General features: G+C 42.5%; 1 protein-coding gene across 1 annotated transcript; it reads right to left on the reverse strand.

Moving 5' to 3' along the window:
- Positions 1-21,215: 21,215 nt before the first annotated feature.
- LOC122626451 lies at positions 21,216-21,986 on the reverse strand. Its single transcript, XM_043806722.1, has one exon. The coding sequence runs from the start codon at positions 21,897-21,899 to the stop codon at positions 21,309-21,311; it is 591 nt and encodes a 196-aa protein (XP_043662657.1). The 5' UTR covers positions 21,900-21,986; the 3' UTR covers positions 21,216-21,308.
- Positions 21,987-57,930: the final 35,944 nt, after the last annotated feature.

The raw sequence follows: 57,930 nt of genomic DNA on the forward strand, positions 1-57,930 counted from the left end.
AAAGTTGTTGTTGCTGCGGCCAATTAGTTAGTGGCTCTGCGTGCTCCAAAAGTGGGGGGGAGAAAAGGGGGGTGGTACGGCGCAACAGGTGGGAGCGGGACAGCGCATAGACCAAGCCTAACAATTGCGGCAGGCAAAACAGCAGTTAACGCGTTTTATTGTCTGTTTGCAAGTGCCCACTGTTTCCCACTCTCTTCCACCACACCCGCTCTTGCTCGCTCCCTCTTCGTGTTTGTGCGAAGTGCTGCTGCAGACTTGGCTTGTTTTTTTTAGCGGGGAGTACTAACGTATTTATGTATATGGCTTGGGATACTCATTTTTAAAGATCCTATGATATGTTCTTATGTTCCCGTAACCCATTTTGGTAATTGGTAAATAAATACATCCAAATACAATTCAGTTATTCATATTTCTTAAATTGCATTAAATAGTTTTACAAACCGCCATGTACACCAAAAAGCTAAATGAACAGAACTCTTAGCCCTCCCCCTCCTCATCTGCTGTACTTCCCCATTTCTTTCGAGTGTGCGTGAGCTGTTTTACGTTAGTCGGTGGAGAGGGGATGCAACATGGCGTTGATCATTAGCGGAGATGGTGTTATTATTTGCACGTTTTGTGTGAAATGCACCCGCTCTCTCTATCTCTATCTCTATCCCCGTCCCTTTCGGCGAATGCGTTTGCTCGATCAACATGAATAGATTATAGGCCATGGGCTTTAACTATTTGCCGTGCCTTTTGCCAGTGGCTCAGAATAAATGAATCTTCGTTAAGTTTGCAGCTGGCAATTAAAGCGAAAAACAAACTTTCTTTCACATTTACGCTTGCTGCGGGTGAGGATCCCACTAACCTCAAGTAGCTAACTATAAATGATATTTCACTCTGCAGCCACTAATTAAGTTGTGATCCGTTCTCACGGAACTTTGGCTATATAGTAAAACGAAGAAGCAAATTAATCGATTAATGCTGATTAAAGATAAGTAAGTATGCAATAAAACTGACTGGCTAAGTCATTAAAATAGTGTTCATCCCATTGATACATATAAGAGAACAAAAACACAGGATCATTGGAGTTAAAAAATCTGTATTATATAAAAACATTACACTGCGGGCTACTTCGTCATATCAATTACATAATTTCCTGCGCTCAGAACGATATTTGTTTTCCACTCCTATTTGTATCTTCTACAGTCCTGTGGGAACCGCGCTTCATTTGGCTCATTTCCATATATGGAATATCGTCGACTTCCTCCTCCCGATCCCCGGAATCCCCACCTGGCGGCCCTCACCTTCCGCTCCTCCGACAATTGACCCCGATGTCAGGGGCTCATCAAAACTACAGCATACAAAATACAGATACAAAAATTAGATCCTGCTCCCACACGGATCTCCGGACTTTGGGACAAGGTGCAGTGAACTCATCAGCAACAGCCGAAATGGTATTCATATGCTAAAGATCCCAGTGCTCTACTTCCTTGCAGGCACTTCGGATCGAATTACCAAAAAACGAGCGGAGATAAAAAGTACAAAAAATCAAAGCCGAGGCAGGAAAAAGAACCTGTTCCTTGGGACTTCCCCGCACCCTCGCACTGATTTTCCCTAGACGTGCGCATGCATAAAGATGAGGGGATTCGAATTCGGGATCCAGATTATATATGCTGGGAATGCGCGCTGACAAGCGGGCATCAGCGGGAAAATCGAACTCTCCTTGGGGTCATGGGAAATTCTGGTCCCAGATCGGAAGTGGAAACCGTTGGAAAATCACGGCAGGATGTGCTGCGGAAATCTGGCCCTGTCATGTTTATTTATAATTTATGTTAATTTTCCATTCCATTTCAGCATAACAGGACTCTGGTTTGACTATTAGAACACACCTTGAAACCGTAGGGAGCAACGTGTGAATTTCAGCTGCGAGAACTTCAGCATCTCGCAATATGATGAATGTACACACGTAGTGTAGGTACTTCTTGGGTCCCACATTTCTGCCCCTCTTGACACATTCGATTCTCTGCCGCTGGCGGCCACTTAAAATATATTTCCTAACAATCGACTCGGCACATGTCCAAATTGATGCCCTGGGGCATTGCTACCAAAAATGGTCTCATTTTGCCTATGTTAAATTCAAATTGTTATGATCCGTAAATGTCAAAAAGACACAGGCGGCAGGCTAAAAAATTCAGAAAAGAGCATTAAAATTCGTTTGCTATTTTCATACACTGCGAATAGTGCTCTTTAAACATGTAATTTTTCAAGTTTGTTTGAAAATGTACTGACATGTAAGTTCATTTGCAAAAACTGAAAAGGTTAGTAGTAATAGCAATATATATGCAATGGATATTAATGATAACATAAACGACAAGTTATATTATATTGCTATTAATTTCTTGTTGTGCACTTATGCCCAATATATGTAGACAAAATTGCGGACTATTTTCATATGTCTATCTGGCCAGTCTTTTGCAATTCAAATGCTTTCCTATGATTCATGATAGCTGCTTGTGGTTGTTGTTCCTGTTGCGGTACTACGTTTTGCGGTCTTCAAGGTCCATTGCTCTAAGTGCCTTCGCAAACCGCAAGATCGAGACTGGTCCTCCACCCAGCGGCCCACTCACCTGGCGTCCCATCCTCAGACCTCCAGCCATCCATCGGTTGTAGATCAGCCCTGGGCCAGAGGTTTCTCTTTGGCGGCTAGCGTTTCTGAACTTTCTTCGCATCGAAATCGAATGAAATGGAATGAAATGAAATGCTCCTTAAGCTTAATTGTTTCAGGTTTTTGTGTTTTCTTCAATTTTTTACTCATTTACCGGCCGGGGTTGAGGTTGCGAAGCTTTTGGCCCACAGGTATTCAAATGCTTTGAAAATATGTCTGGTATTTCTGTAAACAGTGGGACAAAAATTGTCTACGAGTCTGTCGATGAAATTTTATACTCACTTGAAAAGTGTAGGATGAATTGTTGAGCATCAAAACAGAACGATGATTCTAACTCAGAACTCATATATCTAAAAATTAATTAAACTGAAATGACTGCGATCTTTAGATAAAGTGGTATGATCATATCAATACAAATTATTTATTGAATCAAATATTATTTATGAGTAAAAGTCATTTTTATTATGAAATGAAGTGCTCCATAGCCATAGAAATCGGCACACAGTTGCTTTTGGCAAATAGAGCTCCCATATTTACATTGGCTCTGAGTTCATTTGAATTGAGAACAATAAACAAAAACCGGGGGCCAGAGATTCCAGACAATTCATATATATTTCTCTTTTCATTTCTCCAAAAAGCCGGGCTTGAAATTGGTTTCGATTGTTTATGCATTTTGTAGCACACACAGTACCCCCTCCTCCCCCAAATACCAACGAGCAGCGGTCGGTGCGGGAGAATTCTAAAAGCCAAAAGACTTCCACTCCATCAACATGAAAAGTGAGCTCGAGCCAAATTCAAGATATTCCGCTGAGTGGGCCACAGTGGCACATCAGCAACAAAAACAAAACTGATTTCGAAAGATGCAGCAGCAGCTGCCTAGTGTGATGGCTCGATGGGTACACTGAGCGAAAAGCACAGATGCTGTATAATTGTTTGGTACGGCAACTTAACTAGTTTTCACGTTGGCAAACTTAGAAGAATATTCATAAGTTGAGGCAATTTTATATATTTATACCAACCAATTATTTGTAGTTATTCCACTAGATGTGCCTTGAATTTTAGACTTTAAAACTTAAAAATGATGCATTTAATGTTGTATGTCTCCATCAACTCAAACTGGGCTTAGATTATTTCTGGCTTGCATACTTCACCTATGCAGAGTACTCTAGAACACTGACTGATTTTTTCAAGTGCAGAGGATGCCTAGAGCTTGCGCTCAACCTGGCCAAGTGAAGGGGCCCGGAGGGGGCAGCACCCCCGCTGGCCGACAGCTGCTCCGGCTTTCGAAAAAAAGCTGAGCTGCTGCAGCGGAGATTCGGAGGCAGCTTCCATAATTTCCATGCCAGTTGTCATAATCAAAAGCGTTATCTGGTAGCTAACAGCCGCATAAATTTCAAGTGGTCGGGGAAGAGTCTTCGCTGCCACCAAGTGGCCCACCGACTCCAAGTGGATTTGCGGTTGGCTTTGGCTTTGGCTTTGGCTCTGGCCGCATCAACACATTGGTAATTACGAATGTGGATCGCCCCGGTGTTTGGAGCTGGCATATTGCCTGCCATTGGCTTCTCCGCAATAATGACAATAAAGAAATAAAGAAATTATAACAATAACAAACTAATAGTGAGATGAGGTGGTTGCAGGGGCAGCCGAGTGGAGGAGCGACTTTCGCCTATCCGATTACCTGGAGCTGCCAAGAGATCGAGTCTGCAGCTCGGGAGCTTAGCCCAGGGCAAATGCGATGGGGTTTTCGGTTCAGGTTACCTCCGAGGAAGCCCAGACCCACCGGTGGCCCTTTTATCATAATGCTCTTTATCGCCATCTGGATAGCGGGGAATTTTTCCTGATTTTCTATGATCGTTTTCATATATATGCGAATCTCTTAGGTAGTTCAATGAAATAGATTCCTAGTCAGGTTGTGCAATTTTCTTAATATTGATAAAACTATCACTTATTTCAAAGAAGCCTAATCCTTATGAAAACAAAATGGTACAGATAGAAAATTCCGGAGATTATAAATACAACAGTCAACTAATAAATATGTGGAATGCAATAGTTCTTAACAAATAACACAGACTAATATATAATAATTATTTAAGGAAAGAAAGATAAAATTGTAATTGCTAAAGGGATTTTCAATAAAACTTGGGGTTTTTGTTTTGTATTTAAAAAAGTGCTTTCTTTGCCAAACCTAAGTAATTGAAGTCTTGGCAAGGCTGCGCACGCGTGATTTCCATTTTCACTCCTTAAGACCTTTAAGGAAATGGATATGCTGGCGAAATGTCCATTTTGGTGTTTCTGTGCAGCGATATTTCCTTAAAAGATATTTGCCATTGGTGCATGGAGAATTGTAAGTGAAAAGTTCAAATGTCAGGCAAACAAAGGAGGCGAGAGAGTGGGGCTAGTCAGAAAACGAAAACGGCAGACAAAAGGTAAAAGTAGGGAAAGAATTGGCAAACGATTTTTTATGCAAATCATAAAATCAGCCATGATGGAGACACCCAGACATCAGAAACAGAAACTCCAGGCAATCGGAATATGATCCACAAATTGATTGGGAAGCAATGACGGGGCATTTGACTGATTGACTGACTGAATGACTGACTGATGGACAGATCGGGCTGAATTTTGCACACTTTCCCAGCCGAGAAGTCCAGAAATAATTAACAATTCGTAGAGAGCTAATGCCAACACGGTTTAATTTCATTCCGCACAATAGAAAGCTTCGGGTGGCGGTGCCTATTACCGAAACCACCTTCCGCCCCTTGGCCCCTTAGTACATCCAAGCCCTACCTAAACTCTCCTTACAGACAGAAAAATTTGTTACAAATAATTCTAGTTAAGGTGGAGTTCAACTTAGTTTCACATTATGAAGAAAAATCCAAAGCAAACTAAACCAATTGACAGACTGGCCTTGCTGGCATTTTCTAGCACCATATGTGGGATATTTTGTGGTACGATATTTTCTCGAGTGCACCATCAAGACCTGTTTGCGCGGTTGACCTGGCCCAAAGCCAGCAAGTGGGCTTCAATAGAAATTAGCAAATGTGTCGCATCATTAGCCACAACTTGGAGTCGCGGAGTGGCGGAGTTTCTGCGTTTCAGCGATTGTGTCTCTGATGAAGACCCTCAACTGAGTAGCACACTCCCCCGATCCCGCCACATCTTTCTACTATACTTTTTTTTGCGGTTTGGGGCGCCGGATTAGCCGCATTGAGGATGCGGGTACGATGTTGTCTGCGGTCCGTTCGAAATTTCACCTGAGGTTTGTTGATGTTGATGTGTGTTATATAACCGCGATTTTTGGGTTGGGTAGGTGTTAGCCTGCTGATGGCTCGGTGATTTATTGCGTTATGACAGTGGGCTAAAAGAGTTTGATTTTCGGGGCTAAGTGTGTTTGGCTTTGCGAACGAAAGTGGGTGAGTGGCGGTTTCAATTAGAGCTGTTTCCTCATTTCCATAAATTCCTTTTCGGCCTCTTGTGCACTTTTTCCGTAACATCCACCCACCCACTGCCAATCTAGAGCCTTTCCAAACGATAAATCTCGCCTCTCTCTCTGTGAGCTATTTGATCAAATATATTTTCACACTTGCCACATATATCAAGGTACGAAATTTGCACTACAAATGATTTCAACACCGAAAGGCCGCCGGAGGAAGTGCCTGGGCAATGCTGAGTTATGGGAAACACCAAGCGCAATGTTCTACAAATTTAGCTGGCCAAGAATCGAGGCGAAAATCCTCAAAAAACTTGGGGCATAAATCTCCTGACGCCTTTCTTCTGGACGGCGCAGGCAGTAAAAACAAAATGCTGCATAATTTCGTGGCAGCGCCCGCCTTTCCTCTCAAATGGATTACAATAATAATTTTTCATATGCAGATTTTTGCGGTACTCCCCGAACAAGTTGCCAGCCAAAGCCATGAATAATATTTCATCACGGGCAGGAGGAGCAGGCGATCCTGCCTAGCCTACGCCCTCCTTCCTAGCCTTCCTGCTCCCAAAGGGTATGGTATGGTAGTCGAGTGGGCAACGCTTTGTTTGATGCACTTGAAGGCAACTCAGCGACGCCAATGCCAATGCCAATATGTTGCAGCAAATTTGCATCATTGCCCCTCGCGATCCACCCACTTCAAAGTGCACTGAAAAAAACCTATCTGTAGAGATAGGTCTACAACATAGCTTTACATTTCTTATTTTCATCTTGTCTCGAATAGGGCTACTCTAACTTAAGTATTTCATATTTTTTCACATATAATATGTGAAAAGCGGAGCAAATAGTTTGACCTGGGATTACATAATCAATCAAATCTCTTGAACAAAAAGCGTAATCATTCTGAGTGCATGGTGGGCAAGCGTTATCAACGCAAACGTTGGCAGCCCAAGAATTATTATGCTTTCCGCTAAATATAATAAAAACAAACCACAGACGGCGAAGGAGTCCGCGACTCCGATTGATGGACTTTAAGTCAAAGTCAAGTTGGAGTTCAAGTTCTGGACCGCGACGAAGATGAAGATGAAGATGGAGACGAAGACGAAGCTGTAGTTGGAGCTGAAGCTGAAGATCCGGAGCCGTCGTTCTTCTTCTGCATAATGCAAGTCGAGATCAAGGCAGGCCTCATCATCATATTGCCAATAACGCAATGCAATAGATTTATTGAATTATTGCTTTGGCCGTGGCAGGTACATGGACTCCAGACTCTACTCCACTCCACGGCACTCCAGTCCACTTTGCAGCACTCCACTTTGGGGTTCGGGTTCGGGCTTGGACTTGCACTTGGATTGGGATTTGGGTATGGGTATGGGTATGGGTATCGGTATTGGTATTGGTATGAGTATGGGTATGGGGTATGGAAAATGCTTTTCGAGTGGGTGATAAATTCAAAGAGTCGGTCGCAGAGTCATTATTCCAAGCGGCCATAAAAGAAAGCTTTCCCGAGTGCTTGACGTTTGAGGCAATTGGGCAGAAAATGCAGGAAATTGAAGGAAACCTCTGGTCTCAGTTCCAATCCCCTTGATAAGTCCAATTAAAGTTGCCAGAAAAATGGGAGGCCTTTTCTGTGCATTTTGGCTCAATCATAAGCAAATAATCAAGCCATAAATTTGACCGTTCAGTTGGCAGCATTTTGATTTTCTTTTGACATATTTTTGAAAGTAAAATTTGGGAAATATTCACAAATAATTCGCAATTACCTTCTGCGCCTTGAGAGACTTTTCGATGATTAACTGCATTGACCTGGCGTTGTTCTAGATTCTGACAGCTGAATTGGACTGGGACTGGAATCGGTTCGATTGTGACCTTTTAAGTGACTGGAAATAATGTTGAAACAATGCAAATTAATAGCTAGAAATGTGTTGTTATTCGATTATTTGATTATTAATCCTAAATTGACCAATTACCAATGGATTCGTGGAGATATCCTAAGCCTTTTAATTGTGTCTAAGAGGATATATTTCGAATAAACTTGAAAGATTTGATTTATTTAAGTGCTGTGTGTTCCAGGTTCCGAAACAGGTTGTGCCTCAAATTTCGACTAGAGGCAGGTTGGACATTCGAAACTAAATGGCCGACGGACTGGTAAATTACGCCGGACAGTAGCGGGGCAATCTTCAACTTCAACTTCATTAGAGGGACTCCCATATTGTTTGAATGGCACCGCCGCCGAGCGCGGCATAATTGGACCCCCAACTCCCAGCTCACTTCACTTTCCCACTATGACAAGGCATTAATAATTGTGGTCCAGACATTTCGAATTTACGGCTCTTACAGTAGCATTTCGACCACAACTCCACAAAAAGCGATCCAATCCAAAATGTGGAGCAAGTGAGTCACTTTTGTGCGATACGGTGGCCTGCTCTCGATCCGCAATTAGCCGCAGCTTTGTTATCACTCATTTGCATTTTTAGCCCACTCCAAATGTGTTAATTCTGCGTTTTGTTCTGGATTTTAATTGTGACCTGACCTCAATGGCGTCTTTCGATCGAATGTTTACTTTCATTAAATACAGACTACATATAATAACAATGCTCCTAAATCTTATTGCAATACATGAAACTTAAAAGTGCAGACACTTCTATGTGAGACTTTTGTTTGCATATTTTGAAATTTGTTTAATTTCACAATAACACCCATTTGGTTTTTCTCGTTCGCGCTACCGGAGTTATGCTCACCAATAGCAATTATAATTAATTTGTGTAATAAAACCGCTGGCATTCGTCGGCCGCCTGAGTGAAACTGTTTGGCCAACAAATTGACAGCTACAAATGCATCTGAGAGCCGGGTTCGTGGCCTGTTTATGATATTTTAATAAGATCGGACGTACGGCCATTTGTTGGCAATTGGCAGTTTAGTTAGTTTTGGGCCGCGCAAATGTGCAAGCACAGTTAGTTACACGACTCTGGTCTGGCATAGACTATAGACTATAGACTATATATAATAATAGTCGCCGGCACAACAATCGAGTGAGATATTTAGATTAACAGGTTGTTTTCATTACGATTCGTGCTTTTTAACAAGCAAAACGTGCACTTTCTCCGCACGCAGAGCCAATAATTTCCGAATCGCTTGCTCCACTCCACTTTTCTACAGACTCAGAGACTCCAACTACGAATCGGAGCCCCAGACTCCTACTCCTACTCCTGGGCCATTGGACCCGATCCAATCCGATCCGAGATGCTGGAACAATAGGCCATAGTAACCAGGTACTGCACTGTGGAAAAGAACAGCTTAATGGGCTTTTAAGTCTGTTTATTGTACCATGCAAATAAAAAAGTAAAATATTTATTAGTATATTTTCCTAAATAATTGAAAATACAAGTTTCGTTTTTAGTTTCTTTAAATTGCACTTGGCACTTCTCAGAAACTAACATTTTCATTTTGGCCTAAGGCTAGTATTCAGTACTTATTCTCTGGAGATTGATATGTAAGGAAATAATAAAATAAAATATTTTCCTCAGTGCACTGAGCAACTCGGATCTCAGCGGTCTCCAAACATCGGCATTAACATTAACATTGACTTTACACGACTCGCCGGCGATCTGGCATTGGTAGCTTCATATTTTTATTGTTGTTTGCGCATCGCGCATAAAGAATGTTTGCATTTTGGGATCGTGTCTGCGTCCTTAAAATTCCCCTTCGGTTACTTCTCTGCTTGGCTCATCCTTGGCTCAGTTTTACTTTATTTTTCTTCTTAAGGGAACTTCTGACAAAACGCATTTTAAAGGCACATGATTTTCAAAGGGGTATGCAAAGTAGGGAGTAAAATGTGCCACAGAAATATCGCTGAACTTAAAGCTGCTAGATACATGTTCTTATTTGTTCAAGTGTGTGGCACTTAGATACTTTTTTCGTAAATAAAAATATTTTTGCCATAAGTGAAATAACCAGTAAGTTTACGAATATTTGTGAGCTGCCAAGTATTTTTTCTTACTCCAGCTTGCTTAGAATTTTCTAGGACATTTCCCCTAGAGTATATAATCTTCGCCGTATCGGGATGGCATCTCGCGCTTTCCAGTTGGTTATGCAAATAATGGTCCCTTGTCTGGGTCACGTTTATATGGGCTGAACGTTGTAAAGTGTCAATTTCGCAGATGCGCAATTCCCGGGAGATATATCAAAGCCAGAACGTGCAGCCTATGTCATAATCTCGGACAATAAGAAGTTAGCACAGAGGAGGAATCTCGATGCGGTGGCTTGGTGTTAATGTGCCATGCGGCTTGGATTTTCCCACATTGTGGTAGCTGGTTTGGGCCCGGCTATTGGCCATATTTATGGGCATTTGTTTTGCGTTGGCTACCGGTTGTTGTTCGGCACTTGTTGCCCCGGCTAGAACAATGGGATAGTTTGCATGTTCAATTTCCACCATTTCCATGGAGCACCATTTCCACAGGACCTGCATAATGAGGAGCTGGTAGGAGCTGGTCGGAGAAATGCGAATCTTTCCCAGCGTCAAATCACGACGCCGCCAACGAGCGAACAAGAGCCGCCAATGAGGTAGCTAAATGAGCGCGGCTGGAAAGTTAACAAATTGCTGCTTTATTACCAACATCTCACTTAAACGAAGGCGGCCAACGGAGCTCCCAACTGATAGATGTGGCCAAGACCCAAGACCCAAAACCCAAAACCCAAGTCCCAGGCGACGGCAGAGCGGAGTTCCAAACGAAAGTCAACCCATTAGGATAACTATCGCGTGAGAGAGAACCAGGCGGGTGTGGGCTGCAGGGCCGAGATCCTGACTCGCCGATGCGCAGCTAAGTGGGCTAAAGTAATGGGGCAACCGTACCAAAAGCGGGGGCCACAACGCCGCCCGATCTCCGCCAGCTTCGGAGCGATTGCCGGCGCGCATGCGCAATAAACAAACACGCCATGTTCCCGTTGTCTGCCGCGCAGCACAGTGGAAGGTGAGGTTGGTGTACTCGAATCAGAAATGTTGGAATGAAAATATTGGAAATCCCAGGAAAATACGGAAGTTCATAAGTTAGCTTCGACTTACCCTGTTTTCCTTTTTCTCGATTTTGAAAGATATGGTTGATACTTCTTTACACTCCCAACAAATCGTTCTTGCTGCAATAATGTCAAACCATTTAATATACCCATCGTACTCACCTTTCCATCCCATGGTAAACTCTTTCCGTAGGAAGCTTTATTGTTTTTAGCTCTGCTGGCTTTCAGTTGGTGTCAGCTGGTGGGAGTTGCGCTTGCCAGAAATGAAATAATAATTATTATTAACTATTAGCGCTGCTTGGTAGTTTGGTAAGCACAGCCGAAAAAAGGGAAAAGCTGTGGGGGGAAAACCAAGACGAACCGAGATGGAGAAGCGCCTTTGCCGGCGCGTTCGCGCCAATTGCCACCAGTTTGCCAGTTTGGAGCCGCTTTTGATTGTTTATGACCTTAAGTTGTCGTGCCGCAGTGAAAAGGTCATCATTAGCTACGGCACGGCAGCCAGGCTCTGGGCTAGTTTGGCTCCAGGTCCTCCAGCTCCTCCAGCTTCTCCAGCTCCTCAAGCTCCTCCGATCCCACCGAACTACTGCATATACTAAGCTTTTTGTGTATATTTTTTGTATTTTCCGTGGAGGAGGCGGCGTCTAATTTGTGGCCGCCGCTCAACTTCTGTGCGCGTTTTGCCACGGATGGCGGCATTTTCTTTAACTTCTGGCCGATGATCTCCTTCGCGACCGGCTTTGATTTTTATGATGTTTTAATTTGTTGCACGTTGCAGTAACTTTGCTTTATGGCTGTTTAATTTTACTGCGGTGCGGGAACAGGTTCAAATTGCGGTTCAATCGTTTGGAATTGGTTTTAGCCGGGGTTAATATGCCAAAAGACCACTCAAAAAATCTGTAAATTATTCAATATGGCATAATCGTTTGTTTTTTTTTTTCTGATTTTGACGCTTTATATTATTTTATTTCTGTATTTTTCAATTATAATTTTCCATTTAGAATCCAGAATAATTATAAAATTATTATTGAATGTGATTTTATGTTAAACATAAAAAAAAGAATTTCGAAACTCACTTTAATGGACTTGTCTCTGGTCAATGCCGCCATTAATTATATTTAAGCTGATTTCAGTCCCCCAATAAAAAAATTATAAGAATGACAAAAAGCGGTACCCTTGTCGTTGACAAATACCCGGGTCACGTCACTCAATTTGAACCTGTTGCATGTGCCGCGGCTCTTGGAACACACCTATAAACAAATGATCCAATTGTCTTCTGCATGACTTAATAATTTCAATTCTTCTGAAACAAATTTTTCGAACGAACCGATCGAGGGGCGCAAAAGGAGAAAAACAAAATTAAGCGTGACGAAATCTTTTTGATGTGGGAAATGTCGCTTTGAGTCAAATCGACAAGTGTGTCCAGCAGCCGAGATATAGAATAACAATATCTATGAGGCTATGAGGTTTTAGGGGAACTTGAGACGCACAAGTTGGGCATGTTGCTGGGATTAGCCTGAAAGCATTTTCTCGATTTTTGATTTTGATTTTAATCCTTATATGGGTTTTTTCTTGAGCTTGCTGTTTTTATTTGGTCCCTCGTTTGAAGTTTTGTTGGTAAATATTTTTTTAAATGTTGTTTCGGATTTCTGTTAATTGGCGGCGACATGTGTTTGTAGATGGGATGGATAGGGTCATAACTTGGCCGTAATTCCCTAGCTGCTGTGGTCACTCAAGTGTTCATTTGTGTATGAGGAAGTATCTAGTCGGGGATTTATTCGAGGCGGCCCAACATCAAATGGCTTTCGGAGCCGGGATATTGAATAATTTTTGGGTCCGTTAGGTGATCCGCTTTTGAGGTCGCCACAGCCCTGATGGTATTGGTATGTTGCTGGGATTTCGTCAATCCGAAATAATCAAACAAGTGATGGGAAAGTTTCCTCCACCGGATTATAATTGATGAATAATTGTGGTGATGCAGGGAAAGCTAACATGTCCCAATACCCATGCTCTAATTTGATTTAGAAAAGATATTCTGTAACCTATAATCTCTCTCTCATCTATGATCATCAAATTGTGAATTCTATTGTGAATTATCTATATTTTTTTCAAAGATTTGAATAACTGCATTATGTACTGATTTATAGAAAACTGTATTGTGTCGCATCAAGTCTAATGATTAAATTACAAATTATTTATATCAACAGGAACCTTAAAAACACAAGTAAGACGTTCGGTAATGGTATATTCCACTTATGACTGTTAGCTTTTTGTTGGCTCCATTAGAAGCATTAAATCATTTAAGCCAGCCTGCGGCAGGTTTCCGCTCAAAAGTTCCAGCGTCTTTCCCCTTCGCAGCTCTGAGACAATCCCCAGTCGAGTTCTACATTTGCCGGTGGATTGTTATGACTAATAAAATGTTAACATGCAAAACATTCGCACTAAAAAGAAACCAACAACGGGAAAATGTCAAAAGCCAGCGAGTTTTGTTAGCTGTTTTTTCATTTATTTTTTTTCATTTTTTTTTCGCTTGCTCGTATTTTTGATTACGAGCCCACACGTCGCTGTTCCTGTCCGGACAGCCAGCTCTTCTTGTGCGAAAGATCAATGGTCAACTGGGCAGTGTTGTGATTGCGTCTGTCGACCGCCTCCCCACCTGTCCTCCGAGTGCCCCACCTGCCCCCACCTCCCCACCTGCTGGATGATTCATTGGCCTGAGTTACGAGGCTGTGCCAATTCCTTGGCACTTTGCCTTTGATTTCTGGCTTTCGAGGCGCGTGCCTGTTATCAGTGGACTGGGGGTTCCAGCGTTACTCCGCACAACGGTTATTGACAGCTCCTGGAAAACAGAAAAAGGGGCTCAAAATAATCCCAATGGATTCGAATCGCTGAAGAAATGTTTCATCAATTTTAAAAGCTTACACTTTCAACAAATAAAAAAGCTGAAGTCAAGTCCCTATGTGAAATACGCCTAAACTCGCTATTGTTAATTTTTAAACCCTAAGATCTTTGTATTATTCTGATGATTTATTATACAATTTATATTTTTTGTTAAGTAGCTAAATAATTTGTTCTTTCCAGTCACATAATATGTATCCACATTTTCTCCAAGTGCAGCTACCGAAAAGGAGGATAAGTGAAACCCCAATGGATTTTACTTTGTGTGCTTTCTGGGAAATATTGCCCAACAGAAGGCGTTTTGGGGCAGCTCGGGTTACTGCCCATTTCCAGACCCGCCACTTTCACCTCATCTCCCGGAATTTTGGTCTATTCAAAGGGCCGCCAAAGGCGTCGGATTTTCCCTATCAATTTAACTCATTACTGCGCCTCGTTGCAGCAGACTCAATTAAAACTCATTAAACCATTTACCATATTCATAAAATAACAATAAGGCGAAAAAAGCGCCACGCCGCCCAGTTGCATGATGGCCATTGGAAATGCATTCGAAACCCGAAACAAAATTATACACATACACCCAAGCTCTCCTAATGCATTTGTCATGAACCTGCCCGGGTCAGAAGACCCTCTCCGGCAGCTTCCACAGCTTCAAACACAAATCGGCCGACGATCCGAGATCCGAGATACTCGACCTGCTCTCCATTGTGCACATGATGAGGCTGGGACCCGCGACGGCAAAGATTTCCAGCCGGGGAGATCCGAGAGACCTCAACCCCGTTGGCTGCAAGTACACGCTAATGGTCAACAACTAGCAAGGCGATCGGGGGGCAAACATGGAGAGAAAGGGTTCGAAGAAAAGGTCTCCTCGTTTTAAAAAGAACCCTAAAAATAGGTGATTAAAATACATGACTAAAGCTACTTTAAAACCAACCAGAAGCCTGTAATAAATATCAATAAAGGATGCCATGCTCCTTAGGAACTACTTTACAGGAAACTTGCCAATTTAGTAGTTGTGGTAATCTATAAATTAATATGCTATATAAATATCTCACAAGCGAGTCGATTGAGTATACCCTTCACATACCCTGGGAAAATGCAACAAGTATGCTAACTGCAACAAACTCGCGGGCGCACGCTGCCAACATTATAAAGAAATTGTAATAACAATAATGGCTCAATAATTTATTGATAAACCCCGAGAGTTGAGTTGAAGTCGCCGTTTGAAGTTGTAGGCAGGTCACCTTAATTCTATCCATGTATACAGATACTTATGGCCAGATAGAGCTATATATGTGTGTGTGCTTGAGGACAACGGTACTTGATTTGATTTTTTTGGTAACTTCATTTCAGGCGGAGAGCGCAGAGAACAGAGCGCGTAGTGGTAAGACAAAAAACCAAAGAAAAAAAAATCGTTTAGCCAAGAATCGTGACTCCCACATTTTAACCCTTAACCCCGGCCACGAGCGAATGAAGTTAACTTTTTTTGGGGGCCCCGCAGTTCAAGCCACCGCCACAAGCCAAAAGCCGGAGAGAGGGGAGAGATAAAGCCCAGTTTGGCTGATTTTTGGTGGCTTTCTTTGCCTTTTGGAAATATAAACGAAAACAAAACAGTGGGTATGGATTTGTATATCAACAACAATAATACAATTTATTACCTTTACCCTCTTTTTTGTTTTTGCAAATTCTTGGTCTCAAAATGCCAATAAATCATATACATTTCGTTTCGTTTCGGTTTTGTTTTGCGGAAAGAGAGCTTTCTTATGTAAGCAGTTCGTCTGGGGCACTTGCAACTTTGTGGCACGAGTCAGTGCATTGTGTTGCTTAAGGATGCTGTTCGAAAAAGTCTTAAGTTTCTTTGTTTTATTTGTTTCAAATATACCAAAGGTTTTTTAAAAGCAGTTCAAAGACCCATTTACATATTTCGGAGATAGCAGTTACTTTTTACGACTTTTAATTAGTTAAAAGTTGAAAATTTCCATATTTGCAATGGCATTTCGCCTTTGGAATTTCACTTGTTCTGTACTTGACACTTTTTGCTTTTGCCATTAACTTTTTTCTCGAGTTCCCAACCCTTTCGCTTAAACATCTTTGAATACAACCCCTGGCGAAGAGTCGGGCACATCAAAAGTGTGCCTTGCAGCACTTGTTGCACACATGCCGAGGTGTAAATGAAAGTCAGGTTTACGCAATTTGCCTCTAGACCTTGTAGTGCTTTTTTTTATTAAACTTTGGGGGTATTCAAGGGACATCCTATGGGCAGGGGGCAAGGGATCGGGTATCGTCCCGGGGTCTCTCATTTTTATGGGTAGCAGCGACATGCAAATTGTGTAGGTAACATTTTTGAGCGTGTTCTAATTTACAAGCGAGTGGAACCGAAAGGAGCCCAATTCGAAGCCAATCACGTCAGCGTTTGCCAAAGAGAAGGAAGCCTGCAAAAAGGTGGCTAAGATAGAGGGGGCCAATCGAGGGGGGTTCGCACAGGTTACGTGCTTGTAAATTCAAATTTGGCTGCGTTGTTGGCCAGCCAGTTGTTTTCGTGGTTCATTGAGCCGTGTTCCGCGCATAAATTAATGAATATGAAAAGGAGCTGGCTGGCTTCAGTTTCCTTCGGACCGCACACAATGTCCAACATGGTTTATTAATTCAATTTGTGCCTAAATTAACGTGTAAGTGGTTAATACTGAGTTACCGCACTTATCGAATAAAAGCAAGGGAGTATAAAAAAGGAAATAAAGTTATACATCCTAGGTGTGGAAGTTTGAAATGCCCTTAGAAAGGATATCATATTAATTGTAGTTATACAATGAAATTTGATGCAATTACCCTGCCTGAATATTTATTTTTATAATTACTGTATCAGAAAATGAAATGTATTAAAAATGTTTCTTTATGTTTAGTATTGGATTACTGATTTTATAATCGTATTTCCAAGGAATAATCGAATTTATTTTGAGAGCCAGAAGTTTTCGACAAGTTAATTCTGATCAAGTTAACTTTTTAAGGTATCTCTTTTTTGTTTATTTAATATCAAAGTATTCAATTAGCTCAAATACCCCCTGCAAGAGTATAAACATACCAAAATCAAGAGCAAGAGCAGGAGCAACAGGAGAATTTCCCTTTTGCCTGTTGCGTGTGCCACTGCCATCGTCTTGGCCATTTGGCATTTTAGCCGCGATTTGGGTTTGGCTTTGGCTGCCGACATGCGTTTTCGATATGAGTATTTAGATTATTGCCGTGGTGTGGCAATAAAATGCTCGGAAAACGATAGTCAGACACGGATTTGGATGCCTAAATGTGGAGCACTTGGATTACGATTGCGCTTTTGATACACACAATTTTGCATCTGGTTTTTGAAAACGTGTGCCTGGATGCCTGCAATCGTATCGAAATCAATCAAATGGAATATTGACAGGTCGCTGCCGCTTAAGCCGTTGCCATTTTCCTACCTTATCGCCGGCCCCATGTGTCGCCATATCTTTATGCCCATCTGGCGGCAATTTTCGTGGCGGAGTTAAGCACTCGCTTAACGCCCCCATAAGCCTTGACTAATTGGCAAGGAAATCGCTTTCCCGATAAATGTTATAGGAGCCTTCAAATGGCTGTCTATATGTTTGTATTTTTTGTGTGTGTTTCTGGCCACGCAATCGCTGAAATTGTGACAAATTTAAAAACATTTTCCAATATTATTTATCGCGTGGCGTACGCATGTTGAATGCGCAATTCACGCAGGCAAGTTGCTGTTTACTTAGTTTTGGGGGATTTGTTCCAAATCAACTGCGAAAATCGACATCAAGCACTTTGTCTAGCCTGCCATGTTCGATTTGGCCTCAACTTGCGTTTTTTGGGGCGGCAATGTTCGAGGGGACTCGAGATGGTAAGTGGGAGTTGCGGTTTCGGTCAATGGCAACCAGAAAAGGCGTATGCAAATGAAACCAATCAAATGAGATTAACCATTTGGTTAATTTTGAATCTTAAAGTGAATTGGTTTGTTAAACAATTGCAATGGGTTTTGAATATTCAACACCTACAAAACTTTGAATTTATTTTGTATAAAATGTATCTCAAGAAGGCTTGTTGCCAAAAGTCCACATGTAGCTTTTAAAACGATTGACGATTCTTTATGCTGGTATATCTCACTTTTTGGCAGTTCCAGCCATTAGCCGCTATCACTACGGACAGTCATGACTGGGCCATTAGGCCATAGCCACTTCTCTGGGCAACCCTGACATCTGCCAAGCCCCTGCGAAGTCAGTCTAGTTTAGCATTTGATTCATGGGGGACCACCACCCGCGCCAGTCCAATCAGCAAATCATTAACAACTAATTAAATTATATAAAAGAGCCATTAATTAAGCCTTAAACCCAAGGCGGCCGAGAATAGATTTGCCAGCGTTTCCCTTTCACTTTACAAGGAAACAGAAACTGACTAGAGACAGAAACAGAATCCGCGATCAACAAGCGGAGAACAAATAATGACAAGAACTTTGCGCTAAACTTTTGCACTTTGACACCCAACTGTGAACCCGGCCCACTCCCAATCTGAGTAAACCTTTTTGAGGCACGCTTTGTGCGGCGGCAGTTGTAAATATTTAATAACTACATTAATAACAGCAATGACAACGGCAGCAACAGTAATAACAACGATAATAACACGCGCTGCAATTTACCAGAGCTGCAATAAAAAACTACCGTTTTCGGCCACGTTTGCTCAACTCGAGCTCAACTCGGCTTAAAGCTGCGACTCTGACTCGGCCACATGGAATGAATGAATGTCATTAATTTGACAACAGAAACCGTTAAATCAGCAATTCAATCACCTGGTCAGAAGCGGACTGGCACACCGAGAAAAAATCAGGAAGTCCCCATTAATTAATTGGTATGAAAATATGGTTATAAGAAAGTGTGACCCTAATTGAATATGAATATTTGGTACAGCTCTCGTGAGGTATGATAAATACTTTGATAAATGTAAACTGTTCGTTTCTATGGCCTATGCAAATCATTAGAACTTTAGAAATGTATTATGACATAAGCTTAAATTCAATATCATTAAATTTTAATTTTAGATGATTATTTTTTCCCCTGCACTAATTGGCGAGACTAAGAAACGGTTCTTGCACTCGCTCCTCTCGCGGGAATCTCTCTCTGTTGCCCAAACTCCTTTTATTTCGAGACGGCGTGAGTCTTAAATTACCAACCTTGCCACAATTTCAATGCGCATTCGTATTCGTATTCGCATTCGAATTTGTTTGCGGTAATTGGCCTCTGAGCTTGTCAATTCAGTGGCTAAAAGGGGGTGGTGGACCGGGTCGGTGGGTGGCTCACTGTGGGTCGGGGTTTGGGGTTCGGGGGTCCAGCTGTTGGCGGTGGTGGTGGCTACTGAAACCGGCGCACCCATCAGCGATCTGCAGCAAGCCAATGGCCTAGGTGGACTGGTGTACAGTGAGTTGGGGGTGTCATTAAATGCTTCAATAATTACTTCTTGCCTGCGGTTAATTGCTCAACGGCGGATTTAGTGTGCACATTTCGCTAAGGATGTACTAATGCTCGTACAAATTTATGGAAGTCCACAATTTTTATTATGCGGCCAATAAAGTTCATGGGCCTGTACAAAACTTACGCTGAACATTAAGGGAAACTTGTAGAAACCTTTGACTATCCTTCGAACGACAAATTGATTAATACATTCCTATTGAATTAGAATGTTTCTGTAAACTTAGAATGAAATTTTATAAAATATGACATTTTAAAACCGATGACAATGAACTAATTTAACAGAATCCGGATAGTCGAAGGACAGCTCCAGTGGATGGTTCCTGATTGGGCAGCAGTTTGGTCGTCAAATCATTGGGGTGATCGTATTAATCTTAATAGGAAATAGGAAATCTTTCCGGTGCTTGAACTGTTTGAATTGTCATTTGAACCACTGTGCGAGGGAGTTCGCCTTTTGCCTTTCAACTTTTGTGGCGGCTACAGGTGTCTCTGGTCTGTGGTCTCCAGTCTCCGATCTCCGGTCTCCGGGTTGGCGTTCTCCTCGATTCTGCCCCGTGTCAATGGCAGTTCAATGTGCCTGGTTGAATGTTGTTTGGGCCGTTGTCGTCGTCGTTGTTGTTGTTGGCAACAGTTGTCGCACATGCAAATCGTGACTGTTGTCCATCACAGTTCTGCAGTTCGCCGGAGTTTCGGAGACTCGCAGTTGCCAAACTTGCCAGTCAGTCAGTTTGTCAGTCAGTCTCTGGCTCAGTTATTTTTTGTCTCTGCTCTGTTGTTGATTTTTTGGTAGTTGCACACGCGGAACGAGTGATTTGTTTAGGACGTTTTGATTGATTATTGGTGCGCATGGGTCAAAGTGACGACGGATATGCCGAAATCGTTGCACAGGAAATTTTAAATATATTTCCCTTATGACGTTTAATGTGCAAATATATTCAAATTTTAATGCTAAAAAATACATAAAATATGCATATAATTATAATTCAGGCACAGCGCTACGGCATCAGGTACAAGGGATGAGTAATAACTATCAGCAGTTGATCTGTTTTCTTTGTGTGTTGCCACATCTTTGTTATAGCCCAGTCATGCGCCAAAAAGAGCCGCGTTTATTAATTATTCTGACCCACAAATCGTACGAATCCGAGTATCGGAAATCTGAGAACAGAAACCGAAACCAGAAACGCGAAACGCGAACAACGTCGCTGTGTTTGAGCTTTATTTCTGAGCTCGGCGCGCGTTTGTTGTCAGTTTTGGTTTGAAATATTTACCACCTGTGATGAATAACGTTACATTTGCGCTGATTGTTTTTATCCGTGATTTATCGAGGAGTTCGAGTACCACCAGCACCTCCATCGATGGCCATGCCCACATAATGCTGATTACTCAGGTGTCTGTTTTGCGTGTTTTCTGATTTTTCGATCTCCTTCTCGAGGTCCGTGTACCGTTAATTAATTTGCAAGTCTCTGCCTTCGCGCAGTCTTTGTTGTTGCCTGAGTTTTAGTTTCGTTATGTGTATGATTTAGCCGGAATTCGTAGTGCACGGTGCGCAGTGGGTGGCATTCGTCACGCGCTTGGACTTGTGGAACTGGGCTTATGCGGGACGCAAATATAATATATAACTAACTTTCTATGAAATCAAAATCAATTCCTATAAATTATATTTAAGGGTGTAAAAACGACGTCAATCCTAATCGAATTAAATATTTTCTTAAGTATAACTCAGAAATAGCTTATATTATTTATTATTATTAATATATTGTGTAGTTTATGGTAATGCACTTCATTTTTTTACTACTAATAGGGCATCCAACGTTTGGTATCCTTGACCCACAAAGAACGATCACTTTTTGGGCTTGTTGGCCAATCGATACTTTGAAATATTGGGAGTTACGCCGTTGGAGATATTCGGGGTGACCATCGTGGCCCGGGAGGGTGGTGGTGCACTTGGAATGTGGGAGGGGGCAGGAGATGGCAGGGTAGGTTCACCTTCGGACTCGTTCCTTTGTCTGGGCCTATTCGTCTTGGGTGCTTGGAACCTCTGCTTCGGCGACTTCCGTTTGACGCCCGAACTCGTGCGATTAGACACATTTTTGACTCCCTGGACCAAGGAGTTCTTCACCATGGACGCAGTGGGAATTGCTGACAATGCCGATGGCAAAGTGGTCGAGGTGATGCCATGGGCGCTGATCGATCGGCTCAGGGCCTCCGCCTCCTGGTTGGCCTCCTCTTGTCCATCCCGGATCAGAGTGGTAATCCTCTCCCGCTGCAAGCGCTCCTGCACCATGCGGCTTCGCTGGGTCGACCGGATGTGCTCGAACTCCTGCCAGAAGTTGAAACTGAACTCCGCCGAGTTGCGGGTTATTTCACTCCTCAGCTCCTGGGCCAGTCCTCTGTCTCTGGGAATTTCTTCCCTGTTAAACATACGGGACATTGTATTGATATTGATATAAGTAAATTGTCAGAATTTGGAATGAAAATAGGCTTGTGCTTTATCTGAATGGAATACACTGGCTAAAATGACTCCTAAAATAATGTAAAAGCTTAGCCATAAATATAAAAATAAAGTTTAGAAAACAAATGCTGACATCATTCGATTGGTAAAAAATCTTTTATTTTCGTGGCTTTCTTTTGAAGTCTACAGAGTGTGTTTGATTTATTTTGAAAATAGTACATTCTAATATCACAATGGCAGAGAAAGATATGTCTTAATAGCTCTTATGGAGCTCAGCGTTTATCCGGGCTCCCCAGCACCACAGCACTCACTTGTCTGCAGGTTGAAACGGCGCGCTTTGGACAAACAAACAAAACACGGCACTCGAACATGACGTTCGTTGTCGGGAGGAGATTTTGATCGATGTGCGTTTTCTAATTGCTGCCAACTTTCTTCATAATTGTGGCAAGAAAAATGAGGCCCGTATCGAAATGGCATGAAAAGCACAACGAAAATACCGCGAGGTGGGGGAGAAATTGTCAGCATGTATAGAATATTTGTGGCTTTTGGGTTCTCCCGCAGCTCCCCCGGCTTCCTCGATCAATCATGTAGAAGATAGAAGCCCGAAAACTTGGCCCAATTGTTAAGGCAAACAATAAGGCGATATGATCGCCTTGGCCGACTCCATTTAGCCCACAATGAAGCAAAATCGCAGGCTTTCGGGGATCGCATTTTTTCAATTTTTTCAATTTTTCCGTATTTTTCGATTTTTGGGCGTAGGATCACCGTATCGGTGATCTTGTTGGAACCCTGCTGTGCACTTGTTGAAGCCAAGAGTTCAATGCGCGGCTACCAGCTCACCGCTCACAATTTATTCCTTATGGCTTTTGTTTCTGCAGAAGTGAAAACAAAAGATTGTCATCGACAGGAAAGGGACGCAGGCAGCGGTCTTTAGTACTTTGCATATTTGCAGGCCGTGCTCATATCGCACTCTAATTGGGTGAAAGTGCCCTCCTCGGCTTAGAAAGTGTGACAGTCGGTGCTATCCCATCATCATCATCATCAGCTGGCCAAGTCGCGGTCTTCGCTCGGAGCCTGTCAAATCAATATCTATGGCTATAGCTTATACCTGTGGCTGCGGCTATATAACATACATCACCCGCATATATAGGCATCGCCAGCAATCAGGCGGACAACAAAAGCCGGGGCCGGCTCAGAAATATTCCCAGGCCAGGAAAACTAGAACTCAAAATCATACATCACAAGCAATTACCGGCTAAAATGCGCCAGAGTAAGCCCCCTACGACCAATAGTTGCAGCAACTTGCAACTTGCCAGCCAGCCTGCGACTAACCTTGGTCGCTAGTTAAAGTCCGCAAAAAATCGAATAGTGGGCAGCTATTATTACTGTTGTAAATACCCTTGAAGTTGCGAGACTATGCTGGCAAGTACGAAAATATGATTTAAACAAAAAAAATAAGAAATACATCCAAGAACCAAAATGAAATTTTCTTTATAATATAACAATTTTATTATAAATATTGTACAAAATATAATTTAACAGAAGAGACATTTCTAAAAACCTAACTATTTTTGTGTCAATGTACACACGCTATATTTTATTTAATTCATAGTAAATTAGTATTTCGATTACTGAAAGGTAATGTAATAAGTTGATTTGAAGTTTTAAGGAATTTTCTGTTATAAAAATGTTTATTATCCAAATATATAAATCAGACACTTTAATTTGCCTTAAGATCAGTATTTATAGATTTTTCTTAGTTTAATGATATACTCAAAATAACGAATATTTTAATCGTAGAGCATTTCCACTGCTATGCCCAAAAGTTCAAGTTCAGCTCACTCCCCTCGCCCCTCCCTCGATTCGGCCCCTCGCTGCTGTTGTGTATGCTGGGCATGCATCATCATACCATCATCCCATTATCACATACCACAGGCCGATCCAAGAAAGTCGGTCCAGGTGAGTCCAGAGCAGGCCACGAGGATTGGATTGGGCTCCTCCTTGGCTTTGACCGACTGAGGCGGCACTTGAATGCCTGGCATGAAATAAATCGCGTGTTTATTGTGCCAGTGGCGATGGCAGCGCTCTCGACGATCGCCTCAATGTTGCACATGGAAAATTGAACGCAATAGAATGCCACTAATCGATCCGGCCGAAGAACTGGACGCTGTGGATAGTGGATGCTGTGGATGCCCCCAGCTTCATGCGGCTGAAAACAGAAAAAATGAAATGTTTCAAGTTCAAATGCAAGGTGCGGACTGAAGGCAGTTCAAGTGAAGTGAAGTGAAGCGAAGTGAAGGAGTGCCAATGGAGCGACTGGCGCAAGCAATCTCGAAATAATCTAAACGATTTGGCGAAAATCACGTCGAGCATCGTCGGCATCGGCATCCACCTGTTACGTCGAGCTCATTTTTAATGCCCCCAAAACGAAGGAGTTTGGTTTTCCAGCCGCAAAGGAGGCAAACGGCCGGCCGGCATCGAGAGCAAATTGCAAAAGCCAAATTCAACGAATGCCGGCGCACAGTTTGGCATAATAATGAAGGCGCAATCAAGTGGCCAGGGGCTGGTACTCCGCTGCTGCTGCTGCTGATCCTCCCGAGTAAGCAAAACGACTCCTTACACAAGGAGAAAATTGGGCCACGGATCGTTAGAATATGCGGGCTATTTCGAATATTTCTTATATTGATGGGAACTCTTTTTAATAAACACCGAAAATGCAGAGACTTTTGTTAATGGAAAATGTTTTGTGTGTGGCAGGTGATTTTTGCTGTTTTATTATTGGTCTTATTGGTCTTTCAATCTTAAAAATGTGATAAACCATGGCAATGATCTTGATAGGAAATAATACTATTTGAAGTATACAAATATAAATATATGAGTAAGTACGTTGGCATATAACCTTAATAGTATATATTTATATACTGTATAATTCACATTAACTTAAAATGAAATTTATATTTATTTAGTTGAGTCGTAGTAGTTTTGCCTAGTGTAGACGGGAACGTTTCAGGTGAGGGTGCATGGCTCAGATTAAACATTATTTCTGTTTTCCTCATTTCGGGCTTATCTACCAATACAATGCATAATTTCCCGCTGCTGGCCTGGAGTTGGGATCGGGATCCCAAGTCTTTGGTTTTGGCTCGTTGTGGTGTTATTCTAAACGGCTTTTAGACAAAAGCATCAGCCGGGTTGCCCAAGTTCACCTCACGGTGCCAATCAATCAATCACGGCCAAGAAGCCTAGTCATCTGAGCATCTGCCGACCATCCACTCTTTGAGCCTGGTCAAGTGTAATGGTTTTGTCATGATGCAGCATTTAAGCTGCCGCCGTTGATTGATGCGGCAAGAAGTGGCCACAAGAGTGGCGAGTTAGGAATTTCACACCATCAGATCAGCTTGCTTACGAGTAGATCTATGGAAATTTTCTGCGGTACACTTGTCAGTCATTTCTCTCCGTTACTTTCTTGGCCGAGCCGAATTGGAACTTCAAATGGAAACTCAAAGAGTTTTTTAAAAGATCAGGGAAGTCAGTGATGCCAAGCACTAAGAAAATCACGCAATTAAGATGAGTATTATCTCATAACTTATGGATTGTTCTATATGAATGAAACTAACTACGGGACTTAAACCCAGACTGATGCTAGTGGTTCAGGTAAATTATTATAATAAAGCGAGTGATCCGTTTTACATACCCTTATTCGAAAATGAGTTAAACTTTTTCTTTTAAATCGCACAAGAAATTTGTTAGCCAAGACACTAAAGCGATTTATATTTGTAATTAGTGATTGATTCGCTTTTGATTTGCAAGCAATTTTCGAATGAGGAAAAAAGCACAAAACACTGGCCGTTAAATCTCAATGCCACCTGCAAGGCGGCGTCGTCGGCGTATCAAATCAGCAAAATCAAAACAAAATTAATTGACGACAATTGTGGCGAGCGAGCCAAATGTGTGGCAACCACTAAAACTGAGGCAAGCAGAGCGAAAAACGTTATTATAGCAACAGCGACTGCAACATCGACAGACGTCAATTGTCTAATCAACAAATTTAGTCAATAAATCGTAATTAATTAACGTTCGATTGGCAGGCTAAAAGAGTTTTCAATTTTTGCATTCGAATCGACGGAGTCTAAAAATTCAAATTTGAAAAGCAACAGAAATGGACAAAATTCGAGCACAAAGCCAAATCCATATTCGTGCATTGCGACTAATTTTTATTGCCGGCAAAAATTGGCAACAGCTAATCAGTGAGGCATACGCCCCACGAGACCAAAATCCAAAGCCAGAAAAAGGGGAGTGGCCGGCAGGTGGCCATGTTGTTTGCTATTTGATAACATCGTTGCAATGTGTTTATTGTCCAAAAAGTGACTACACAATCCGACAAAAATCGAGCTGAAAATCGGAGCAACCTTTTTCGCCTCTCAAAGTTGCAGTTGAAAGACTTAGACAACGAACTTTGCTGCAAAGCGAAAGACTCAGGCAACGAACTTGGCTAGTATTTGGCTTTGTCTTGGCTGTTGGTATACCACTAACGGATTTAATACTATTGATTTGGCCTTAACGTAACGGGAGGCAAATCAAAAAAATTTCAAACATCCAGAAAGGTATGATGTATCTAATGTTAACGTTCGATTGAGGAATTTCCGTTGCCATGCGAAAGTATCCCAGCATAATTACCATTTTAGCGTTCGCCTTGAATCGCTTATATCATAGCTACAATTATTTGGTAAGAACTTTAAATTAATAACACTTAATGCTCATGATAAATGCCTGACGGACTTATAACTCACTCTCGCCGCATTCGGTCTGATCAGCTAGATCAAAAGAGCCTCCCTGCTTGAAAAACCGCAGCCCGCAACCATTTTTGGCAGTTAATCAAATTAATTGCTTAGAAAATCAACATGTTGGTTTCGGCCGAAAGCAGTCGAATCAACAGATTCGGTAACAATGACAAATAACGAATTATGAATAGATATGAGTACTCACATGCACATTCAAGGCCCACAAATAGATGGGAATTGTGCAGCAAAAAGCTGTTTTCTTGCCTGCTTCCTTTTTATTTGTATTCACATACACGCCATACAAATCCATCGAACACATATCTTTTGGGTTATATTCTTGGAAGAGCATTATTTAACTCTGGACTAAAAACGAAAATTGGCTAAAAGCGAGGCACATAAATCACCAAGCACACACGAATCTTTATTTATTTTTTTGGCGCTTTTCGGGGTAGAATCATTGACAGTGCGGCGGAAGCATTCATTGTTTCCCAATCTCTCGACGATGGCGACGACTTCTTGGTATTTTATTAAGCCACACAAATCAAAAACAAACCAAAACGATCGAAATCGAAACAGAGAACCCAAAGTATTCGCAAAAAAAGAAGGTTAAGGAAGCCTGACTCATGAATTTGGATTCTTAATTCTACTTAAGGTTGTGTCTCTTGCCGCTGCCTTTGTGTCCTTTCATATCGCAGCGAAGGCGATTAGTTGGGCAAACAAGTGTTAACGTTTGGCTGCCGGTGGGTGCATTGATTGCCTCCACTCCTTGGAGGTGAGAAAACGGCACAAACGACATCGCGGCACTGCTAACTGAGTTTTTCTTGCCATTTTTGGGTGGCATCTTTGTTTTACTGTTCCCTTTGTTTTTGCTTATTTGTTGCGTTGTGCAAATGTGAAGGTGTTTCTTCGTTGCGCTAGCTTTTTGAGAACCCATTACGACTGTGATGTGTTGCATAATACTTTAAACACCACTAATTGTACGGCGGGGGTTGTATTTCAAAAGATTTGTAAGGTAGCTCCAGGGGAATATGAAATTATACTGGCTTGGTATTTAGTAATAATTTGTGCTGCAAACAATATAGAAATACAATAATTTTATATCTTTCCTCAGTCAAGGAGTTTACTTTAATGACTTAAGCATAAGTACACAATAAGTTTTGAATATCGAATTTTTCCACCACGTTTACACTTGTTATGGCCGCACTAGCTAGTCGAGAGCTTCGTTTTCTTTCAACAAATTTTCTCATTGTTTTGCATATGCAGTGGATTCCACCCGCCGCATTCAGATACTATATGCACGAGTATCTGGCGGATCGCATGTAGCAACAACACAGCGAACTTTGTGAGGCAAACATGTGCTAACAAAACATTGATCATTGTTCAACATGTAAATTCACTAATTTGGCAACGAAAAACAGCCAGCGGCTATAAATGGTAATAGCAGCGACAGAGACTCTAGCCAAGTCCTTCCATGCAGCCCGGCCATAACAATTTTTGCATACGGGAAACAAAACGAAATGAATTCGTCGTCGTCATCGTTGCACAGAAAACAATTTTCTGGGATTTGATACTTGATTGGTTTGAGAATATACCTCAAAGAGTAAAATCTATCACTGAATTTCAACAATGCAAATCTAAAAAGTTTTAGAACCAATGAAAAATATTGAACGCATACAATTTTTTGTAAATTGTATTAAGAAACTTATACACTTTTTTGTGATGCTTTTGGCTTCCTCCTACTTCAGGCAAATAAAAATAAAAATACGAATTTGCATAAAAATCGAGGGAAGAACACACTGAATGCGTAGAGTGCAGTAAGTGACTAGAAATCAGAACAGAACGAGGAATCCACGGAGCTGCGAACTTATTAAAGAAACGCAAAGCTGCCAGTTGGATCCGGAGACGAGTTTGCCTGGCGGGGATCTGGATCTCCATCCTGCCTCCCCCGATTTTCTGCACTTGACAAGGATCAAGGTTGCCTCTCTTGGCACAACTGCCTCGCCCTTGTCGCCTTTTTTGGGGAGTCGGCAGTGGGCCTCCAAATGGAAATTGCTTTATGGCTTGTATATGCAGATTGGGGCATGCTCTTGCTGCTGTTGCTGTTGCAACCTGTTGCAGCTCTTATTTTTATTTATATTTCCCCCCTGGTACTCGGCTCCGATTGGGGCTTGGAAATTTATGCGCAAGCGCGCGCGGCTGATTCTTATTTTTTCGCCTTTAACAAGGCCTCGCTACAAAACTTCTCGACCGCCTTCTTGGGGATTTTCTGCTGAAAATTCAATTTGCTACAAAATGTGCGCCGCTTTTTGCATATCTTCCAGAAAAATTCGTGATTTACAATTTTCGTTTCGTTTTCCTGCTCCGCAATCCCCACAAAGCCGCATCCTTTCGGCCTCATTTGTGGTGACCAGGCAATGCATTGGGACGGTGGCATCGTGTCACGAAACGCACTGTACTGAGGGTCGAAAATATATTAAATTGTAAAATAATATATAATAACAAAAATGTTGAAACAATTCCTATGAAGTAATTATTAAGTATTATATTTCAAAAATGATTGTTTTACTAACATTGCTACCATAACTATACAGTTTTTATTTATTTAAAGTGTTCTTTATACAGTTTAAGGATACTCACGTTGCCATACCCTGCTGCTATGCTGAGACCTTCCTGTGCCTGACTTAATTTTTTTTCATTTGCCTTTTTGCCTTGCGGTCCGTTTTGGACTTGGAGTTTGAGGTGGAGTCGAAGTCGGAGCTCGAGACTTGAGACTTGAGAGGTAGGTTCACCTGTTTATGCCAGATTCCTGGCATGCGATTAAAATCACCTGCGCAAGCTTTTGCGCCCACGCAGTCGGAGTCTTGGAGTCGCAACTCCAAAAGTCGCAGCTTCGGGTTAAATTGGGATGAGATGCAATGGAATGGGATGGGATGGAATAGGATGGGTTGTTCATGGCCGCCCGGATTTGCCTTGATTTCGGTTCGGTTCGGTTCGTTTCGGTTTCGGTTTGGTTTCCTTTTTATTGCCTTCCTCGATTTTGTGGCTGCGCCCAGTATTTCGCTCGGCTCGGTTCATTTATTATGCACTTGGCTTTTATTTCATTTTAGCTTCGTTTTTGTGGCTCGCTGTTTATTCAAACTAATTTAATTTGTGCGCGGCTTGGGTGCGCGCCCGCAGGTAGAGTCTCGGCAGGTTGCTGCGTTATTTTGGCGTTTCACGCACTTGGCGCATGTTGCAGTCACGCCTTTTGTTGCCAGCCTCCACTGACCAGTGACCAGTGTCCGCTGTCTAGTGTCCAGTCGCAATTCCAGAAAAGAAACCCCAAGCCACACGCAAAAAGTTGTTAAAATGCAAATTAAATTAGAGCCAAACTGATCGCGGGGAGGGCGTGTGGGTTGACAAGTGGGGTGGGGTGTGGTGTGGTTTTATTTCGCTTTCGGGGGATATGCTCAGAATGACAAGGAACAATGCGGTCAACAACTATTTGTCTCGAGCTTAACAGTTTTTACGCAATTTGAAGGATAACAAGGGCAAAAAAGGTGATTTGAAATTATATATATTATTATATCGTTCTCCGCACAGTTTAGATCTAATATGCTGCTTTAGCTTTCATTGCAACATCAATTAAAAACTGCCGAGTAATACTTCATGTAAAAGGAAACATTTTTCTCCGTATACAAAATTATCTTCCGTAACATCATGGGATTGTTACAAGTCCATTTCCACGTCATCTGGGCCGTTACTTGCGTTGCTGGGTGGGAGGTCAAGGCTCTCATACCTTTGATAGATAGACATGCCTGGGTTCATAATCAATTAATAATGGACCCCTGGCATGGCCAAATTTTACTGCCACGCCAGACACAATCGCCACAAAAGTAGCAACATGGCCATTGTGCGAGCCGAGTTCTATTTGGCGTCCTGGTGCTGCCGTGGAAAAGCAGCAGCAGGCGAAATGGAAACCATGACACGGCAGTGCGGCACTGAAAGAGATCGAGCCGAGTTCTAATTGCTGCTAGAATATATAGTGGCAAAAATGGGAGTCTTATATGCATCTTGAGACAGGCAAAGAATTTATTTTTAAATTAATAATTATTGGAATATTATTGCATGGAAGTATTGCTGCTAGAATATTATAGTTTTGTGCATAAATTATTACAACTTTATTGTGATCATCTTAATTTAATTTGATTTGGATTTAAAATTCAAACCTATACCAATAAAGTTAGCTAGTGCACACCTACATTTTCCTTCCAGTGCGGAACGTCTGTCAGCCACTCATCGAGACGTGGTCAAAGTTTACCATCAAATTGCTAAAATAGCAAATAATGAAGCTGACAGCAGTAGCACCAGCAGCAGCCTCGGCAAGAACCGGAATCCAGGGGATGATCCGGCTGCTAAGCCAGAGGGAGGCGGCAATTAAAAGGGGGCGATGCGAGCCCAACCCCTGGGCAAATAAAAGGAACTCTGTTGTTACAGCAGCCGTTGCAGGGACACAAGCAACACTTTGCGGGTCGTGGGAACGAGCTCGAGGAGGGGACTAAAGAGATACGCCACTCGGCGGTTTGACGCGGGAGAAGAGATACATTTGTATCTGCGGCAGACAGCGAGCGTCTGTTGGCCATCAATTTCGGGGTACTTTCGCATTCGGGTTTTCGATAGTGGCCCTGTGCGTAGCGGGTGCGTGCAGGGCTTTAATTTCTCAATGCCCGGTCCGTCCTTTCTGGTACTTATCGTCCGCATCCTCGTGTCCTTTTGATCCACAGGCCACTTGAGTCCTGCAATCGAATGTTCTGCGTTGCCAATAGCCCGTGGTGTGCGTGTGTGTGGGAATCGTTGCCGTGTCCCTGTGAAGCTAAGCATATGCTTTTCCTCCCCTTGGAAAATTGAGCAAAACACTTAGATGGGTGGTATTGAAAACTCGTGATTTTCTAGCCAGATCTGGCTGTTTTTTGGAATAGTTTTAATATTAAAAACTAATAACTATTTTTTTAAAAGAACACAATTATTTTTAAGCAGAGTGATTACAATTTTGGTTGTTAAATTATTAAAAAAAAAAAATGTTATCTATGTAAATAAAACAATATATATACATATATTAATATAGATTAAAAAGATTTTTTTTATAAGTTTGTGCATATTTAGTTTTTTTTTGCGAATCAAATACCAAAATACTTGGTTTTTAGCCACTATTTATTTATACATTTTTTAAAATCTATCTAGTTTTAGCTAAAATTTCTATCTGTTGTCTCTATGGCTGTCATCGCCTCCTTTCAGAAGGCAGTTTTTGCTTTTAATGGTCGTGTGCGCACACTATCAATTCGAGCGGCCAATGGCATCTTCAATTTTTATGCATATTTGCAGTGCGTCGGTCACGTGCCGCAAATTCGGAATTTTTTGTCGCCGGCCTGTACCTGTCACAATCACACTTTGCGGCATGCTGCAGCATTGCAAATAATATAAATTAATATTTTCCACCGAATCGTCACCCTTGGTTTTTGGTACTCTTGTGCATTTTATTTGAGGTTTTGTCTGTTTACCAGGTTCAGATTTACAGATGAGATTGCCAAAACTTGAACGGAAGATCCTGGGGGGCGGTTTTCGGACAGGACGAAAAACGGTACACTGAGCATTTGGTGTGGGAAAAGGTTTTGATGATGTCTGTGCATTTGGAAGAGCATACGAATATTATTGTAATTGCGCGGTGTAATTGGACATTTGATTGATGAATGTTGAAGGGACGGAAATGGTATGTGAATGAAATGTTCTTCAAAAAGGACACTCTAATTGGTGCTTTGCAAGTCTCTTTAGGATAATTTTTTTAAAAATATGTGTACTCTTAAATACAGGAACCCGTGTACATGAATACATATTAAGTTTGGCCACCAAAATGTTGTGTTTAATATTATTAATTTTGTAAAGATTTTCTCTAATGCATTATCATATGTGTTTTTGGTCGTTTTCGTATACGGCAGGAACAGTATTTTTTTCCGTGCAAGCTGTCGAATATTTTGGCAAATCCTTTTACCGCCCCACACCTTTTCCTTTGCAAATCGAAGGCAGAAACAAATGGTGCTCATTTCCGCTTTTACTATAACGTCTTTAAGACACGTGCCGCCGTCATTCGCCAGTTCGCCGGTCGTCTGCCGCGAAAATTGCCAACTAATAAAATGGCAGATTTGTCGAGGATTTCGATCAGCCCGATGGGGCGCAAAAAGCAAAAATAATCTACAGACAACTGCCATCGAAGGGTGCGGACAGATAAAAGGCCAATTTAAGGTGGCACTTTCTGCCCAGGAATCAGATGCGGACCAAGGGGGTTTCTACGGGGCTCTGACTGTCAAAAGTGAGTTGATGAGCCGCATTATTGCAAATTGTTTGTGGGTGTCAACAACAGAGTAGCGACAAAATGAGCACTTGATACTGCTGGTGGAGAATCTTTCAAAGATGTGACTAATCCCGCTTAAGTCCCAAAAAGTGCACTTGGGAATATATTAAAAATCGAATAATGTTTGATATCATAGTTTGGGTAAGTAATATAATAATATTACATTTTAAGAGAATATGCTTGATACTGCTGGTGGAGAATATTTCGAAGATGTGACTAATCCCGCTTAAGTCCCAAAAAGTGCACTTGGGGAAATATTAAAAATCGAATTATGTTTAATATCATAGTTGGGGTAAGTAATATAATAATATTACCTTTTAAGAGAATATTTTGTAATGTCTTAGCGTAACTGCATTTATCTTATATTTTTTCTAAGTGTAAGTGGATGAAGCAGCAGTAGCACCTATAGTTCCGAGTCCATTCTGCCAACAGAGTTATGGACCAGACGTGGACTGGATGCTGTCGAGGGCATAAACAAAGGCATTAGACAACGTCGTAGGAGCCGGCAAGCCAAAGTTGATTGGTGTAAGCCATAAAGTTTGCCTGGCGTCTTTCCGCATCCTGTTCAGCATCTTGGCCCATTGCGTTTGGTACCACAGTGTTGTCAAATTAACGAAAACCAGCTTATATATATTGAAAATATATTACAGATTCAATTGCTTTTTAAAAACAATTTTTACTCTTTATTCTATAGCTGTATTATTCGATAGAGGAAGATGGTTTAATTTAAGCATACACTTATGTATACACATTTAGAGGGCTTAAATGCAATATGTGAAAAATGATAAACTAATTAAACTGATTTTGGAAAAGCTGGATTTTGGCCAAGCTGTCAGCACTGCTGGCCAAGGTGGCGCCAAAGGCTTTGATGTGCGCGACTCTCGTTCCTTCGTTAGACACGCAGGCGTTGATGGACATCTTGGACTTTTTGGACTGGACTGGTCGGCCTGAAAAGTGTCGCCGAGTTGCCGGCGTTTTAGCCTGGCCCAAAAGAGCCACAACGAGCGAGCGGCGTCAAATGGTGCTTAGCGTCACCCACTCTCGGGGACCTGGGATCTGGAAGGTGGACCAGGGCACAACTCCTAGCTCACCATCCCAACTCCATCCCCAGCACCATTTCCCATCTCATTTGCATGTAAATGTGCGCGGGTGTTGGCTCGGCACAAAGCTATTGTCTTTCCAGTATGCAAAAAATATGCAAAGCTTAAATTTATGAGAAATTAAAGTAAATTTATTGCATTGCATTCGCCTGTCTCTGGCAAGGCGAAAATCTGGAACTGGTGGGTGGGCGGCGGGAGAGGAAAACACTTTCTGCGCCGGTCCCTTATTCCTTTTGACTTTTCCCCCACTGGTTGTGTGATCGATGGAGCTCATATCCAGGCCGTTTGATAACTTTCTCCCACTGCACGAAAGTCAAGTACACCAATCCCATAACCTTTGATCCGTCGAATGTCAGTAAGGACTTGACTATATCTTGGGGCTTCGATATTTCCATTCGCATATAAAGTATTTAAATCGAGCTGAATACTTGAGTGATTTTATATAATTTTAATTACAGATCCTACGACTTTAACTACGCTTCCGATTGACCCATTCCGCATAATATGGGACTTTCCATACGTTAACGGGGCCAATCGTTGGGGCCACACCCACCGGCTAATCAGCACACAGACAAATCATAAACTGCACCCAACCCCCTGCGAACACCTGATGCAATTTGCCAACTGCGAGGCCCCTCCGATCTGATTTTTGGGGGAAAAACAACGAGCGCAATCACAATTGCTTGGCAATTTCACACTTTCAATCGACAGCCACCGGCGGGCATACAACTGCGAATTCAAGCTCGGATCCCGAGTATTTCGGATTACCAAAATACCCACCGATATGTGGGGCAAATAGTGGGGCCGCCACTGTGCAATTAACACCTCAGCGGCTGACTAAAATTATATACACGGCTTTATGAGTGGTCCGTGGATCGGAGTTAGAGCCGCGGCCAAGTGTTTTTCCTTCTAATTAATAAATACGAAGTTGGTTAGTTTTTTTCGCTTCGGCCGGCATGCAAATAATATAAAATTTTATGGCTCCATACACGGCAATGCACTTTAATTTGTGGCCACAGTCGTATTTTGGCCGCCGAATATTTCTTTTTCACCTGCAGCCAAACTCCAATGCCGATTTTATGCATTTTATGGACTTTATGGATCCCGTTACTGCGCCCCATAATTCAGCTCACTCAATAATATTTTTTGGCCATTTACCTTGCCCATTTCAGAGAGTTGACAATAATTCAGTGGCACTGGCAGTCACAGTGGCGTTTTATTGATCGGCTCTTGCGGTTCTCCGAGGCCCACTAATTGATTTTCAATTAATTTATTGTAAACATTTTCGTGCGACACCTCTTATTTAGTGCATAATTAAATGCGCCTGACAAAAATTGCATTGCTTGCATTTTTAAATGATTTATATCAGCGGCACAATAAATCACACGCTCAAAAGCCAGCGATAAAAATTAATCACAATGGTCACACTTTTTGGTCACAAATCTGAGGTGGTTTCAGATATGATGACGTGACTCAGGAATTATATATTTCGCAGAACTAGGCACCTAAAAAATTTAAATAAAAAATTAAATAAACTGAATAGACTCTTTGGTTCTAAGCAACTAACATTTAATAGCGCATCTAATCCGCTAAACTTTTAGAAATGTTCTTGACATAAATCTCTGGTAATGAGGGTAATATCTTACAAGGAACGCAATTTATTCAATGCGCTCCAGAAATAAATCTAAATAATGTCGTGTTTAATTTCCCTAATTTAATGGCCTTCCGTCAATGAGAACTCGGCTTAAATCACGATCGCATCACTGACCAATCTCTGCATTAGGTAATCATGCATAGCATTTTGTTTCTTTTGGTCAATTCATATCCTTTCGCTTCGATGTTTTTCGTTTGCGCACTGGACTACTATCCCCGAGGCAGTGGGCTCAGAATCATGGGGAACCAACCATTGTCAGACCGCAGTCCACTCCACTCACTTTGGCATATTAGTTTCAATTCATTTGAGTGTCCCGCTCCGACTGTCCCACTGTCCGCCGTCCGATTTCTGTGGCTTTGTTTGGTCGCGACGGGCGCCGCATTTGCGAAGTGTTGCCAGTCAATTGACAGTCCAACTGACAGAGCCGCCTGCAGGCCGTCGTCCGCCTGGAGATTCGAGTGGAGTGGAGTCGAGTGGAGTCGAATGGAGTCGGGTCCAGGACTTTATGGTCGTCTGGCCGGGCATTGGGGCTTATAAATTATCTCCGCTCGCCTGCGATGAGTGCTGCCCAGCTGGCTATGCGTGGCAAAAATCTGGCTAAGGATCCTATTTTCGAATATTCATATTGCTATCGTTTACGTGAATTGATTAACTACCAATGTTGGTTTTTTTTTTAGAAAATTTAGTTTAAATTAAAAATGATGAAAAAAGAAGGCTTAAGCTTACAGACATATCAAAAATGCAATTAAAATTAAAGAAATCCTCGATACTTTAGAAGACCCCAATCATTTGTGTCCAGCTATTTATATAATAATATATTTTTAAACTAGTCAAATAATAATTCCAAGTCACAGGTTACTAAAGAATGCTTCAAAAACTACATAATAATATATATAAAAAAAAAAAAAAAAAAAAAAAAAAAATAAAAAAATAAAATTAAAGAAATCCTCGATACTTTAGAAGACCCCAATCATTTGTGTCCAGCTATTTTATATAATAATATATTTTTTAAACTTAGTCACAAATAATAATTTCCAAGTCACAGGGTTACCTAAAGAATGCTCTTCAAAAACGGTACACTTTTTACATAATCATATATGTATATTATAATTATTTAAAAAAAATGAAAAAAAAGCTAAGCTTACAACATATAAAATGCAATTAAATTAAAAATCTCGATACTTTAGAAGACCAATCATTGTGTCACTATTTTATAATAATATTTTTTAAACTTAGTACAAATAATATTCAAGTCAAGGTTACTAAGAATGCTTTCAAAACGTACACTTTTACATAATATATTTATTTTTATATTTCTGAGGAACAACTTTGGCTGTTTAAACACTTTTTTAGCCATTTAGAGTTTTTTTGCAGACACCACTGCCGCCAAATTTGATATGGAGCGTCTGTGGCGCACTTGCCGTTGCCATTTGAAAATGAAAAGTGACTCGGACTCGGACTAAGTCGAACTCGAACTCGCGGTCGCATAAATGTGTGTCTATATGGCTTGCTTATTACCTAATTTCATTGGGCCCGGTGCATTGACAGGCGTTTGCTCATTCGGCTCGTCGGCCAACGTGGTCGATTGGCTCGAATTGACTTTGGCATTTTAAGTGCCTTTTTTGCGGCTTTTGGCATTTGGCCGAGAGCGAGAGCCAAGGGTTAGAGGATGTTGTTTATGCGTGCGCCGTGTGTTTGATTCGTGCCCAGGCCAGAGAAAGTTATTCCGGTGCTTGGACTTGGACGGCAGGAACATCAATCATTTAAAGTGGACAGGAGCTCAGCTGGGAGAGCGGCCATAAAAGGGTGGCTCTGTAGGGAGTCGAGGGTTATTTAATGAATCCGGAAATGTCCGTTAATGCGATAAATTACATCTTTAAAATTAAATTAAATAAATAACAGTGGAGTATTTCGCTTTTTCGCGTCCTTAAAATTATTCCTTGACATTGAATTTTCTACTGCACCTAGTACATAGGATAGTCATTCCAATTATAAATTCCTTGTCCGCCAGGAGACCCCAAAGGGTAAAGTGAATGCTAATGCGATATGCGGCCGAGCTCGGTTTTTAGGAGGCTATCATTAAAATGCCGCGCATTTAGCCAGCAAACAAAGCGGCCCAAAATGCTCAAATTAATTCATTTTAATAAATCGAAAATCGCCGAGATCGTGGGCCAGCCAAATAACCAAACAGAGCACCGCATCCAAAATCGATTCTTCCGCATAGCAGACGGCCAAATGGAAACAATTTTAACAAAGACCAAAAACACACAAGACCATCACACATGGCTCGAATTCGGATGCTGAGCATCCAGCATCCAACATCCCACATTTGTATGGGGAGCAGGCCAAAAGCGCAGTCGTAATTCGTAATTCGGTTACAGATTTATGTAGATTTGGAGCATGATGAGCGGCATGGAGCATGGCGTATTAGCCCGGGAGGAGGTCAAAGTGAATCACGCTCCTGGTCGGCATGACCATTAAGAGATGTGGAACGTGCAGCGGCATGCGAAATTCATTTCGAATTGTAACCCCAAAAGTCACTGCCGGATTGCTCGGCACCTGGCTGCCAATTAGCGTAATTATTAAAGATTCTATAAGCGAAGGAGGTGGCACTGGCTTGGCATCGGTTGGAATCGCCGATGGGATGGGATGTAATGGAATGGAATGGAATTCCCTGCCCGCCCCTTGGGCGCAATAAAAATTGCAATTTTCATAATTGCCAACGGCAGATGGTGCAAAAAATGTCGCCTAATTGGCTTCCATGGCCAGCGAGCGATAAGCGGCCTCCTGGCCAAACAATGGCCAGGATTGCACCCAAACGGCGGCAACAGGTTAAGCCACATTCGAGGCCAGAGTTATTCTCTAGATTCTCCCACCTTCCACTTCCACATCCACAGTTCTGTGACAATATTTCTGCCGCTGCAACTGTTGCAACTGCTGCTGTTGCAACTTCTGCTGTTGCATTTGCTGCGTTGCAGCCGCAAAGCCCCTCTATATCATTTATCAGATGTAAGTTTTCCTTCCATTGACTTTGGCATTGTTGGCATTGGATTTTTCCTATATGCCTTCATTGAACCAAGGGTATAATGACAATTATTTGAGGTTTGCCATGATAAGTTGTTTCAAGCTGGTTGGTCAGATTTTTCCATTTCCATTTACATAAGATGTAATATAAATATGATCTACGAAATATTATTTAAGGCTCACAAATTCGTACATTTGATTAGAATAAATAAACATTATTGCTTAAATGTTTTGCTCTTTAGAAATAGGGTTTAAAAGTCTTTGATTATATATCTGATTTAACTAAAAGGTATTCAATATTCGAATAACTTTACCAATGAGAACAATCCCCCTACACCCCCTTTTCACAATGCCCGTTTATTGCCGTTGTTTTGCACTGTGTTAACATGATCTTTTATTACTTCTACTGCTCGACAGAGCTTGAGTTGGTTTTCCTTGGTTTGCTTGGTTTGCTGGGTCGGGGTCTTGTGGTTTGCTTGCCGGCTGGAAGTTGAGTTTATTTACCGCTAATAATGGTCATTTGAGTTGATATTCCGACGATGTCGTGGCTGTGATAAGACGACTTTAGCTTCCAAAGTAGCAGCAAGTATATGAGCAGTGCAGAAAGGAAAATATAATAGGAAAAACTAAGGAATATGCACATGGGAACATGGTTTGATTCAATTTGGCTGGAAATTTGTAAAACGCGATTTTTGAATTTGTTTGGCAAATTTGCGGCTTAATTGACAAAACACATGGCGAGACATGCGACTGACCAACGAGCAACGACCAACGGCGTTTTGGTGTAGTCAAATAGTAGAAAATAAAAAAAAATCGGACCGCCAAGAAAAACAAAACTGCGGTCCGTGGATAACTAATAAAATCATATATGCAACAAATAGCGGCAGACAAGCTGCAGACCCCAATGAGTCATTCTCGAAACTGCAGAAAATCTGAAGAAAAAAATGAAAACCGAACTTTGCGCCCCAGACAGCTGTGCAGACTTTTTGGCCAAAGTGGTGCAACGGGGTGGGGTGTTTGTCTGGTGCTACGGGGCGTGTTGTTAACGTTATTTCACTTTATTTTTCTGTTAACAAACATGCTGAGCTCTGGGCCAAAACAACAGCCCCGGCTCGACTTTGAGATAGACACAACATGCAAACTCTTGATGACGTTGAAGTGCGGTATAAAAGGTTAAATCTGCATATAAGCTCTTTTAGTTTTTTGCTTTGTGGATCAATGAATCAGCGGTTACCACACTCCCCATTGATTAAATAAGAAGCACAATTAAAATTTAATTGACAATAACATCTAGATGTATTTACATAAAGCTTTTACCCGCAGTGTTTGCTAAATTAGTTCTGAAAATGTATATATCTCACATTAATCGATATGGGTATGGACATCAAATCGCTTGCTCTCCATATGCTGGTATTTATGTAGTTTAAACCACTTTATTTAAATAGGAACGAATTAATCAAATTGCTAGAAAAGCACAGGCACATTTTTCCGTAATCTTGTTGTGGATTTCCCATTTATAATTTTGATACAGTTTTATCTAGCCCCCGGCACTCCCTGGCCACTCGATTGTATCGAGGCCCATGTAACACATGGAAAATCGCCAAACATTAGGCTAATGCAGAGCCAGCAGTGCATTTTTCACTTAGCCAAGTGTCCCTTATTGTAGCTAGGGGTATGCAAAGTGTCCCCCATAGGTAGTAAAAATTGCGCCTATTAATTTATGGACATAATAATTCTCAAAGCGCAAACAAAGCCGCTCGTAAAATGCAGCTCGGCCACAGACAATGGCTGGCATTATGAGTGGAGTGCAGCCGAAGGAACCCACATGACCACAAAGTGCACAAAAATAATATATTTATTACATATAAATATAAATGTATATATTATATATTTTTAAACCAATCTTTCTATGGTAACAACTCCCTCAATTGCCTATATTAACATTGTTATGATTCCCTGTATCCAATTCCGATTTTTTAGATTTTTTTAAGTGCACCTTTAGCCACCCGATGGGGAGGCAGAAATCACGGCGACAAAAGTTGAAAGACCCGACAAAAGGAGGGCGCCAGGCAGTTTCCTCGATTTCCAAGTGTCCAATGCAGCTGTCACAGACTGCCACTGTGTCGTGTGGCCAACTGAAGTCGCGGGTGCCAGTGCGAATGCCAGAAATGAGCGGGAAATATACGAAAATACGTATGGCACTCCATATCGCATTATCTGGCATCATAATTATCCCGCTGGTGTGACTCACAATCTGGCAGTCGGCCGTGCGGCGCAACAATGAAAAATCACTTGCAATTTTGTTTATCAATTTGTGAAAATTATAAAAAATATGCATACGTTGAATATTTTGGCAAAATCATTTGTATGAGGCCCCCGCTGGAGTCGCCCACGCAGCCCGCTCTCAGCGACGATGTGGCAACGCCACCATCAGCACCACTCGCACCACCCGCACCACTTTTTCTGCACCATCAACATCATCAGTTGTGGTGGTGTGTGGGTTTGGGGCCCGGTGACTCTTGGGCGCCAAAAAAGCGCTGCCAACTGTTTATGCAACTGTTTGAATAATCTCCACTTCTTGTCTGCCGCAAGGGTTAAACGGCTTCGTTGTCGATCTTGTAAGCCCAAGGTGTTTCGGAACCGCCGAGAAATGGATCGGAAATTATGGCTTATCGAGCTGAGTCAGCAGGGAAAAAAGCAAATCAAATTGTATTAAAAACGGATTTTGGGGTAATATAAGTAAAATGTGTTATACCAAACATATTCTTTTAAATATGATCTTTTAAATATAAGCATCTTTTCGTTTAGATTACATTTTAAAGTGCATTGAGAGTGTGCACTAACACCCACATTGCCAATGGCAATGCAATTCAATACACTTGACGCCGCTCACTGAAATTAAATATATAGATAGACAAACACTTTATATCTGCGAGGAGAATGCGTCGTGAGTCAAGTTTGGGATTTCTTGCTCCTGCAGGAGTGATTCGGTGTCCCAGTCGCATCCCCCGACTCCTGGGGCAGAGGAAAAACCATTCGAACACAACTTCTTCGGTTTGTTTGGCTGCTGCAGCAAACAAATATTCGTGATTCCTGATAAGCATCACATTTGGCCATCGTCGTCGTCTGCAGCTTTGACTCCTTTTTTACCTTCTTCTTTCTCCGCTTGCTGAGTGCCAAATGCCGCTAAAATGCGGAAAGCTAATCAAAAACGCGTTGGTCTGAGATGCTTACTGGCGGTCCCCAAAAAATCGAACTCAAACGAAAGGTTTCCAAAGCCAAGTTCAATTGCCAAACAAATTCGCGTGAATGAGCCGCGGCCACAAGACACGGCAACAAGAACTGCGATTTCCAGCACTTGTAGAAAATATGTAGTTTGTTCAGCTACTAGGATTTTCTAGGTTTTTCGGATAAATAAAAATCTGATAAATACAGATATTAAATTAAAGAACAGTTATTAAACAGTTTATTTCAAAGTTTAATTAAAGATCAATTGTATGATAGAAACCCAGGCTACTTAAAAATGAATAAAATACTTTTTTAATATTATTATATATATTATTCTCTTTACCTTCTTAAAGAAATAGGATTTAAAAATGTGTAAGCCTTAGGGGACTCTCCTTTAATTTGATACATTTAAATTGCAGTGGTCTTGATTAGCTGCTGGTATTTAGTTGGCAGGCAAATTTGGGAAAACAGTCGGCGGAGGGACGGGCTGTGGGGGCAGCGAGTTGGGAAAAACAGTAACCGTTTTGTTCGCCTGGCTGTTGCCGTTGTTGCTGGCGTGGCGGGAGTGCTTTGTGTGACTTATGTGCGACATTAGCGCGACGTTCTTTGCTTAATTACGTAAAGTTTTTCGGGGCCGCCGTCGCACCGACGTTGCCTGACTTGACTTAACTCCCTGGCTCTCTGAGATGCTGGGCTGTTGGGTTGCTGTTTTTGTCTTGTCGCTGGCTGCTTTTTGTTGTTCTGTGTAAGACAAGTTCGTGTCCAGACTCTTTCGTTTGGGCGCTTGTTCTGCACTGCAGTTGCAACAGGTTGTACATTGAAATTAAAGAATCTGTTGTGTTCATTTGCGGGCAGATATTTGGGATACATTTTAGCGGTAACTGACAGCGCTCAGCCATATCTCAATTTCCCAAGAATTCACTCATTTACATCTACCCCTGCTGTGTGCTCCACTTTGCCGCAAGCTTACAGATTCTCAGCGAAATACCCAGCGATCATTAAGGGGCTAATTAGCCCAGCTTTATCAATCATACGCCGAGTGAGGCGCAGCGAATGCAAGGTGCCTTCAAGAGTACATACGTACAATTGCCAAAAATCGAGAATACACGATTTTCTCACGCTTTATTAAAACATCATCAATCAGCGCGAACGAACGAAAGAAGAAACCCATTTCTGTTATTACAAGAAACGGTCTGAACTAATTTTAATATTCTACACAGCGGTGGAGTTCAAAAGGTTTCGAGAAAGGCCGACAAGTGCGGCACGCACTTACATGGAAACGAACCACATTGCTGAAATTCGTGGGGCAAAAAAGGTAATTAAAGTCCATTTAAAAGTTACAAGCCTCAAATTAACATACAAATTCAATTCTCCTCAATATTGCCATTGTCTCCTGTCGATTGGCAATTTTTCATTGTGGAAATCGTACAACATAATCCAAATGAGGCATAAACGGCATTATTCATGGGCTGGGCAGCTTCCAAATAGTGTTGGCAATTTAGCCGCTTTCTAGCTGTTTCTAGTGTTTCAGTCCTCAAATACTTTTTGATAAAGTCCTATGAAAATATACAGTATCTGGGTTTTGTTAAAAAAATACAAACTAAACTTTTGGTTAGTTTATTTTTAATAGAGTCCAAAAATGTATACATTTTCCATTGGAATATTTAAATTACCAATTCTATCATTAAACATTTGATTGGTTTAAAACACTTTTTAAGTGAAATCCCAAAACGTTATAATTACTTTGAGGTCTGGCTGCCAGCACTGCTTCCGCGGCAGCTGTGAAGTGATTTGAAATGAGCCGAGGCTATGACTTAATAGGACCCACTTCGTCTCTGAGTCTGGGCCACCCAGTTGAGAGTGGAAAGAGCCGAGAGTCGCGAGACGGGACTGTGAAGTCAATAAAGGCGCCGTTGGTGGTCAAAATGTTGCAGAGTCGCCTCGCCTGGCCAAGACAAGATCATTAAGGTGGCATATAACATGGCACTAAAAGACACAACAGACACTTGCCGCCATCATCGTCGTCGTCGTCATCATCATCATCATCGCATCGGGACGAAAAGCGCGAAAAGTACCTGTTTCGCATTGGGGATCGGCATAGCCTCCGGGCTAGTTAGTGCAGCTCCCAGATCCCAGCTCCCAGTACCAAGTTCCCAGTTCGCAGTTCGCAGTTCCTAGTTAGATGTTTGCCACCGACTGGCGCTGACACTTTTGATTGAATTCCCAGCAGCGTGTGCGTTGTTCCGACTCCAAATCGGCCAGCCCCTCTGACCGGGTCGAACTGCAACTCCGATTGTAATCAACGCGCCGCGATCAATCAGCAAGTCTCTAACACTGGACACTGGCGCACCGCATCCACTCAAATCAATCCATCAAACGTATCAATCATGATGACAAGCTCGACTCTACTCGCTCAGCATAGCCAGTGCACTGAAACAAAGTGTTTAATGTGATGTGCAACAATTATAATGGCTCCGCTTCCTATTACTCATTTAACATGGATCTATCTTGCATTTTGTTTGAATATTACAGGCGTTACTTCCATTTTCTAAAACTATACTCAGTCAGTTTGAAATAAAATAAATGACTTTCTATAATTTTCTCAGTGCGAAATGTTCAAACCTGCATGGGAAGATACTTCGGCTCTTGACGCTCCATGCTGTGCTGCCTCCTTGCCCATTAAATTTGAATAATCTTAGTTTTTTCTCCTTGGCCGCAACTGTCGTCGCTTGCGTGCCCAGGATGGGACCATCAGATGATGAAGATGAGGCCGAGGATAGAGGATGTCGGTCCGAGGAGCAGAGGAACAGAGGAGCGGTGGCAGTGGAGGCAGTGCTCCACTAAACGCCACTTGGCCACTGGGCGGGCTGAGTGTCCCGGCTGACTGATGGAGCCAGCGATCCACAACTCCCCGGGCCATCGTCTGATTTGAAATTCTAAAGTGATTTTGATTACTTGAGGTGTTGATGTTTTGACGTTGTACGTTGATTAGATACTCGTAGCTGGCGAGCTTGTTAGATGCATGTCAGATGCAGTCGGCCGCAAAAAGAGAGATCCGGTCCTGGTCCTGGTCCTGGTCCTCGACTTTGGGTCCGCCACGGGGTTGATTATAATTTAATTATAAGCAATCTGTAACGAGTTAATGGGGGCAAACTGCACTCATTTTTGCAGGCAGGTGTGAAATGGCTTTATTAGCTTTAACTGCCTCTGATGGCGGCCAGTAGCTTAATAATAGTAATAGCCGTTGATGTCTGCCTGCTGGGCGCAGTCTTTGCCATGATCTCTTGCGGAATCGGTGGCACTGAAGGAAATTTTCGCGCAAGACTTCTCAGATCTTGGACATATTATTTCATTTGATTTAGTATTTTAATTTACATGCTAATAAATGTAATTATTTTACCTGCTTAATATAGTAATATGTAGGCTTTAAACTTTTTCTGGGTGGCTTACTAAGTAATTATTAATTAAAGAAGAGACCCACCTAGCTACATTCCGGAATCCACCATTAATTCTTTATTTAGACAAGGTTGGACGCGTCGGACTCTTCATTTTAGGTGTTCTTTAACTGATACACTTCTTACAGATTGATCCATTAACCCTTTCATTAGTCAAAGTTTATGCTCTTTACCCGGTGATTTATGAGCTGGAACTGGAGATCTAAAAGCGGCCGCCATCAATTTGTCCTTCACTACCCAGAAACAATTCAATCTGGGCAGCTATCATCAACTTGGATAAGTGAAGACCACCGAGCTAGAGGAGAATCTTTGGTTTTCGGCGCAGTTTTAGTACGGAAATAATGTCATGGTCACTTGTCAGTCAAGCTCTCAGTTCCAGATCCATATTTGTTTATTTTCCCTTGGCATTCAGATTTATTCTAATGTCTTCGCACTCGAGATTTTTGTTTATTCGACCAAAAGTTTGTCCCATTTTGGGGATGTGTCAACAGTTTGGCGTTTGCTTTTTCATTTTTAATTGCGCTGACAAGTCGCATGTGTGGGCCGAGCTTCTAAGTACGCCCAGCAATTGTTTATAATATTTTGTTGTTTTTGTTATGCCAAGTGTTTGCGTTTCGTAATTGGAACGTCGAGAAAAATGTCAAGAGGGCTTTTCAAAATGGGTTCCCCCGTTCAAAAATGCCTGCTGAGCATTCTCTTTGTGGTCTTAAGTAAATTGAAATTTCAATTTCTGTTTCGGTTTCATAGAATTCCCTGAGTAATCGCGCGGGTTCCACCTGTACCTGCATAAAAGTAAAACATAAACTCAGTCGTGAACCTGCAGCAGCGGCCAAAAGGAGCCAAGGGGGCAGGGTTATGGCATAATATTATTACCCAACATTAAACGAAAACGCTTCTAAACAAAGTAGGAGGGGCAGCGAATGGGGCGAGGGTAAAAATAAAGGCCAAGTGCATGCGAAGGGCGAGGCAAATCAACGAGATCGGTGCACGTTCGAGACCCGATTCCCTGGGACCTGGGACCTGATCCCGAAACCACAACAAAAGCCACGGCAACAGGTACTTGCCACTCGCCTTCGGGCCGCTGGCCGAGATGCGAACCAATAATCCACGCACACACTACACACACTGCACACACTACACACAACACGATGCGATGCGGTCGAGCCGGCGGAGCTGATTCTGTGGAACGTAGAACGTCTGGGCCGAGAGTCAGAAACGACTTCGTGCCCAGCTTTACACTGACACAAATTTCAAGTTCCCCCCCAGAAAGGGGAAATGGGTTTTATTATAGAGTACTGTTAGTATGAGCAAAATAATGAAGCCCACGAACATATTATACGCAAAGTACATACATATCTAAACCTTACAAATTGATTTAGAAATCAAACGTTCTGTGCAAAAATATGATGTTTTAAAATATTTTGAAGTGATTTGTATTCGTTGTTTCAAAAATATTTATTTAAGATTTTTTTAATGAATTTCGAGTGGGAAGATTCGCTTATTTAAACTGTAATGCTTTGAATATTTTCCTAAAGCCTGACTCATTTTTCTCTGCGCAGACTCCAAGGGCGCATCGGGCAATTCTCGCGAAATGGAATTATAAAAGAATGCCTCCTCGCCTGGGTCGAGGTCTCAGTCTCAGTCTCCGTCTCAGCCTCAGTCTCCGTCTCAGTCGCAGTCCCAGTCTAAGTTTTAGTCTCCCCTGCACTCCGCCGAGTGCGTCTCTGTGGCAGGCGCGTTTTAACGAGTTGAAAAATCAACCGGACAGGCCAGCGTGCTCGTGTGTAGGTGAGCCCCGAAAGAAATGAATTTAAAATAAATAAAAGCTGGAAAAGAACAAAAGGGCCCTGGCCAGCAGTGATGAGGGTGAGGGTGCTGTCGACGGCGGTCAGTTGGTCGGACCCCAAAGATCCAGGCCGGGCCAGGTGAGGAGAGGCCCGGCCACAATGAGCCCGCAAATGAATGCGTAGACTCAAGTGGAAGCCTCTCTATAAAAATTAACCGAAATGCGATCGACCGCAGACCCGCAGCAACAAGTGTACAAGTGGCATCGCCAGGCGGCGGAGGAGGGCGTCCGAAGGGTCCGGGGTATGAAGCGTCCATGAGAAGGTACTGAAGAGACCCGGAGACCGGAGAATTGCGATCAATGATCGCGGCAATCGGCAGAGCCAAGTGGCAGAAGGGCGGGATGGGGGCCCAGAGGTGGTGGTGGTGCTCCGAGAAGGCGATGCGATCGATGGATGAGAGTTGGGATGAGGCCGGGGATGAGGCTTATGGTGGCAATTGTACTTGGCCAGCGATGATCATCAGCGGATGGCGGCTCAATTGTTGTTGGCCGCGTTGGTTCTGCTTTTTCTCTGGCTGCTGCCCGTACATTTGTGCAATTCATTGTTCCGAGAGCGAGCGAGCGAGAAAGTGCGATGATCATCTTCAACACCTTCGACAGGTTACAAAACAAAAGTGGCAACATTATTGAACATCTTAACTCACACTCGAAGAAAATAGTGGATAAATATTTGGTTATCCTAGGAATATATTTGAAAGCCCCTTCTATTTGCAAGGTTAACTGAAATAGATATTAATGCAATAGACAATAATTGTATTTATTATGGACAATACTGCAGTAGTATTATTCGACTGCACTCCCATTTCTTGCAGCACCTCCTTCTCTATCGGTCAAGAGAAGATGAATGCGTACGTGGCTGGGGCTTTCGGCTGCAGATTACGTACACCAGCTTCCCATCTACTGAGCTCCTCTAAGTCGGTAGTTAGTGCTTGATGTATGTAATTCGTGTTGCGCCCGCATCGCAGCTACCTGCGGATAAGTCCTACTCTCGAATGCCACTTGGCTGGGGAATATTTCATACAGCGATGCGGCAATCTTTATGGGTTCATCGGAAAGGTGATCATCGCCGGAGACGCAAACGGAGATCCAACCTGTTGGCCTACCTCGAGAATGCCTCAAATTGTTGGGAACTCGGCTATTTAAAGCATTAGTGTACAATTTAAAGATATATATGCTTATGGTATGAAATAGCATAGGTATATACTTTGATTTGCGATTTCCCACCAACTACATTCTTAAAACCCAGCAATGCTGAGTTTTATTAATATTTCAGCCCCACTAGCTACTTCCTCACCATAAACTTAAAAAATTCAGTTTACTTCCTAAATATTCTCAACTATCTCTAGAAAGCATCTCAACAATTTAAATCTGCATGTGGCCTCGCTTTCCTTGGCTTTAACGATTCCTGGCTCTGCAGCAACCTTGCCAACAGGAATTGCCAACCTGCTGTATGCTGGATGCATAAGGAAGAAATTAAGTTTTTTCTTTCCTCTGCGAGGGAATTTTAATGATAATTTCCTCTTCACGAATTTATGGCATTTTAATTAAAAGTGCCCAAAGAGCCCAGCCTGCTGAGGCTGAGGCTGAGATCGTTTCTTGGTCGTTTCAAAATACAAGTTTTAGGCACGTAAATTCGCCGGGCTTAAAGGCCGCACGTTGGTGTGGCTTCCTGTTGTGCATGAACTTTTGGCGCGGACTGTCAATGCTATAATCCTGGCCATAAACCTGCGACTGGGTCCTCGCATATAAACGTCAATTTGGCCAATTACCCAGGGCTCTGACTCCAGTGGTGTACTGCTGTCTGTGTGTGCGTTTGGGTGTGAGCCTGCACCACAACAAGTGCATTGTGTGGCGGACTTTCGATTTCTTGGCCGTCGCCTTGCCACTTGTTGCTGCCTTGATTAATGCGGCAGCAGCTCGTGCTCGGACAGAGACTCAAAAGCCCGACTGGTTATTAATTCTAAAGGTTCTTCTTTTGTTGGGTGTTTCCGCCGTACACCCGATACTTGGAAAAAAATGGTTTATCTGGGTATGTCTGACCGAAGCTTTTGAAAGATCCTAGCTTACTAGCTAATGTGTCTTAGAGATAATAGGAGCCTTAGGATTAGGATTGTATATGCCACAAAAAAAGTATATATCATAATAAAATTATAGCTATACCTTTACCTTTCCAAAAAGGAAACAGCTTTTTCTTATATATGAACTTCAAAATGTCTATTGTTGAAATGATAGAGAAATGTTTATAAGAAAATGTTCTTAGCTTGCTTATGTTATTGAACTTACCATTTTTGAATTTTCGAACTATTAATAATAATTTGAAGATGGCACTTATCTGGCAGCTACTGGGTAGCTCATGTTCGACCTTTCCGCTTCTCTGCACTGATTGTTTCTTTCATGGGCTGGGGATCTGCTGCAGCAGCACCACCACTCGACTGCCCGAAAAGGCAACGTTTGTCGCCCTGGCCGGAACACTCAACAGGTTGCTGTTAATGAACGCCCGCGCAGAAGCAGAATCAGAGGCCGCAGGATTTGGAGGCCACAACAAAGGGGTGCCGGGCGGCAAGGGGGGTGGTGTGGAGCCCAGAGGTGGGGCAGTACTCCAGTGGAGTTCGTTGTCGGCGGTGCCAACGCAAATGGTTAGCAATTACTTTATGCGTTCGCCTGCCAACTGATTACAAGTCCCTCGGCTGCACCTTTCTGCATCCATAAGGCCGACGTGTGCGGTAGAATGCACGAATGGGTTCAATATAATGAAATTCATTTGTTGGATGTCCGTCTGCCCGGGCGGGGCTCCTCCCCTCCACGGCGGTTCTTAACCCTTTGTAGCTGCAGTAGTAACTTTTTTGCATATTCGTTAATTTCGTTTTTACCTTCAGTTAAATAAGTGATCCGTTTCATAAAGTCAAAGAGACTGTTAATCTAAAGAAAGTCTTTCGACAATTAGAAGACGTTAGTTATTCAAGGAAAACCGAACCAGATATTTTTGAAATAATTATATCTACAGTGCTGTTTGATTGTTTATATATATTTTGAGTTTGGTCATTTCGAGTTTCGGTCACGAAGGGGTTAAGGTCTGGTGTTGGGTGCCGCCGCTTTTCAGTTCTCAATTCTCGGCTTCTCTCAGTCGCTAACCTTGAATTTTTGTTTCCAGAGATCTCCAGCATCTCGAGTGGAAACAAGAATTCTGCCGCTGCCTTTTTACTTTTCGCATTTCAGCCTTACTTGCGACTCCTCCGCTGCTGTCAGGCGGCAAAAACTTGTTACACCGCAAAATTATATACACTCGTACACAAATATACGGCCAAGTGTGTGCTGCGAAATGAGCGAAAAATACGTCCACAGACGCCCTCGTCTCTGTCTGAGTTTCAGTCTGAGTCTCGTACTCCTGTTCCACTTGATCTTGATCCGTCGTGCTGATTCATAGGCTCTGCCCAAAAGTTGCCAGCGCGTTGATTAAACGTTCTCCAGCGGGCCCCACTGGCAAAATGCTGTTGATATTATTAATAAACATAAATTTCTGTTTAAACAGTTGTTAAATAATCGTTTTTAGTGCCCGTATTGACAGACCGACAGTCCCTAGTTGGTAAGGAAGTTGGCTAAAAAGAGTAAACAGTTGAAGAGTCTCAAGGATATTTCCACAAGTTGCTTACTTGATCTGTGGGTGCAGCAGCAATGAGCTGAAAACAAACATAAAGTTTTTAAACAGTGGCTTTGGTGGGAGGTATAACAGGTATTTGAATCGATCTTATTCCTAAAGTATAACGTATAATAAAGACTTGTCTGTCTCCTGGGCATAAACTCAAACCTACGCCACTTAATTGCTTTATTTCAATAACAACCCATTAGCAGTCATCGTGTAGAACACAAGACATGAAACTGAATAGAGCGCCGCCTGAATGTCTGAAATTAAGCACTTTAAACGTAATAACCATTAAGTTATTTATCTTTATTAATAAGTGGGAAATTGGCACGCAGACGACATCGAGGAGGGATCTCAAAGCCAAGTCTGCGAGATAGAGTCTGATTCTGCGAAGATTCTGCCTCCGTTTCTTCTGTCTTCGGCTGCCTAGAATGCTCACAATTTGAGCCACGTAAATGGACACATAAAATGTGCGGCCAGATGATGATGGGAAAGACCCTTGGGAGGGGCTGCTGCACTCACTCGATCATCATGAGTTCGATGATGATGATAAAGATCAGCCAAGTGCGGAGGACTAGCTTCGTAACTGTCCGAGATGAAGATGCGGACGACACTTGATATGGCAATAAATCAAGCAATCTGCTTAATTAATGTGCATCTTAGAACATTTAGATGCCATTTATTTTAATGCGATAATTTATTAATTTATTGACTTTTAATAAAGGGCTACCAGTGGCAGTTATTGCCTGTTGGGCACTGAGGGAAAATGGTGTTATTATCATTATTCACTTACTTTGTTATTATTATACCTTACTCGTAGAGTAAAAGGTATACTAGATTCGTTGAAAGTATGTAAAGCAGAAGAATGTTCGACATATAAGTATATATTCTTGATCAGATCATAGCGAGTCGATCTGCCATGTCGTCTGTCGTCGTCTGTCGTCTGCGTCTGTCGTCTGTCCGTCCGTCTGTCCGTCCGTATGAACGTCGAGATCTCAGGAACTACAAAAGCTAGAAAGTTGAGATTAAGCATACAGACTCCAGGGACATAGACGCAGCGCAAGTTTGTCGATTCATGTTGCCACGCCCACTCTAACGCCCACAAACCGCCTAAAACTGCCACGTCCACACTTTTGAAAAATGTTTCGATATTTTTGCATTTTTGTATTAGTCTTATAAATTTCTAACGATTTGCCAAAAAACTTTTTGCCACGCCCTTTCTAACGCCCAAAAACCGCCCAAAGCTGCCACGCCCACACTTTTGAAAAATGTTTTGATATTTTTCCATTTTTGTATTAGTCTTGTAAATTTCTATCGATTTGCCAAAAAACTTTTTGCCACGCCCACTCTAACGTCCACAAAACCGCCAAAAACTGTATGTGCTGAAGACTCTCCTTCGCACTTCGAATAGCTGAGTAACGGGTATCAGATAGTCGGGAACTCGACTATAGGTCTCTCTGTTTAATGCTCAATAAATACAGCTACAGAGTTCAACATATAAGTTAGGTTCATGCAGAACTGTAATAATAATACGTAAAACATCTTTATTTTAAGATGATATGTAGTTTAAACAGTGTAGTTAATGGGAATTAAATTTTTCTTAGTGCAGACTCATTTAAATTAGCCCAGCTCGGGAGCACAGTCCACAGGATAGGAATCGAGTCTCCTACAATGGCCTCGCTGGCCGAAGATTTACGAGCTGACAGGCGTAAAAACTGTTAAGTAAGTTGACAAAAGTGCCAGAGACAAGCTTCTGGTTTGCAGGAGCAGCTTTTCCCCTCTGACTCCCCCCTCCCCCCGCCACACTCCTTATAGGCAATTCCACCTGTCCTCGTCTGTTTTCGCATGGCATTCCTCGGCGTATCTTAATTGACGTGCACATTTCGCTATCGCATAATGTGAAAATGCTGCTGGCTCTAGGAATCTCCAGCGCTGTCGCGGGGCATGATTTACGACTTGTGGTCCAGTCGACACTCCAGTGCCCCACCAGCTCCCCGCCAGCTCCCCGCTGCCCTCCCCGCTCTGCTAATTTCTTAACACAATTTTAATGTTATCATTAGGAGGCAAGTGCGTCAACACACTCGCTCAGCGAGAGAGTTTATGGTCAACTGGTCGGGCCATTTATGGGTGAAAGGTGCTTGCCGATGTTTGGCTTGTTCTTGCGAGTCGCGCCGTTTGATGTTTGATTTATGTCATGGGTGTTGGAGGAGAAGGTAGATGACGAGGTGGGCCTCGGGATGGTAGGGGCGGGCAAGGAGCTTTAGGACATGCCAAGTGTTGATTAGTGGCTGTCGATGCGCCATGTTCCCATCTCCCAAGATAATGCATATTTATGAGGTGGCAGCCAGGCCTTTAAACTCAGCGTGCTCCACAGGTGATGTAGACTGTGAACTCAAGACATGATTCTGGCTAAAACTCTGTTTTTACGAGGCTATGTCTAAATTGTTGGGGCCTACAAGTAATTGTAAGCCAAAAGATTTACGATAAAGGGTGTTGGCATCCTTAATGAGGCCTTTAAACTCTTTCTTATGAAATTTAACTATGGCAGGACTCTTCTGTTTTATATTTGCCAAATAAAGCTGTGCACTAGGAATTTCTTTGCCATATACTGATTACATTACACTAAAGATATGGTTGGCATAGATAATTGAGTACAGATAGGGAAATATAGGGAAATGTATGTGTACAAATCTCAAGACACTAACCTTATTCGTTTGTACCAGCTCCCAAGCAAAATAAATTACCCACTTTGGACGACGGGTGTGTATAATTACACATCCACTTCCTAGTTCCCCCCACCCTTGTACCGCCGTAAGGGCGATGCTCTGGAGGCATGTTAACAAGTGTAGTTGGAAGTCCGTAGTACCTGTTTAACCAGACGAAAGCAGCCACATCAGCTGCAACTGCAACTTCAACGGCCACTTCAACTGCAACGGCAACATGCGACATCAGGAACAGCGACAACAGGCCTGACGACAAGACGACCCACAGTCGGATGCACCGACCTGGCGAAACAGAAATATGGCACATGCCGCCATGTGCAATTGTAATTTCTCCCGGACCACATACTGCCCAATCCCCATCCCAATCCCAATTGCAATTCCATCCCCAGCCCCTTGCCGCATGCCCCTTCCCTTTCAGTATCTCTCTATTTCGAAGGTGTCAACGCGCATGCGCGCCCGAGTTGTCAGCACATTAATTTCATTTGCATTTCCGCTCGGCGCTGGTTTCGCATTACCAACGCGCGCAGGCTGGAAAAACTAGTGCGAGATTTTCCAAGCGTTGCCCACTTTTGGCCGCGGCACGTGCCATGGCCCACTCTGAACGTGGCCAGCATGCACTGCGAAGAATCACTGAATCGTTCTGAAACTTAAATTTAAAAATTAATTAACCCCTTTGCATGAAACTTGAAATATATATATTATAAAGGAAGGTTACCTCTCAAACGGAAGCTGCTTCAGTCACAGTAGTGCATCTAGTTCTGGGAATCATATAGTTCCCACTAAGAGTTTCTTCAAGTGCAGCGGCAGTATGACAATCTCCACCTGGCTGCTTCGCTTCGCACTGAACATGAATCACACACGCATTTCTGCCTCTGCCGCGACTCTGGTCGCTGTTGATTATTTACATAGTTTTGCTATTACTACAAATTTTTATTTGCCAAGCACCCAAGACACAGTTCGTCGTGGTTGTGGAGCTATTGGCCGCCGCTATTGGCCGCCGCGTCATCTGTCGCCTGTTTCTCGTGGCTCACTGTTTAATTGTGGCTTAAAGTGGTAATAAACAAGCTTCGGCGGTGGAAGAATATTAATAGCCCATGTTATTGATGGCAATTGCTCGTTGATTTTGGCGTAATTAAGTCGTTGTCAATGTGTGAGTCTGTCCACATAGGAGGCTCCGCAGGCGTGTGTGTGCCAACTTGGGGCAATTAAGCCGCTAATTTATGCACGGCATCTCTTGGTATTTTTATGGGCAATCATACTCGCACATGCAAGTGCAGTTCGCCTCGAGGCGGATATGGACGGCTAAAATGCATCAGAAACACTTAAATTGTCGTTGTGGAAATATTCAATTAATAACGCCTACTAATCGCTGGTACCATAGTTTATGTGTCCGCTCTTTTTCTCGCTCCGCCAAATGGTTTATGTAAACATGGTGCAATTCTATTACTTTAATTGCAAAATTATTAGCAGTTATATCCCATAGTTGGGTTTTTTTTAATACTTCTTAGTACAAGCGATCATAGGAAGTGCCACTTCCCTCGTAGCGCTTAGGCAAACAAACTTCCTAATCGCCGCATCGCCTTATCCCAACATGACATTAGCTAATGGCCACCAGGCCACCATCCTGCTCCTCCCAATCCCCTGCTGCCCCATGGGCACTCCATTTCCCCCCTCGCATGTGGCCAAAATGGAGGTGCTGCCCACCGCCTGACATTTGATGGCTTCGTGATGCGCGTCGTCGCCGCCAAACATCAAACGTGGATCGTCAAACGCCCAACGACAAAAAGTTTCTCTACGAATATGGCCAGCAGGCAGCTCTCTCTTTCTATCTCCAACAGAGAGAAATAAGAGGGATAAAGTAAGCTATGGACTTTTTATATTCATTTATACAATATTGTATTGTTAATAACGCGAGTAACTAGTAATAATCATATATTAATATACTTAATACTTAATCATATTAAGTATATTTGAATCCTTCAAGTGCGCTTATTTTCTAGGAACATTTTCCTTGCACGCCTTCGTCATGGTTTTTTTCAGTGCACTCTTTCGCTGGCTCTTTCTTTCGAAATCTACGAGTCTTATCAGCTTCCAAATGCAGCAAAGGCTTACAAATTAGCGCGCTGCCAACTGTCTAAAATGGCCCAAAAGGCAGCCCCAAGTCAAATGACACTAACAACAACAATAAACTACTGTTGACACAGTGTTTTTGTTGTTATGGCCGTTGTTGCCATTTTGCTCCCCAGTCCATTCAATGGGTTAAACAAGCCTGGCGATGCGAGCGTGACTACTACAAAAGCTTGATATGTTATCGAATATAACAAAATGTTAATTAATATTAGGATATTTTTTGTAAAGCAGTAAAATAGAATAATAACAATAATAATTTTAGTGCTTATGTTTTGGGCACACGTTTAATTAAAGTTATCATATGTACATAAGTTGTTTTGTTGATAGGAACGCTAGAGTAAATTGGAAACCTTTGCCTGTCAATAGATTTTGACAAGATAATTTGATTTAAATGGTTCCTTTTTGAAGCCCTCCACCTTGACCGATGTTTCCTTGGCCTCACGAGCAAAGACTCACCACTGTGAGATTGTGATGGCCCAATCCAAACCTCCTACAACTAACACAATGGCGCACTTGTGACTCCGCAGAATGGCGCTGCGTGGGGGTGAGTGTTAGTGATTGTGCATGGGTTTCCGTGGCGAGTGTGTCGACTTTGGTGGGTACTTTATGGCCACGCAGCTCCAGCCGGCCAAAAGAGAGCTTGTCCCCAGGTTCGGACTCCAGCGGACTCCATCCACCAACTCGGACTTCGACTCCAGCTCCAGCTTCAGATCCAGGTCCAGGTCCAGCTCCTGCGCTCCTGTCAGCCAGTCGTATGTATTCATTTCCAAAGGGAATAACTTATGTACGCTCTGGGCACAATAAATTCTTGCACTGCAAATGTCAATTAGGCTGTTGAATTTCTCTCTTTTTTCGCTTGCTTTTTTTTCAGCTCGGTTCAGCTTTTCTGTCCAGGGGAGAGCGTGAAAAATCTAATTGGCTTGGTGGGTATTTGTTTTCGCGAGGCCCCTTGAATTGATTTGTATTCAATACACACAGAAAAGTGTAACGAAAACTAGAATGGATGGCAAAAGAATTTATGCACCGTTTGTATGGTGATTATTAAAACTTTTGTTGTGTACAACTCTTGCTGGAAAAATACGAATAATTAGAACTAAAATCAAGTACATGGAGTGCTTTAATTTTCTTTGGGTGCACTTTGAGCACCATTTGAATTTACACTTGCCAGCGGAGAAGGAGGTTGTCCGGCGACTGCCACTTAGCTGTGAAATGATGACATAAAAGAACATATGCCCTGACACATCAATGGCGATGAAGGTGATGGTGGAGGAGGAGGAGGTGGAACTGGGAGTGGGGGCGACTAATAGGCAGAAAAGCGTAACCGGAGGAGCTGCGTCAGTGGCTCGTTTGTTTGCTTATTGACAGCTTCTTACGCACGAGAGTGTGGCCACAAGTGCCATTGGCAAGTGTACAATGGCCAAGTGCGTCGTCGCCGTCGCCATCGCCTTCGTCGTCTTGGACGCCGTCTTCTTCTGCAAAAATCGCAGAAAAAATCAAAAATAATTGCCAAGACACCGACAAGCAGCGCAACGCGAGAGATGCCGGGAGATGCGTTTGGTGTGATTATATTGGGGTTTTGATACGTCAACCAAAGGGCCAAGAAACGGTCGAGCAGAAAGAGTGGCAGTGGTTTTGCCAGTGGCTGTGGCAGTGGCAACAGCGACCGACATTGACAGGTCAATATTGATGGAAACAAGATTTATATGACAACGCTGGCTATATTTTCAAATTTAATGAGCCCAGCGGACCGACTGGCCATAAGGAAGTGCCCAAGCCCGAGCCCGAGACTGAGGCTGATGGACCTGGTCGTGGCACATCCACTTGGGCACAGCCACATGGGATGCGACATGGACGTGGAGAAGTGTCGAGTAACTCGCTTAAATGATGTGCTAATAAGGCGCACATAACTCTGCGAAAGATGATGGCTCCCCGTCCGCGGCGGCTTCTTAGGGGCTTCAATAAATGCAAACAGGTGGGGTCAATAAAGTAGCGCTGTAAATGCGAACGAAGCCACAGGATTAGTAGTTAAATAGTAGGAAAACATGGT

The sequence above is a fragment of the Drosophila teissieri genome, chromosome 2L (genome assembly GCF_016746235.2).
Source record: "Drosophila teissieri strain GT53w chromosome 2L, Prin_Dtei_1.1, whole genome shotgun sequence".
Taxonomy (NCBI): Eukaryota; Metazoa; Arthropoda; class Insecta; order Diptera; family Drosophilidae; genus Drosophila; species Drosophila teissieri.

Coding starts and splice junctions, on each gene's coding strand:
- LOC122626451 (XM_043806722.1), bottom strand. CDS start 21,899: ATGTCCCGTATGTTTAACAGGGAAGAAATTCCCAGAGACAGAGGACTG.